The sequence below is a fragment of the Microtus pennsylvanicus genome, chromosome 7 (assembly GCF_037038515.1).
Source record: "Microtus pennsylvanicus isolate mMicPen1 chromosome 7, mMicPen1.hap1, whole genome shotgun sequence".
Taxonomy (NCBI): Eukaryota; Metazoa; Chordata; class Mammalia; order Rodentia; family Cricetidae; genus Microtus; species Microtus pennsylvanicus.
This window is the reverse complement of record NC_134585.1, coordinates 50,123,069-50,190,276: the sequence shown is the minus strand read 5'-3', so window position 1 is coordinate 50,190,276 and position 67,208 is coordinate 50,123,069. Positions and strand designations below refer to the sequence as shown.

Genomic DNA, 67,208 nt, shown 5'->3' with positions numbered 1-67,208 from the left:
TTGAAAATGAATTTGTTTTTATGTTTTATGTGTATGTCTGTGTTTGTGTGAGTGTATATCACCTATATGTTGGTGCCTTTGGAGGCTGGATGTTATCACTGGACCACAGGAGTTATGGGCATTGTGAGCTGTATGATACGGGTGCTGGGAACCGAACCCAGATCCTCCACAGGAGGCTCTCCAGCCTCTCATCATGAGTTTTCATGTTGAGCTTTTCTGAGTCTTCCTAGATTTGTTTCTTCTTTATTTTCCCTTTTGATGAATGACACCAAAATGGCTGACTCTAAGCATGTAATTACTATCCATGACTTTCCCTCCCCTAAACATAAAGTAAAGCAGAAAAATACAGTTAGATTTATTATACTATATTTTCTATGAAAAGTGCTAAAGGGATCACTGCATTTCAATTTTGCCTTATAAGTTACCCTAGTTTCCGAACAATCGTTCTAATATTCAAGAGAGGAGCTGTAAAATGTAAAATATAATGAGGGTGAAGTAATACTTAAAAATCTAATTTTGTTTTTCTTCTGAGATAGGGTCTCCCCATGTAGCCCTGGCTAGTCTGGAACTTGCTGTGTAGATCAGGCTGTCCTCAAATTCACAGAGATCTTCCTACCTCTACCTTCTGAGGGTTGGGATTAAAGGTGTACCCCACCATGCCCAATAGAATCTCCTATTTTTCACATGTTGCTGACACAGAATTTTGAGAAAAAAAAATCTACAGATTCTACTATCCTCTAGAGAAAAAAAATCTGTTGTCAAAGCTAATTTCCATGGAGACTGATTCTGGATGTCGGACACTTGTCCATTTGTGACATAACCCATCATCCCTCCCATTCTCTTCTCACAAGTGAATGTGTGTGTGTGTGTGTGTGTGTGAGTGAGTGAGTGTGTGAGTGTATGTGTTTGTGAATGAGTGTGTGAGCATATATATGTGTATGAATGTGTATATGTAAGCATGTGTGTGAGTGTGTGTGAGTGTGTATGAGTATATATATGAGAACTCCACTGGAAGCAGAGACAGGAGAGTCCGAGGAAGTCAGTGTCTTAGGAAGAGCAGGGCTGGTAAGGCTGACGAGAACATCTCTGATGAGTGATGGGGACCAAACCTGCTCATTTGGCCCAGCCTTCTGACGCTGAGATTTTGTTAGATGCAGTGTGAGAGTTTCCTCCAGTTCCATACCTTGCATGTGCAAATATATTAAGGCTCTGTTTCTGTTTTTATCTGGAGATAGGCTTAAAGTCCTCACTTCTAGCAGATGAGGAAGTCTCATGGTCCTCTCTCCATTTCACAATGCATCCCAGACATCCAGTTTAAAAGGTCTCCAGCTGGAGGATGCTACAGTTTGTCCTGCCAAAATTCACACTGAAATAACCTTTGACACGCATAGCAGAGTCTCATGACTGGATTCAGACGTTTGCCCTGGAGTCTTGGTTTCCCATCTCCCTTGGGCTCGCCTCCCTGCTAAGCTATGGGAGAGCATGAAGCATGAAGCACCAATCCTCAGAGCCCCGGGCAGGCTCTGGACTGTTACGTTTTGGGCTTGGTGACATTTCAGGAGATTCCGTCTAATCTATGGTTAATTAAAAAGAAGTGAAAATAAAGTAATATGTAGCAATTGTGCTTTTCTATGGCATTCTACTCCATTTCAGAATTCTTAATTGAAGATTTCAAAGTTTATTTATTTACTTGGTGTGGAGGTCAGAGGATAACGTGCAGAAAGCATTTTTTTTTTCTTTCCACCATTTGATTGATTCCAAGGAAATTATATTTGGGTTCTCATGTTTGCATTTAGCTAACTTGGCCATCAACCCAGCCCTAAATTTTGCATGTTGTTAGTCTTGCTGCTTGCAGAGTCTGGATGACAGTAAATTGTTTTTGGTTTTGTGGTGACTCACTAGGTGGATGGTTCTCAGAACACACCTTGGTCAGCACTGACATAGATGGCATGTGCGCATGCTCACCCCGTGTGCTGTTTGCACCTTAGGCTGAGCGTTCATCTGTTTCCAGCACAGTTTGAGACCTGGATGTGTGAGGAGGAAAGAGCCCAGTTCCACAGCGCTTTAACCTTCCTAAGGTTGCAGCCCTTTAATTCTGTTCCCCCAACCATAAAATTATTCCATTAATACTCCAGAACTGCACTTTGGCTATTGTTATGGATCATGATGTAAATCTCTGATATGCAGGATATCTGGTATACGGCCACTGTGGGGGTCGAGACCCACAAGTTGAGAGCTGTTGGTTTAGAGGAACTGGCTTAGGAGAACCTACGGATGACTTGAATTTTAGCAAACTGGGCTTCTGGGGACACGGAGGGCTCACCCACACATGATTAGGCAGCTCTGTGGGTTTGGTTTGGGTTACAAAAAGTCATCATCCTTGCTTTACCGATTTCTCCTGTTCATATGACATGGAGCATGTACTCCCTGCCACCGGAGGGGCTGCCTCGGAAAATCCCTGTTTGAATGTACAAGAATTTGAGAGGCAGAATCCACAAAACTGTTGTCATTGGTTGCTTTACCAGCGAGGACAGCCAGTGCTCTCCCTTTCCAACAAGTGCAGAGAAGAAGGCAAGCACAGAATTATGTAGAGTTGGCATTCCATGACCATGAGGTTCTCATCTGTGGATTTAACTGTGGCCGCACGCGCGCGCACACACACACAGACACACACGCACACACACAGACACACGCACACACACACACACGCACACACACAGACACACACGCACACACACACGCACACACACACAGACACACACGCACACACACAGACACACACGCAACGCACACAGAGACACAGACACACACGCACACACACACGCACGCACACACACACGCACACGCACACACACACACACAGACACACACGCACACACACACAGACACACACGCACACACACAGAGACACACACACAGACACACACACACGCACACACACACGCACACACACAGACACACACGCACACAGACGCACACACAGACACACACACACGCACACACACAGACACACACGCACACAGACACACACACAGACACACACACGCACACACACAGACACACACGCACACACACACGCACACACACACAGACACACACACAGACACACACACACGCACACACACACAGACACACACGCACACACACACAGACACACGCACACGCACACGCACACACACACACAGACACACACACAGACACACACACACGCACACACACACAGACACACACACAGACACACACAGACACACACACACACAGACACACACGCACACACACACGCACACACACACAGACACACACACAGACACACACACACACAGACACACGCACACACACACACACACACACATGCATACGCACATACTGCACCTGTATCAAATATGAACATTTTCTTGTCGTTCTATAAAAAATACAGTATAACAATACTATCTACTTAGTATTTACACTGTGTTACCTCCTCCTCCTTCTGATTGTATTCGCTGCTGCTGCTTCCTCCTCCTCCTTTTCCTCCTTGTTTTATTCATCTTCCTCCTCTTCCTCCTTACCCTCCTTCTCCAGTGCAGGTTGACCTCAAACTCCTGCCTCGGCCCCTGGAATCACTGGGATTTCAGGCAGGCACTATCATACATACCAGGGGTTTTATTCTTTTGTCCAGCAACACTCACATGCAACCTCCTGATGACTTCAGAAAGAGCAGGAAGTGAGACTGTGGTTTTCCCTCCTCCTCATGGCCTCTTCTCTGAGCCATGCTCACAAGCTTAGCAACCCTGGGCCTTGTTTTTTGGCCAAAAATGGCTCATCTCCTGCCTTCCTGTATTGTGTTAGTCATAAGTGATAAGCTAGAGATGACTAAGAAGGATGTGGGGGGAGGGGTCGTGTGCATTTGTGTACAAGCCTTGAGCATTCCCAAACATCAGCATACACGAAAAGTCCTGGCAGCAGTCCCTCATGGGCACCAGAGGGCAAGCTCAGTGAGGAGCCACGGATCGGGAGCTGCAAGATGAATCTGAATTTTCCAGTAACTTGAAATGTGACCTTGGGAATGCTGTTTACGCTCTGAACCACAATTCCTCCTAAATAGGAGAGAGTCGTGACATCTACCTCTGAAGCTCATAAATTTGTTATGGCATCAAGAGGAGAGTTAGACGTGAAATCTGTGCAAAGACCAACTCTTCTATGTTTATTTTAGAACAGCGACATGGTAGTCGGGAAAAACTGTAGACTTGGGTTCAGATCCCAGACGTACTGACTGGCACTTGTGAGGTGAGGAGAACCAGCTTCATCAACTGCTCTTTGATTAGGAAGCTAAAAGTCCTTTCAGAAGCCCAGAATTGTTTGAAAGCACTGGAAGAGCAAATGCATAGATCTGGACAGTAAAGAGTCAATACGTTTTTCTTCCCTTCTCTCATAATGGCGGCATCTATCAGGCTGCCAAGGGGGAAACAGTAGGATGCTGGCTATTGACAGACACCACGGAATCTTCTAGCTGAGACCATCTGAAATACATTCCCGTTGTCTGCCTGGAAGCCTTTTAGTCTGTTCGTGGATCTTATTTGACCAACAACAACTCATCACAGAACCTAAGCATGCAGGCAGGAGCTGACGACTGTCATCAGCTTTGTCCATGAATGACAAAGTTAAACTGTTAAACTCTGGAGTTTTGTCCACTTCGTACTCAGTGGGATTTTTGACTGCTGTTCTCGTACTGCCTTAATCAGAATAGATAGAGGAATTCAAGCTGTTGAAAATATTTCCTTTCTCTTCTCAAGATTACACTGGAGAAATGTACTATGGCGTGTGCATTTTCAGTGAACTGAGTCATGTTTCCGAAGCAACCATACACTCAACACATCTCAGCTCACTCCCTACATGGTTGCTTTGTGTTTGCGATGTCTTGAGTGTGTGAGCTGTGCTGTGGACTGTCACCTGGGAGAGCTTTAGGGTGAAGCATTTTGGTGTTAGATATATGGAGGAATATTGAAAAGTTAAAATGCCATCAAAGATGAAGATCATTTTGTGGGATCTGGACATTTGGAACACTCTGCATGTTGAGCACAGGTACTTCGTCTCTAGGGTACGCCGTCCTTCAGGGAGAAAGTCCCTGTTTGCAATCTCAGGCCTGGGTTGGGCACCGGGTACTCCATCATACTTTGGTTTCCTTGTGGAGGGTGAGGGAAAAAGTCATTGTTAAGTAATACTTACAGTTTGTGTTTGTATCTACCTACTGCACACCGTGACTTTTGAATGCAGAACTCGAGGCCCTGGGAATGGGGGAAGCGTTGCCTATTCGAGTCATGCCTCTGCCCTGCAGCTCGACCTTCCTGCTGCTTCCGAACCTTCTGCTTTCATGCCACTGAAAAGGGGCTAATGGGTGCAGCTCAGTAACTGTGAACTCAATGGGACAAGTCAACATTAAAACACACGGCTCCGCTTAACGAGCAACTGGCTCTATAAGAAAGGATCAAGAAAGGATTCAAGAAAGGATCAAGTTTAAACAACACCTTTAACCTCGAGAAAAAGCTTAAAGGCACCAAACAAAACCCAAACCCAAAAACCAAAACAAAAACCATGAGGCATTCTGTTCTGAAACATGGGAAAAGACAGCATTCCAAAGTCTGGTTTTTATGCATTTATGGTTTTAGTACTCTTGGGTACTAAAGATGGTGTTGGAAGTTTCTAGGTCTCTGTAGCATCAGAACCATCAAATAGGCCACCCTGCAAAGTCTAATGAAGGCCTCGTGAGGAATGTTTCCACATCAAACAGTGATTATTTTGCCACGCACATGTTTAGTAATAACCAAAATCATTTTTTTTGTAAACATTACACTAGCTCTTTAAAAGTTAAAGCACACTAGGTGGGTGGCACACAACTTGACTCCCAGCACTTGGAGGCAGAAGCAGGTGGATCTTTGTGAGTTTGAGGCCAGTCAAGTTCTACATAGAGAGTTCTAGGACAGCCAGAGCTATGCAGAGAGACCCTTTCTCAAAAAAAAATGTTGAAGTAAAAAGATATATAATCAAGGTTTTTATGTATAATACACAATAATTATAGGCAAACAAAACAATTTCCATCTTGGTTTGTAGAACTCAATTGCTATTTTGTAAAAAATAAATGTCTACTTAAGCTTTTGGGTTGAGTAATGCTTGCTATCTTATTCCTTCCTTTCTTCCTTTGTTTGTTAATTCCTTCGTTCCTCTCTCTCTCTCTCTCTCTCTCTCTCTCTCTCTCTCTCTCTCTCTCTCTCTCCCTCTCTCAAGACAGGGCCTAGATATGCAGTCTAGACTGGCCTTGAACTCTTAGGGATCCTCTTGCCTCAGTTTTGATTACAAGTGAGAGCCACCACATGCAGCTTTGTTACTTCTTACCATTCCTTAAAGCATTTGTAAAGTTTGTTTTCCTTAAGATAAATAATTTTCTGTATTTTTGTATCCGTGAATATGTATGTGTGCCTATCTGCACATATTTCTGTGTGCAAATTTGTTTGTGCATATGCGAATATGTGAGCATGCTTGTGGAGGCCAGAGACTGATATCAAGTGTCTTCCTCAATGGCTCTCTACATTATTATTATTATTATTGTTATCATCATTATTATTATTTGTGAGTAATGTGCATGCAAGCGTATTGGGTCTCTGTGCTCTGAATCTGGAGTTACAGGCATTTGTGAGTGGCACAAGTCTGGGTACTGGGAACTCAACTCTCATCCTCTGGAAAAGCATCAAGTGCTCTTCACTTCTGAGCCATCTCTTCAGTCCCCCCCCTTTTTTTTGAGATCTCTTACTCATCTTACTCAATCTGGAACTTGACAATTTGCCTAGGCTGGCTGGCCAGTGAGCCCCAAGCACTCTTTTGTCTTTGCCTCTGTAGCGCTGGGGTTATAGATGCCTGAAGCTACTCTTGGTTTTTATCTGGGTGCTGGGAATTGAACTCAACTCCTCACGCTTGCACACCTGACAGCTTGCTGACCTAGCCATCTCCCAGTCTCTTAAGGGAACTGTGTTTGCGTGGAGTTGTTGTTGTTGCTCTTGTTGGTGGTGGTAATAGCAGTGTGTATGTGTGTGTGTGTGTGTGTGTGTGTGTGTGTGTGAGAGAGAGAGAGAGAGAGAGAGAGAGAGAGAGAGAGAGAGAGATGCTAGAGATTGAAACCACAGTCTTGCAAATATACCACCCCATGCTGTCTCCCATACTGATGACAAAATTTAAAGATAAAGTTAATTCAGAAATATTTAGCTTTCTTTTTAAGTTTTTTTTCCAGAATTATGGCAACAAACTCATCTACAGCTTTAATTTTCTGTCATACTAAGTGTGCTCAAAGTGGTGCTGGCCTTGGTGATGATCTGACAGATCACTAGCTGCTTTTCAACGGGAGTCACTGTCTGTTTGATCGACTTAGGATGAGAGAAGGACGGAAAAAATTATGTTCCCCTTCGCATTGTGTGAGAGGCTTAAATGTGCTAACCGAATGATGAAAGATGTACTGTGAATGTTTTGCATAATTGTGGGATTTTTAGCAGAATTTCTGCTAGATTTGTCTTTCAAGGCAGAAAGCATGAATTAAAATATTAATATAATTTCATTGTTTTAGTAATGACATTATTACATATGATGCATGATTGGGTGGAAGAATTCTTTTTGGCTAAAAATGATCAGGTAGCAAAAAGTCAATCATTGTGATAGCCCTTTGGCTTTTCAATTACAGCCAAGAATCTTATTGGCTATGTATGTATGTATGTATGTATGTATGTATGTATGTATGTATGTATTATCTATGTATGTATGTATGTATGTATGTATTATCTATCTATCTATCTATCTATCTATCTATCTATCTATCTATCTAACTACCTACCATCTATCTGTCTATCTATCTATCTATCTATCTATCTACCATCTATCTATCATCTATGTATGTATCACCTATCTATCTATCTATCTATCTATCTATCTATCTATCTATCTATCTATCTATCTATCTATCTACCTACCATCCGTCTGTCTGTCTATCTATCTATCTATCTATCTATCTATCTATCTACCATCTATCAATCTATCATCTGCGTGTCCATCTGTCTATCATCTGTTTTATGCTGGAATATTACTTTAAGATGTGTTATATTTGTTCATGCTGTGAAACATTTGCTTTAATGATGCAAAGATGCGCTGCATTTCTTTATGTTGCATTTGCCTAAGTCTGAGAAGCTGTGTGACTTTGTCTATCTAAAACACCTAATTCTGAGAAGCTGTGTGACTTTGTCTATCTAAAACACCTAATTCTGAGAAGCTGTGTGACTTTGTCTATCTAAAACACCTAATTCTGAGAAGCTGTGTGACTTTGTCTAAAACACCTAATTCGGAGAAGCTGTGTGACTTTGTCTATCTAAAACACCTAATTCTGAGAAGCTGTGTGACTTTGTCTATCTAAAACACCTAATTCTGAGAAGCTGTGTGACTTTGTCTATCTAAAACACCTAATTCTGAGAAGCTGTGTGACTTTGTCTATCTAAAACACCTAATTCGGAGAAGCTGTGTGACTTTGTCTATCTATCTAAAACACCTAATTGGTCTAATAAAGAGCTGAATGGCCAATAGCAAAGCAAGAGAAAGCATAGGCAGGGCCGGCAGGCCGAGAATAAAAAGAGAAATCTAGGAGGAAAGGATAGAGGAGTGAGAAAGGAAGGGCCCAGCCACCCAGTGACACAGCCAGCCATGGAGTAAGAAGGAGAGAAAAGACATACAGAAATAGAGAAAGGCAAAAGCCCAGAGGCATAAGACAGTTGGGATAATTTAAGAAAATCTGACTAGAAAGAAGCCAAGTTAAGGCTGGGCATTTATAAGTAGCAATAAGACTCCATGTGGATTTATTTGGGAGCTGGGTGACCCCAGAAGAGTTAAAGAGCAAAGGAATAAAAGCACCAACACCACTACTTCTCTAATGCCCATCTGCCTATCTATCCACCTACCATTTACCTATCTATTAACTATCAGTCTATCATGGTGGGAGGGGCACATGCCTTTGGGTACATGTTGAATTTTATTTTTAATAAAATGTGTATGGGCATGTATTAATTATGCATAATAATGGATTTGTACTTGAGGCTTTATTCATGCATACAATGAATTCTGATTATGCAAATCCTTTTTTCTGGGAGTGTAGACATCTACTATCTTTCAATTACTATCTCACTCAGGATGAAAATAGTAAGAGTTAATGTTAATATTCTCAGGTGAATCCTTGCCAGCGGGTTCTATTCAATCCTTTGTGTCTCTTATGCATTTTGTCAGATTGTCCCCCACATTTCCTTCTTTCTTTCCTCTCTTTCTTTCCTTTCTTCCTGCCCCCCTTCATCCATTTCTCTTCCTCTGTTGGGTATATTTCTGAGTATATAGCATGCCTATGACATGCCAACATTGTTAGAGATGGTAAGCAATTGCTTTAGTTTTGTCTTAATTTCTGTTAAACGGAACAAGAACACTTCAATTCCAGAAATTCCTATTTATGTAGGGAGACACACTTCTTGGGTTGAGGAGGAGCGAGCTAATAGGATAAGCCTATCCCTTATCCTTCAAAGGTATTTCTAGGCCATGGTTATCCACAAGAATCCTTGTTTATATTCTGTAGCTTCCTACACAGTTCCCAGCCCTGTTCTAACGCAGGGAGTAAACTGACATTTCCATTGCCTAAACACAGGCTGTTATTTGTTAGAGCCAGCAGGGCAGGTGAAATACATCAAGCAGCTTTGCTTAGAGGGATTCCTATGTGAGGCGTGCCATGCAAATCAACGACAGTGAGCGAGCGGGGCCGGTGCTCCCACGGCAGCCTCCTGGTAATAATGACTGTGGTAGGACCGCCGCTGCGGGCCAGAGAGCCAGATGCTTGGGCAGCACTGAAGATAGAGTCAAGTCTCCTATGAGCACGGCCCCTTCAGGGGCACCGTGCTATAAAAGCTTCACATTGAAGATGTCTTGTCTATTTTTCACAGAGGCGAGGATATCGGGCGTGTGGAAGACAATGACCCCTGCCCTTTGGTTGTACGGCTTGGTGCTTCTTCTGCCTACAGAATCCTGTAGGATATTATGCCAGGTACAAATGGGGGAGAGTGGGTGACAAACGGACAGAGAATGCTTCAGTCGCCAGCTCCGAGGGCTGAAGTGTTAAGGGGAAGGCGGGGATGAGGTGGGCCAGCACAGCTGAAGAAATGACAATGACAGGTGACAGGAAAGACCGCCTTGCTATGAACTTGTCTCACATTAATTTGCCAAATCGGTTCTGAAATCCAGTGAAGCTAATGTAATTCAAGGGTAAGATGCCTCACCCCCATATTCTTGGCGGTGACTCTTTTGCTTCACACTGAGGGTTGCTGCGGTTCCCCGAGGCTGTGAGTAGTAGCGGTAGGGAAGGTTGCCACAGTGCCCAGGAGATGCTAGAGATATTTAGTGGGCAGGACCTCAGAATGATTTGGCACAATGAGGCAACATCTCATTCAAAGTGGCAATAGCATTTCCTTTTAGAATCTTGGCAGAAGAACAGGGTGGAGTTTATAGTAAATTACTCTTCTAGTATGTAGGGCCAGTGAACCCTGTGACTCTCTGTGGAAATTTTCCCTCATCCTGGGCTTTAATTTTCCTCTTATTTATTGAAAAGAAGGTGTGAAGGAACATGGTGCTATAAAAACATCGAAGGGACGATTTTAAAGTATTATTTTGGGGGAGAGCACTATTATTTGACTGTGGGACCTGGAAGGTTGTCTTGGGACTCACGGGTGAAGCTCTTATCCCTTACTTTATAGACAGTGGGACTGAGGTTGGTGATGAAGGAATGACTTCTTATGAGTTAAGATGAACAAGAGCCTCCTTAGGCAAGAATGATCTTGGAAATTTTGTCCTGAGTTTTCCAAACAACATTGGCCACCTAATTAGCTTGGCCTTCTTCTTTGTGATTCCCTTCATTGTAACCCTGATTGAAACCTGATTTCTGAGAGAGATTATAGGAGCTATGGGAAGATGCCCATAGCTTGGTACTATCTTTGTTTTTTCATCTGCATGGGAGACAGTTGTTATTGTTACTGTTGGGGCTCACCCTGCCTGGAACATTCTATCCTTTTCTTCCATTGTTTGCGTTTTTGATCCTCAAAGCTGCCCGGTGCTACCCCTCTCCTTACTTTCGCATAGGTAAACATGCCCACCGGGAAGTTCTCCAGTATAAGCGGGGCAGGTTAGTGTCTGCCTTTCTGTCTAGAATGAGGTTGAGGAATGCTAATATTTGGAGGTAAAGTCACTCACCCTGGATGTTACCTAGACATGAACTGACCAGAAGGACCAGGCATGATGTACCTAAGGAGGCTAACTGGGCTGAAGCAAATCAGGTCTTTGGTGTAGGAAGGCAGACTTTCTGGAACCTCTTGTTGGTAGCAGTGTAAAAAGGCAGACTTTCCAGAACCTCAGTAGCGTAAGAAGACAGACTTTCCAGAACCTCTTGTCAGCAGTGTAAGAAGGCAGACTTCCCAGATCCTCTTGTTGACAGCATCCCATGTCCTGCCCACACACGCAATTAGTCACCCGTGCCTTCTCTGGAGTGTTTAGCGACCAGGCATCCCCCACAGTTGTATACTGCAGATCATGGTCATGTCAATACTGGCTTTAGGTGACTCGAGAGGCCCTCACTTCCTGCCACACATCCCTGCTGGCTCTTGATCTGGTGCCTGACCTTTGGAAAGAGCAATGCTGAAGGAATCAGGAGAACAGATTCTAATGTCAGGAATAAGAAGAGTTCCCTGTGTGGCCTTTTTCAGGTCACCTTCTCTAGAACAGTCTCTGCATTCTTATTCATAAAATAAGGAGATCGGATGGACTATCTACACAGCCTTCAACATGTCTAGAAATATTATTGTAGTCTTCCAGTTTAGTGCAAGCGATGCAGCTTTTTGACTGAAACCTTAGGGGTTTGTTCCCATGAATAAAAACGAGAGGCCGTCATGCACTGGCGAGTCCAAGGAATCCTGTTTCATGAGTTCCTCAGTGACACCTCAGTTTTGGAGAGACCTCACTCAATTCAGAGTCTCCGTAGCTTTATTTCATAGAAAAAAACAAACAAACAGGGAATATTTATTATTGTTTTCAATAACATGGAGAAATATAACATTTTTAATAAGAAAAGAAAATGAATACCATGTGTCTGCCAAACAACAATGTCCAGAAAATGTCTTCCCTAGTCGCTAGAATCTTGAAATAAAAGTTGGAGCCATGGATAATGCTCTTCCCGGCCACAAGAGGGCACTCATTTCACTCAGAAATAGGAAGACTGAGTTTGCCTCTTTTCCCATACACACGTTAATATACGCACACCTGTATTTGTGAACGTACACATGCATACCAATGTGTTATTGCACAAGTGTACATGCGTGCAAGACCTTGAGTTATTTACATGAGGGAAAGGAAGACAATGCACAATTATGTTTTTAAGGAACTTAAATTTTAATTGAGAAGTTAGCATGAAAAAGAGAAGAATGGTAGCAGGAAGGTGAGTCAAGGCTAGGCAGTGCTGTGTAGGTAGCCAAGGCTAGGCAGTGCTGTGCGGGTAGTTGAGGCTAGGCAGTGCTGTGCAGGTAGCCAAGGCTAGGCAGTGCTGTGCAGGTAGCCGAGGCTAGGCAGTGCTGTGCCAGTAGCCGAGGCTAGGCAGTGCTGTGCGGTAGTGTGGGTAACAAGGCCTTCCAAAGGCAGAGGGAGAGCAGCGCATCCAGAACACCATCAGAAAAGATCACTCAGAAGGGAGAAACATGAGCTCCATGGAATCACTGGTCAGTATCAGAATAGTAACTGCTGCCCAACCACAAGCAGATCTCACACTTTTAAGGGCGACCCCAAGGGTTTCTCATGGTCAATTTATTTATTCCCCCATAAAAGCCATAATGCCTGTTCTGCCTACAGATGGGGTAATGGAGGCACATACTGGTGAGTGGTCCTTCTTAAAGGACAGTTCAGGAATTGAGCCCAGGTGGGTTGGTGGTCTTTTCCTAGGCCACGTTCTCAGGACAGCCAGATATGCATGGGTGGGTGGGGTGGGGGGCACCCCTTAAAGAAGAGTAACACAAAATACAAAATGAAAGTGAGCATTTTTTTTTAGAATGAGAAAATGAATCAAAATAAATTTTAAAGAGAATTGCTTAAAGAATTTGTAACCAGTAATTGCTCAACATTGTTCATTCATGCAGTAAAAATAATACTGGTAATAATAATTCAGGAGCTGTACTTGCATTTTCTAACATTGCGCATGCTAAAGAATTTATAATTTCTGTGATATAGAGAATCAAAAGATCATTCTTTCACTTTTAAATCTTTTCTAAATACTTATTTTATGTGCATGGGTGTTTTGACTGTATGTACATCTACACTCCATGTGTGTGCCTGGTGCCCTAGGAGGCCCTGGCACGGTGGTTACAGAAGGCTGTGAGTGCAGTTGGGTCCTGGGAGCTGAACCCAGGGCCTCTGGAAGAATAGCTGGTGCTCCTAGTGAGCTGACGAGGCGTCTCTTCAGCCTCCCATTCTTCCCTTTTGCATTGCCCTACACTTCCCTCGTTGCTGCTACTGTGGAATAACACTGCTTAGTTCTCCACTGTGTTAATAGCAGTTTTATGTAAATATACAGGATTGCTATAAAAGTCAGGGATACTTCCAGCTTCTTTCCACAGAGCTGTAAGATGTCAGGGCTCTTAACATCTGTTGTTGTATTGTTCTGTGGCCACCTGTGAATATTTTGAATTAATGACACTTAAGGGTTGATGTTCTTATAATCTAGAAGTGACTGCAAACTATATACATAAATCCTACTAAATCCAGTAAAATGTATTCCTCACTCAACTCCTTGTCTTGATGTCATCAACAAATGTGCCACTCTGGTGATACCGAAACAGGACAGTGTGTGAAGGGGGAGGGGTGAGAGACAAAAATGGTAACCTCAACAGATGGAAGGCAGTTAGAATATTTTGTCTTTGAAAATACAATAAATATGATCATGTGAACATGTGATCATGTGGTATGACCTTCTCCCGGGATTCAGTGGGGCCCATACAAGAGAAGTAAGTCTTCATGAGCTTTCTAGTAAACTTCCCTCTGCCCATGATGTGATTGATGTGCAGACTAGAGACTGTAGTGATACAGAATTATGACTGGGAGGCAAGGACCATCCCCCTGCCTGGCACTGGGGGGAAAAGTAGAAAGACATGTCATTGGACCATATACAACATCTGGGCTTTCGGTGGTTGTGTTTGCGTCACAGCTGACTTGGATATGGTTGTTTGTCTGTGATTAAAATGAACCAGTGGTATCAACTGTTGACATTTGATTTCGTTGAGAATTTTGATTTTCTCTTTTCAGGCCACCAGCAAAAGCAAGGTTACGGTGTTGTCCAGGCCACGTGGTATGTTGGTAGCAGTTGCCAATCACATGGAAGTTTTATCATCTGTTGTGACAGCAGGCCATTCTCAACCCTCTGGCTCACGAAATGAGAGATGGTTCACCTTGATAGATGACATTTGTCCTTTCCTTACTTACATGCAAATCCATTGCATCTTTAGCCCCAGCCATATTCGTATCTTTCCAGCATCCTCCGCTCTACCGTGTCTCAGACTTCTTGGCTGTGAATTCTCATTGGGCTAATTCAAACCATGGCAGTGACAAGAATAGGCCTCATTGACCATGGAGCTTGCTATAACGTTCCAAACTAGAGGTGACATGCATATCTCTAGGACTCCGAGGAGGTCTTTTGGGGGGTTTTGTAGGTGTGTGAGGGGAGGGTGGCTCAGGAGAGAAACCCATGTGTTCTTCCCTCTTATTTGATGGGAGGAGTTTATACTTGAGTCGGCTTTAAACACTGGAATGTGGCATGTCGTTCTGTCAGGAAGAACAGGATCCTGTTTCACAACTATGGAATGACTGCTAATCCATTTCTGATCATCAATCTTACTGAGAAAAGATACCCATGTGTATATAATTGTTGTGCTTTTGCCACAGAGACACCTTATTGACTGGCTGGGCGGCCACGACCTCAGACCTTTCTATCTGATATGGATGCCTTGCCTTTTATTTCCCCAGGTGTATGTGAGGGTGTCTGTAAGGACAGTGATGCCCCCTGCTTTCAATCTTGCCCTCCAAAAAGTGAGGGCAGCATGAAATTTGCCTGTAAGGCCAAGAAATGGCACAAAGTTACTGAAACCTGCCACACTCTGAATGCCATGAACATGTTTGAGGTAAGGTCCTTTTCTCCTCTATCATGGATTCTCACGAGGCCTCTGAGTGAAGTGGAGCTTCAGATGGGATCATGAGGCCCACTTAGGGGAAGAGACAGGCTTCCACGCTAGCAATGGGTTGTGAGTCCATGAACTCATAAACACCGATCTCTTCTCTGCGTCCGAAAGTCAGGGCAGTGTATCCTGTTCCCTGCATGACTTGAGGGAACCTGGCCATCTAGACAGAGCAAGGAGAGGCATCCAGAGCTGTCACAGTTAAACTAGAGTCAAACATCTTTGCCTTCAGTCCTCAAAATACCCCAAAGCTTTGGTACTCATAGTGTACTTCGCTGACTAGTAAGACCCTCTAAACTTGTTAGACCCATGAATTCTGGGCTGCCCCCCAGACTTTGCTAGGTGAGAAGCTGTACTTCCATCAGGACTTTTGTATGACTTGGATGCCTGCAAAAGCCTCAGGCTTCCTGGACCTGGAGTTTCAGGCAGCTGCAAGCCACCTGGTGTAGGTTCTAGGGACGGAATCCCGAGTCCTCTGCAAGAGTGGTACCCACTCTTAACTACTGAACCAAGTCTCCAGCTCCTGCTAATTTTAAACAGCACAGTCTCTTGGTTCACCTCTTGATAATGTAAAAATAAGTTAAATGTCAATAGGAATCCATTTAAACCTACAAGATAGACATGAGATGTACATGCCCAGGAAGTGTCTGAAGTGATGCGGTAAAGGAAAGAGTTGATGTTTGAGCAGACAGCACTAGAGAGCCGTCCCTTGAGGAATTCAGACTTTCATTTTGTTTTATACATCTTGGTGCTGATCAAGTTATTCCACCCTAGATGCCTCTATGAAAATGAAAAATGAAAGCATTTTATGTGATGTGCAATTGTATAATGGGGCTTTCTTAAATTCTAGTAAAAGTACCTTTGTATTTGTTATGAACAAATAAAGGATTTCTTTCCTTTGGTCCTGTTTCAGGAGGATGAGGAATTATATTCAGTTCAGTCCACTGAATCGACTATACTTCTACATGATGATTCACGTAGAAAACCTCAGACCATAACAGATATGCTGATGGCAAAGTGTCCCAAGGATTTATCTTGCATCATCAGAAGCATTCAGAAGTCTCCCCAGATGCCAGGGAACATTGCTATGGTGGTAGATCTCTTACACAATATCTCCACAGTCCTAACCAGAGAGGTCAACGAGGAAAAGATGTGGGTGAGTGGCCTTGCAGATCAGCCAGCGTTATCTCTTTGGGGGAGGAACTTAGGTTAGCTGGAATACCCTCTGAGCTTCCCAGGGATTGGAAACCATATTGCCCTCTCGGTATTTCTAATGTGCCACGTAGCACGTGCTTAATGAATCTTATGGAAGGAAGAATAATAAACAAAAGAATAATTCACATGCCATGTCAAGACATATTACCAGAGAGAGCTCTTTTTTTTTTTAATTTTTCCCCAGGGTCTGGGTCTGTGATGGGTTGAATCTGGGAGGGGCTGAGTCCATGAGAGGTTGAGCCTTTGAAGGGTTTATTCAATCCCGGCTAGAATCTGTGAAGGCTCAAGGCTGTTTGTGATGGATTCCATGGTTGCCTTAGCCTTCAAAGCTCTGGGTCTCTGAGGACTTGTGCCAGAGAGGATGAGTCTGTAGTGGGCCAGAGTCTGCTTTCCTAAAGTGCACTCAAGCTACTGAAATTATTGAAGAAACACTGTGGGTCGTGCACAAAGGAAGATGTACGTTCCTTTGCGAATTAGAGAACAAGTTGTTAAAACAGGAAGCAGAATAAGTGGCCAAACCTTTGAACTACAGAAGTGTGAAATGAAACTGGATTCATTTCTTCATGGTTTTGGTGCTTAAAGTAGGGAGGAGTGAGGGGTGATTCAACCCTGTGGTCATGTTCCAGTTTTCAGCATAGTCCCACACAGGATCTTGTAACCCTCTGGGACTAACAGATGTCAGCTACGTTACGGGCACTCAGAAAGGGCAACTGAATGATGGGCTTTGCTCAGGAGTGCAGCAGAAGTGGTGGTAGAAAAGAGCAAGTAGAAGCTGCTCACCTTGTCTCCCAGGATGACATTGAACAGAAAAGAGGAAAGAAAGACAAGGAATTCCTTTAAGATAACTACCATTCTCTAAATGCTATCCAAGGGTCTCTCTCTCTCTCTCTCTCTCTCTCTCTCTCTCTCTCTCTCTCTCTCTCTCTCTCTCTCTCTGTGTGTGTGTGTGTGTGTGTGTGTATTCATGTGGGTGTGTACTCTGTGGACAGGTATTCTTTCGCGTAAGGTCAGAGAGTGGTGTCAAATGTCTTTTTCAGTTTCTTTCCACTTTATTTTTTTGAGACAGAGTCTCTTGCTGATCTTGGAGATCATTGATTTGGATATGTTGACTGACCAAATGAGCATCTGGGGTTTACTTGTCTCTGCTTCCCTAGTGTTGGGATTACATATGTTTCACAATGTCTGTCTTTAACGTGGGTGCTGGGGATCTGAGCTTGGGTCGTCATGCTTGTATGACAAGAACTTTAGTGACTGAGCTGTTTTCTGAGTTCCTGTTCAACCTTCTGACGTTGTAATATGGTATTGTCATGTAAAAATGTGTTGGGCTGCATTAATATCTATTATGGTATGCATGCAGTATGTGGGTTACAAGCTGCAGGTAAACTTAAGCTTTACTGTGCAAGCAAGTCACCTAGGGGTTAGTTAAGATACTGAATAGGGCTCATTGAGTTTGGGGTGGCATGTGTGAGCATTTTTAAGGAGATCTCTGGGAGTGCCTATGCTGCTGGCTAGAAGACTATACTTTGTAAAAGCAAGTCTTTTATGTATTGGAAGTTTCAAAGAGTGGCTTACCACTAACGCCAGTTCTTCTTTGACAGAGTTACAGCACCATGGCTAACCATATTCTTAACAGCACAAGCATATCAAATTGGACCTTCATCCAAGACAGAAACAGCAGCTGTGTCTTGCTCCAATCAATCAATTCATTTGCAAGCAAGCTATTTGTGAAGGACCATCTCATCAACATATCACATGTCTTCATTCATACCCTGGGCACCATCATGTCCAGGGACAGCCGCGGGAGGAATTTCACTTTCTCAATGAGAATTAATGACTCGGGAGATGAAGTCACTGGGAGGGTACTGCTCACAACTGAAGACCTGCAGAAGGTTCCTTCTCCTTCCCAGGTCATCAGCATTGCCTTCCCAACTCTCGGGGCCATCCTGGAAGCCAGTCTTTTGGAAAACATGACCGTGAATGGGCTTGTCCTGTCTGTCATTTTGCCTAAGGAGCTTAAAAATATCTCATTGATGTTTGAAAAGATCAGCAAGGCAGAAGGGAGGAAGTCCCAGTGCGTGGGCTGGCATTCCCTGGAGAGCAGATGGGACCAGAAAGCTTGTAAGCTGATTCAAGAAAATTCCCAGCAGGCTGTTTGCAGGTGTTGGCCAAACAAGTGGTTTTCTTCCTTCTCCATTCTCATGTCACCTGATACCTTGGAGAACCCGGTTCTAATTTATATCACGTACATAGGCCTGGGCATTTCCATCTGCAGCTTGATCATCTGCCTGTTCATTGAGGCCTTAGTCTGGAGTCAAGTGACAAAGACAGAGATCTCATATCTGCGTCACCTGTGTATTGCTAACATTGCAGCCACCTTGCTGATAGCTGATGTGTGGTTCATTGTGGCTTCCTTCCTCAGTGGTCCAATATCCCACTACAATGGATGTGTGGCTGCGACCTTTTTTGTTCATTTCTTTTATCTGGCTGTGTTTTTCTGGATGCTTGCCAAGGCTCTCCTTATCCTCTATGGAATTCTGATCGTGTTCCATACACTGCCCAAGTCATTCCTGGTGGCCTCTCTCTTTTCAGTGGGCTATGGCTGCCCTTTGGTGATTGCTGTCATCACTCTTGCTGTCACGGAGCCTGGAAGAGGCTACCTTCGCCCTGAGGCCTGCTGGCTTAACTGGGACATGACCAAGGCTCTCCTAGCCTTTGTGGTCCCAGCTCTGGTCATCGTAGTAGTAAACCTGATGACAGTCACACTGGTTATCATCAAGACCCAGAGGGCTGCCATTGGCAGTTCCATGTTCCAGGAAGTAAGAGCCATCGTGAGGATCTGTAAGAACATCGCCATCCTCACGCCACTGCTGGGGCTGACCTGGGGATTTGGAATAGGCACGGTCATCAGGGGTCACTCTCTGGTCTTCCACATTATCTTCTCCTTACTCAATGCATTACAGGTAAGTCTGGATGCTGTGGGAGAATCTGAAGTGGGATGGTCTGTGAAGCTGTTTTGTGATCAGGAGCCCATGGTACCATGTCTCATGCAGAAGACGATGGAACAGAGATATATTTTGTTTCAGAAAGGCCTGGATTTGAATTCTGACCCTCTTATTTACAAGGGATATGTAGCATGATCTTTGCATGTCTAGTTATGATAAGCATGTTTTTCTCATACAAAAGAGACTGCTACTTTCTAGAGGTGCTCAGAAAATGAAGTATGAATCTTTTCGAAACAACATATCCTTAGACCCAAAGTTTATAGTCAAGATACATTTAAAATATTATGTTGATTTAGCTTAGCAGCCCCCAGAATCAAATATCTCTCTGTACCTAGCTCATTCACAATAAAAAAATCAAAGAAAACACAATAATATACATAATCCAGACTCTCTGTGTATAGCCCACATTTATGTGGTTTATTTTTCTTACTCTATTATTTTTTCACAAGTTTAATATTTATTTTATTATCTTTACTCCTTTAATCTATGACTGTCTGTACACTTTTATATTATAACTGTCTATGCTCTTTTTCTTCTCTCTCTTATTCAACACTGTGACCCATTTAGAGGTCTTTTTCATCTGAATCTATCTTTGTTGAATATGTATCTATAATTATTTTTTTGACCAGGAGAGCCTTTTCTTTTAAATGCTAAGCAGGTATGGCTAGGACTAACTCTGTGGCCCTACCTGTTGGCTCTGCCCAGTTCAACATGGCAGAGGCATGTTTACTGCCAGCTCTGCAAGCCATTCTCTCTGTCTCAGCTCCAGGAACACAGCAGGTCAATGTTTCCATTAAGTAATTTGTAACACACTGCTCACAGATCTCATTTAACGCTCAGCCTTCTGAAAGAGCCAGAGCTGTTCATGCAACTAACATGAACCAGAAAGCTGCCTTCTTGAAAGTATGGGAGTTTTTGCTCCTATTGCCGAATCAGGAAAACCTCTTTTAAAGGAGCTGCAGGTCCCCTGATCACTGCCAGCAAACAGAGCCCATCTGAAAAAAAATGCGGCTACCAAGAAACTGTGCTAAACTCTATTTTGTGTGTGTGTGTGTGTGTGTGTGTGTGTGTGTGTGTGTGTGTATGTGCACGCACACACTCTCAGGTTTTATGTGGATGTAGTCAGCCCATGTTGGCATGCCAATTTATAGGCAGAAGCTGCTTGTTTGTTTCCCGGCCTCTCAGACCCAAAATAATCACACAGAAACTATATTAATTAAAACAGTGCTTGGCCTATTATCTTAGGCTTCTTATTGGCTAGCTCGTATATCTTAAATTAACCCATTTCTATTATTCTGTGTATTGACATAAGGCTGTGGTTTACTGGGTAAAGTTCCAGTGTCTGTCTTCTTCGGCAGTTACATGGTGTCTCTCTGACTCTGCCTTCTTTCCTCCTCTATCTGCTTGGAATTCCCACCTTACTCTATTCTGCCCTGCCGTAGGCCCAAAGCATGCTTCTTTATTAACCAATGGTAATAAGACATAGTCACAGCATACAGAACGGAATCCCACATCACACCACCATGTACCATGTATGGGGTCCTGGACATTGAACCCAGGGCTTCATGCATGCTATGCAAATGCTGTACCAACTGAACTGTATCTCTAGCTCTGTGTTGTTACTACTTAGAAAGCTAGCAATCACCTCTTCTAAAATTTAGACTCAGATTGGAGGTTGTATTGTCTGCTACTCAGCTACTCAGAGGTTTGAGACAGCAGTGCATGCCATCTTAGGTGAACCAGGCAGGTTACAGCAGAATCTTCAAGGGCATTTCTCACACTTTTATGGATGAAGCAATGTTCACGGTTTCATTTGTATCACTGCCAAATTCTTTCTGCATGCTTATACAAATATATGCTGAATATAAGAATTGAAGACTTATGTGCATGATTATGTACCTGTTAGGCATGCATGCCTCCAACATTCCAAAACTCAGGGTTCTGTAGACTGTGCTCTACCCACTGAACTACAGCATAGCAATTGTGCGATTTTCCTTCTCACTCAAAGTTATATCTCAGTTTTCCACTGATCTAACATATAGGTCTATTTAATGTCTAAATAGTACTTACATTTAACATTTTCCTTCTTGAAAATTACATACATTAAATATACAGGTTGCAATCAATTAAAAAGAAAGTTTCTAGTTTATTAAAGAGCTATACATTTTTTTTGGAATGTGTAGAGTGACCAGTAAAAGTATTTCCAAATATATGTTTACCAAGTTGGTAACAGAGACTTCAAATCAAATATCTACTCATTTTCCTCATTTAAAATGTGAATACAAATGATTCACTTTTTATAGCAAATATTTTGATGCCTTGGAGAGCACTGTTAATAGTACGAGGGCACATGTAACATTTTAAACCTTGGCTATTTTTTATATTTCTATAGAAAGTGTATTGTAGTCTAGATTTATAGCAGTGTGAGAAATTGTCAGCTCATTAAACATTTTTACAAAGCTAGTCATGGATAGGGCTGAGGTAATACCCCTGTGTTTCTAACTTTCAGCTCAGCCAATCTACAGGCTACTCTTCGTAAACCCTTACTACACACCTGTCTCACTCCACTCACACCACAGCAGCGCCTTTCTGTGCTCCCCTCAGGCTACCTGACTTGTGACTCTTGTTTTGGAGTGCACTGTGAGTGCCTGAGTTTTGATACTGTGGGCATTTTCACTTGTCATAGGATCAACTTGAAACTCAAGTTATTTTCTGTCTTTACTTCTGGCAAGGAGAAGGATGAAGTCATTGAGATGGCAGTACCTATGAGGTTGTGGGCAGCTGCCAACCAGTGTGGGTGAGGGCTAGACACTGGGATGCGAGAAGGCAGTGCTGTACTGACTTGTGCTGGCTCATGGAAGCTGACTTATAGTTTAGGAATATTGTGAGCTGGTTATAGATAAAGCCATCAGTAAAATTCAGTGACACAGATGGACAAGGAAATGAATCACATTAAAAACAACAGTCTTTTATTCCCCGCACTTCTTTGTTTGTCTGTTTTGATACAGCCTTTGCCTATCTCTGTATCAGGGCATCCTTGAGATGCTCAGTAATGAGGAAAGGGAGCAGAGCCATGGATCTTCTGCAGTCAGATACCATCCGCAGCATGGGAAGCAGCAGCAAAGGTGGGGCTTAAGGTTAGCAGAGATGAGGGGGCAGCTGAAGCTGACTGAGCAACAGGCTGGAGGGCAGAAGATACAGGAGACAAGCCCTTTCAAAATAAGGTTTTCCCCGATTAGAGTCCTATGGAAATATCTCTACTAATTGGGGTGCTAGCCAATCCCTTTACTGTGGAAGAATTAGTGTGTAGGCAGTGGCCGCCTTGGGTGTCATTGTAGCTGCTGCCTCTTCCCTCCTCTGTCTTCTCTGAGAGCCTCTGTGGCCTGGCTGGGACTTTGAGACACCCTCATCTCCCAAAGATATTTTAGTAGGAGAACAAAGCATTGTAGACTAAAATCTGGATGAAGACCTCAGAAAACAAACAAAAACAAAACCCCACGAATTTGTATAGAAAAAATAGTCTACAGTTGTGGTTTTTTTAGATGTCTTAGTTACTGTTCTATTATTGTGAGGAGACACTATGACCAAGACAACTCTTACAAGGCAGCATTTGCCTGGGGGGCTTGCTTTCAGTGTAGACTGTTAGTCCATGATCATCCCGGCAGGAGGCAGACAGGTGCTGAGAGTTTTACATCCTGACCTCCAGGTTTCAGAAAGAGACAGAGAAATTGAATCTCACATGGGTTTTTGAAACCTCCAAGCTCACCCCAGTGACATACCTGCTCTAACAAAGTCACACTTCTCAATCCTTTCAAAACAGTTCTACTGAACATTCAAACCTATAAGCCTTTGGGGGGGCATTCCCATTCAAATCTACACTAAGTAAATCTCTACACTGGGCCAATCTCATTAATATTTTGATTTTCAAATGCATCGTTAGTACCGACACAGGCTGGTGTCTGTCTGTTCCAAGCATATTCACAAGAGTAATACTTTGAAAACTAATGGTTCATGTCAACCATGGCATGTTCACACTAGAGTTAAAGGCAGGTGTAGGCTTAGGAGTGTGAGAGTTGGTGAGATGGACCAACAGGTTGAAGGGCTTGGTGTGCAAGCCTGACAACCTTAGTGCCACCCCATGTATACATATGGTACTACATACAGATACAATGGTAAGCTTCTGTTACCAAGAAATCTCCCAGAAGATGAGAGGTCAAGACCAGAGAATTGGTCAGAAGCTTGTAGACCAGCTCCTATAGAGAATGCAGTGTGGCTGAAATAAGAGAGACTCCAACACAGCAATGCAGGTGGTCAAAACTGACCACTGGAAGCAATTTTCTGGCTTATACATGTGTGACATGACACCCATCTACATACCCACCATAGTTACATGTCCATAAACTACACACAAACCGACAATAAGTAAAATTCAATAATTGTAAGCGTTTCTAAAATAAGAATTCACACAAATATTCAGTCTGATAAAAATCTCCATGCAGACAAAGCTTGGGTATTTATGGACTGTCTATGGTGAAGAGCATTTGAGTTCACTAGAGGAAGGAATGAGCTGTCTGGCTTCACACTGGTTCTCGTCGTCTCCCATCTGTCAGCTGCATTTTCATCAACTGTGGTAGCAATAGGCTGTCGTCTCACTGCTGAACAATTGACCATGACATCTTTATGGTGTCAGCTGCATTCCTCTGCCTGGGCTCACGTTCAGCTATGGCCAAAGTGACTTAGCAGGGAGTGCCCATAGGGAAGCTCAACTTCTCACTTTCCCTTTCCACCCACCACCCAAGCCACCCAGCATCCAAGAAGTGGGTCGAAAGGATATTGCTGTCTACAGCGTTTTAAAAGTTGTGTTTCTGAACTTCTTTTTCCTCATCAGAAAAATGGGGTTGTCCCTTGAAATTCCTTCATCCAGGGAGGTTTTGTGTTGTGACTAGCAGACAAGTGAAAACAGAAAGACATAACCACAGATGGATCATAGCTGTGGAGGATGGTCTTCGTTTTGCTGATGTGGTCTTCCTCTGCATGGGTGATGTGAGAGGGTTATGGGCAGCCAACTATGCTTACTTTTCCTTGTGCTGTGCAAGTGTGTTTTATTAGCTGCTGCTCAGAGGCTACAAGCCTACACTGCCTTGCATCTTCTCTACATCTTTCTTGAGTACTTATATCTTGAGGGGAACAGCTCCTGTTGAATGAAAAGAATTTTCATGATGTTCAACATGAAGTTCCTAAGATCCTCACATGAAGCAGGGGCCTTATTCTGTGTCAACAGTGGTACTCTTTGTTGAGTCACAGGTTTGTTGTTCTTGGTTCAGGCAATATCTGTTGAACCAGTGGGTAGACATTGCGGCCTGAGATTAGGGATGAGCGGAATAAAGCTCTTGTAACAATGATGTGACGAATGTCGTGTTTGGTACTCTTAGCATCATCATTGTATTGTAATGCATCTTCTTCCCTCTCCCTCTTTTACAGGGCTTCTTCATCCTCATGTTTGGAACAATCCTGGATCCAAAGGTATTGTGTGTGAGCCATCCTTGGTTTTCCTGGGTTGCATACTTGACCTGAAATCTGCTGACTTGTGAAGAACACTTATTGAACTTTGACCTCAGGCATCTCTGTGCAGCCCCCTGAAACAGAGCATCATTTAAAAAGTGTTCTGAGATTTTATTTGTGTTTATGTATACGAGTGTTTGCCTGAAATGATGTCTGTGCACTTTTTCCCCTCCTTTATAGAAGTTTTGAATAATTCCAAATGAGATGCGATGTGGGATGTGATGAACCACTTTAATGGTTCAAAAAATAATGCCAAAGCTGTAATTAGCATCCCTGAGCTTGCACAAACTTGCCTCATAGCCACTGGGTTCATGTTTAAGACCAGGGACCCATGCCTGCCAGAGAAGCTTTCCCTCTCTGCCCCTCCTCGTCTCCTGGATTTTCTGTAGCTCACTCCACTTGTTACTGACCCACCGAAAGGACCCAGCTAGCCACTTGTGTCCTTGTCACAGTGTTAGTCACATCCAAGCACACCGCTAACTTCTTGTAAACATTCAATTGCTAACCCGTTTTGTTAAATTTCCAGATAAGAGAAGCCTTAAAGAGTCGAGTAATGTCTGCCAAATGGGTCTCCAGAGCATCAGAGGTAAACACTTTGTGTTTTCATTTGGCAAGGGAATGGTGTAAACCCTTCGGTGTAGAGTTTTTCTGGGTGGGTCCCTCTTTGAGCTGTTTAGAATCTTTATGGAGTATGATGTCTGAATATCAAGGCAAAAGTCAGTTTAGATGTCTAAAGAGGGGTGACAAGGTGGCAGGTGTTGTGGGTGTGAAACAGGAAGCAGGTGACTACAAGGAGCCATGAAAGGAGATGAAGGATCTCGGGCTCCCGCGACAGCTTCCTAGTTCTCTCTGATACTGCTCAGGTGGTCATGGGCACAGTGTGAAAATTCTAGGGATGCACACGCTGAAACCCAATACAAAGGACTTCCTAGGAGCTTGATTAGCAAGGAAGCAGTTGCCATGGTTACCAGAATGGCATAGGCACAGGGCCAGTTCAGGGATGTGGATGTGGCGGAGGTGCTCCAGGCATTGTTGGGGGACTGGACTGTGATATGCCTTTACCTTACCCTCTCTTTCTGTAATTTATAAACTTCATTGTGATGCTAGGCTGTTCTGGGTGAGGGAAGAACTGGCAATGTTTGCATGTTAGCAAAAGGGACTCAGGCTTGACCTCAGCAACATGCCAACAACAGAAGGGAATCTGTGGCTTTGATTTGTCACCTGCCATTCCTCTCTCTCTCTCTCTCTCTCTCTCTCTCTCTCTCTCTCTCTCTCTCTCTCTCTCTCTCTCTCTTCTTTTTCTTTAATTTTAGCCAAACTTTGGTCAACTTCTTAGTCCTTCCCGGGAGATTACTGATTTCTTTATGTTCTCTCCCATCTAAAAAAGGGGGCAAACTTACTGAGAGCAGACATGTCCTCTAACAAGGCTGCACCCCCTAATCCTGTCAAAGAGTGCCACTCCCCGGTGACCAAGTATTCAAACATATGAGCTTATAGGGGCCATTCTCATTCAAACCACCAAAGGCTCTCTTCTCAAACTTGCCCTGATTATTTCAAATCCCTTCTAAAATAGTAGCCTTCGTCCTTTCCTCATGTGTTTTTAGAATGATCTATTCAGGCCACCATAGGGATATTCTGGCCATTGAGGCCTAAGACAAAGAGTCATTTTCTCTATCTCTCTGGTTTTTATGTAAGTCAAAAAGACACCTAGCCCTTCATTACTGTTGATGGTCCAAGTCAGTGGTTTTTGATGTTGGCCGTATCTAAGAAATATCTTGGGAGCTTAAAAATCAAAAGCAAACAAATAAATAAATAAAGAACCTACACCAAACCACAACCCAGGCCTCACTCAAAAATTAAAGCAGAAACTCTCAAGGCTTGAGCCTACACATTTACTTTAAGCTCTGCAGTGATTCTAGCGTGCGGTCAGGGTTAAAAGCCTCTGGTCTAAGTACAACATATATTTACCTTTCATCTTGCATTTCTTCCTTCATTCTGCTCGGCAGCTCTAGGCTATTGCCTGTCATTAGCTTTACCACCCTTGCCCAAGTACAGAAGCAGGGCTACCATCCATTTAGCTGTTCTGCTTTGAAGGCCACTAATCCTTGGTAGCAATCTTCTACAGTCCAGATTTATGTCACCCTTTAAGGCACCTACCTGGACAGGACCAGTCCCAGTTCCCCAACACCCAAGACACCATATGTTACTGTGTTCATTTTGTAGCTGACAAGATGAACTAGCCTACGCTCATGTAGCCACAGATCTGCCAATGTTTAAATGTCTTGCTTTTTTAGACCACACATGTCTAAAACATACACAAAAGGTATAGGGGAACTTTAATGTTGAGGATTTCAGTAGAAAAGCTGTTAAGAAACTGAGGCAGGACACTGGGTTCCTTTCCTTTCCCCCTCTCTATCCCTTCTCCTCTTCCTCCCCCTTTTCTCTCTTCTCCTCTACCCTCCTTTCCCTTCCTCCTCTCTTTTTTCTCCTCTCCTCCTACTGCTCCTCCTTCTGCTCCTCCTCCTCTTTCTTGTCTTTCTCCTCCTCTTTCGGAATTCTCTTGGTGCCAGTTATGGTGGAGCGGGACTCCTTGGGAAAGCCTGTTGCTAGGTTGTTAGTTTTAATATGAAGAGGAAAGGAGGAGGTGATATGAAAGGGTAAAATATTTTCCCATGCCTCAAGTTCTCTGTGTGCCCAGAATCACCGTGATAAGTGCAGACTGATTGGTACCGATAAATGCAATATTTTGTCTTCACCAGGATCTTTCTTCTGAATTCTCTTGTCATCCCACCAAAGGGCCAAGCTAACAGAGCAGCATGCATCCCTACCATGGGAGGTGAGTATACAGCAAGAGAGTCTAGTCTCTAAGCATGCTTCGTGTTTATGGCATTTCTTTGATTATAATTAGAAATAAATTCTCTTGATTCCTGTCTTAACAAGGCACATTTTTAAATCTTAGGTTACTGACTTTTTGTCCCATAAGACAATAAAGCATATCTGAGAAGGCTCCTGACCTGGCCTGGATATGCTTAAGGGGTTAAGTAGGGATCTCCTCTCTTTCTGGCTCTCTCTTCTGCATTTCTTGTTTTCCACTCCTAGGGCATCTTGCATCATCAATATACTGTGGTCCTTTTTCTTTTTTTAGTGTTAAAAGGTCAAGAAATTATGACTGACAATATGGGGGAGACTCCTCAGGGTAGTGATGTAGTTGCTGGACAGTCATAGGGAACTAGAGTTAGAGAAAGGAGCCACAGGAGGAATTAATTCAGGGTCACAGAGAGGGACACAGTAACTCAGGTTTGGAGTATGGCCAACTAGCTGTAGACATGTACAGGCTCCAGAACAACAGTGTAGAAGACAGAGACAAACACACAAGCATACTGGAGCACATATAAATATATTGAAGTACTCACCTCCACGGGAAGACGCACAGAGATGGGAAGTGTCCGCTGAGAGATTGAGGGGTATATAGGGAACTCAGAGAAATGCAGACTGACTCAGAAAGGGTGATATACACACAGACCACGACTCACAGAATGCAGAGAAACAGGGAGACTCAGAGAGAGGCACTGTGGTATGTAAAGGAAGTCTCCCATACCCTACTCCAACCCATCCAGGCTCCAGCAGCCTTCGTGGCCTTGACAGTGGTCCAAGGCCTTGTAGAAAGAAATAGTACTGCTGAGAGGAGTTATAGTTCAAAGGACATGGGTTCAGTTGTGTGTAACAAACACATGCCTCTGTAATCCCAGCACCAGGGAGGTGGAGGCAGGAGGATCACGACTATGACATCATCCTCAATTACATAAAAGGTTTGAGGATGTTCTGTGCTACCTGAGATCTTGTCTCACCCTATTTCCAAAATGAAGTGGTTCATGTTACAGAAAGGCCAGGCTCACAACTCAGCACCTGCAGGGAATAGAGGAGGACAATTTCCTGGGTCCCAAAGAGCCTTCTAGGAAGAGACTGTCCATCGGGCAGCTGGTCACTGTGCAAAGCATTCACATCTTGCAACTTGTATGTGTAAGCTGTGATTTTTCTCTTCTTGACAAGGTTGCTCATTCCTGGAATGGCAGTGCCTGAGGAAGCATGTACTTCATTCCTGTCCTCTTGCCACTGCGTACTTTGACGGAAGCCTCTACCCTGCAGAGCTGATGGAGGAGGGGGTGACACGTGGAAGGCCCCTCTGTCAAAGCTGTTCTGTGCTTCTAAACACGTCTGGCCCACCAACTGCAAATCTACATACGACACACTATGCATCCGCAAGGGACAAGAAGACAAAGTGGGTATCAACAACAGTGCCTCACTGGTGCCTCCACCTCCACACTGCTGGATCATATTTATCATCAGGGAGAAACCTCGGCTTTTCTCAGCAAAGGTGGCCTAGGATGCAATGCGTTGGATTCTAAAGGAGAGTTCTCAAGAATAGTCTCCAGCAGTCGGACTGACTCTAAGTAGCTCCCAGGTGGCTCTGTGGAGAAGGGCGCCTCCTGCCAGTATGTTCTACTTTTTCAAAATCAAACCGATTAGATGGTCAAGTCTGGCTGGGGACTGAATGCAACTTCTTGGACAGTGAACCAAGAGAAAACTGTAGAATGTTGGAATTGGACATGATGTCTGTTTTAAGATGCGGTGGAAAGCTGGAACTGTGAGTCACAGCTCTGCTAACCTGGGCCAACTCTGTTGGTTTCCAGGGCTTCACTTTGTAGGCAGAAGTTTCTTTCACATCTGGTTCTGCAGCCATTTAGTCCCAAATAAACACATAGAGGCTTATATAATCTATAAATTGTTTGGCCTATTAGATCAGGATTATTATTAACTAGCTCTTACAACTTAAATCAACCCATAATTCTTATCGATGTTTAGCCATGTGGCTTGGTACCTTTTCTCAGTGCAGCAGTCTCATCTTGCTTCCTCTGTGCCTGGCTTGTGACTGCATCTCTCCTTTCCTCTTAACAGAATTCTCCTAGTCTGGTTGCCCTGCTTATACTTCCTGCCTGGCTACTGGCCAATCAGCAATTTATTACATCAATATGAGTGGCAAATCTTTACAGTATACAAAAATATTGTCCCACAGTATTCCTCCTTTTCCTCTTTTCAAAACAAGACTCTGAATCTAATCTCCTTTGTTTAGCTTTTTTTCCTGATCATTATCCATAACAACTTGTAACCAACACTCTAAACAAAGACAAACATCCATAATCCATTTATTGGTAATGTGGGCATAGTTTTCTAGGCTACTTCTGGCTAACTGAGAGTGCTGATAATCTTATAGGGACCCAAAGAAAATTTAAGATTATGGTCAAGTCCTGACTGGAGCATTCTGGAGTATTCTGTGAGACTGGATCATCTCAGCTGGCAGTCTTGAGATTGTTCTGGATGTAGAACTCAGAGGGAACTGCAACAGAGATGCTCTGAAACATTGGATTAGCTGGGCCATCAGTTCCCATTGGAGATTTTTCAGGGGATCTTCCTTGATCAAACCTTATTTTTCTTTTTTTGGTTTTTCGAGACAGGGTTTCTCTGTGGTTTTGGAGCCTGTCCTGGAACTAGCTCTTGTAGACCAGGCTGGTTTCGAACTCACAGAGATCCGCCTGCCTCTGGCTCCCAAGTGCTGGGATTAAAGGCTTGCACCACCACCTTATTGTATTATGTATACAATATTCTGTCTGTGTGTATGTCTTCAGGCCAGAAGAGGGTACCAGAACTCATTACAGATAGTTGTGAGCCATCATGTGGTTGCTAGGAATTGAACTCAGGACCTTTGGAAGAGCAGGCAATGCTCTTAACCACCGAGCCATCTCTCCAGCCCAAACCTTATTTTTCTTAATCCAGAATGAATCTATAGCCTCTCATTTCCTGTGGAAACAAACGCAAGACCTTTTTTCCAAAGTAACATTATCTTTTAACTTAAATTTTAGCTCAGTTGGTAGAGCATGAGACTCTTAATCTCAGGGTTGTGGGTTCAAGCCTCACATTGAGTGCAAAGTGTAAAACAAATTAAAAAAAAAACCCAGAGTCAGATATTGGGGTTGAACCTGAAGATCAGAAAAGCAAAGCAGCTAAGAAATACTCAGACTGAAAAAGCAATCCTGCCTCCATGCATCCTCAGAATGAGACTGATTGAGACATATCTCCTCCTGTCTTGTATTCCTCTTTAGTGCTGGGATTAAAGGCAAGCACTACTACTGCCCCACTTCTCTGGTGAAGTAGTGTGGCTACTGGGAATGGAAGTGTGTGTCACCACTGCCTGGTCTGTAAGCCTGACCAGTGGGGCTGTTTTATTTTCTGATCTTCAGGCAAGCTTTATTTGTTAAAATACAAATGAAATATCACTAAACTACTTTCTGTCCCAGAGCATGGGGCCTCTGAGGGGCTTTTTGTTTCCACCTTCAGACACGAGAGGCTGCTGAAACCTGGATGGGGGAGAGAAAATATCATATGTCAAGCCCTGTGACACTCATTTTCCTAGCTGCATGTAAACACATTCAATATTCAAAGCAGACGTCACCTAGATGTCTAGGTGTAGAACACCTAGGCTAGAAGGCCTCTCTGAAGCAAGCCCACAGGTGGCAGTCCCAGAAGAAAAGCAAAGGTTGAAGAAAAAGGGACCTAGACAGATGCCCACGTTGTCCTATGTAGAGGCCAGTATTATTGATGTTCTGTTACATGGTGGGTACTCCTGGAATTCCAGCACCTGGGAGGCAGAGACATAGAGAGATGCTCTGAGTTCATTTTGGTTTACATGGTGAATTCTAGGTGAACTAAAGCTAAAGAGTAAGATCTTGTCTGATAAAATAAATACCCCCACACAAAATGAAAACAGAACAACAAACAAAACTCCAAAAAACCCCAGCAAAAATCCAACTAAACCCAAACAAAACACACATGAGAAAGCAAGGCTTACTCTGTGGGGGAGTAGCTCTCCTCCTTTCCATGAATCAGAGGTGGTCTAGTCAGCTACTTTCCAGCATATCCCTGGATCTCTTTAGATAAAGAAGATGGGGAGACACAGAGCTGGATTTTCCTCAGTGCAGGTACCCCAGCATCATGAACTAACTTGCTCACGGTCAATGTCGTGAAGTCAAGATGAAGTCTCATGTAACTAGATGGGTGGAAGAACGCTAAAGTGCACAAAACTTGGAAAAGACTAAGTATTGTCCATGTCAAGATGAGAACTCCGAGCCCTGGGGGCGAGGGAGGGAACCATGTCTTGTTTGTATTACACATTGAGCAGGTGCATCTGACTGGGAAGCACTCAGCTCAGGTGCAGACACTCTGCGACAGGGCGATGATATCACTAACCAAGAAAGGCCAGTGGATGCCAAGAGAACCACTCCGGCATTCCTGGGGAATTTCCTCAAGAACGTGCCTTCTCTCCTTGAAAGATGTCATGGGACTACACCGACCCTCAAGAGAGACACTGGTTCTCCATCTTGCGAAGATGCGGTATGGTCAGGTGGTTCAAGAAGACATTGCTCTGAAGCAGTTTTGTGGCCCTCCTTGGAAAGTCACTTAAATCCTTTAGAATTTTGTCTTCTCATTTCTAAGTGAGGCTACCTCCTAGGAATAGTGTAGTGATTCTAAATAGTAAAGTATTTATAATAGTGTTTGGAAATAATAATTGCTCATTAAAATGTTAATTTTATTACAGTGTCTGTGAATACATGCACATGCATATAAATACACACACGCACGCGCGCGCGCGCGCACACACACACACACACACACACACACGTAAACACAACCATGGCCTCTGGCATGATTGTGAATGAAGATAACCCTCATGGGAGCAAGTTAATTGACTTCTAAATAAAACAATGAAGCATTTGACTTTTTCTGTGTAACATGAGGGTTACGAGCCAGCAAAACCCACTGAGGCTCATGGAACGAGTCTGTTACCTAGTGCTGCCTGATCCTAATGCATAGTTCCACTCCTGAGGAACAAGTTTGTCTACCGTGGGACTCTACTCATTCTGTGGTGTTTTTAAGCCTGGCTTTCCTTTCTGCCTTCTCTGAGGGTTCTTCCCTGACTGGTACCCCCACATACTTTCCTATAATATTTATCATCTGCGCAGTTCACTGTTCGTTAGCATTTTCTGTGCTAGAGAGTTTGTTTGGTTTGGTCTTTTTTCTCTGTTTTCTTTCCCAGATAAGGCTGTGAATCTTTAGGAAGAGGCTGACATATTTGATAACCACTTTGTAACTTTCCTCTGCTTGCTGCTAGGGCAACCAAGTGTCTTAGGCACAGAGTATGTTCAGTAAATATGCATGTTCAATAAAGTCCTTTGATGACACAGCCACTTGAGATGGTGTTTCTCTTTTCCGCATCACAAACGACCCAGTACTTAACGAGTGACCTACTTAGAGCTGACCCAGTTCTACAAACGTTGCTTCCTTGACCTGCACTGCTGTAAGTTGTGGAACACAACGGCCCCTCACTTATCTCTCTTTTATGTCACGCTCTTATGACTTCTAAGCGGGGGATTGCAGCACCTGGGGAAAGAAGGCTTATACACAGGAGACATCAGCATTAGCATATGTGGGGCTCCGCAGCTGAGGCCACTGATCCAGACTGGTTGGTCAGCTGGAAGCTGGGTCAGGAGAAGCTTTCTACACGTGGAGACTGCCTTCCGGCACGGCATTACCAATGAGCGTGGATATCCACAAAAGAACTTCTCATCTTATTCCTTACAAAGAAAAGACCAAGGAGGTAGGGCCGGCAAGACAGTTCGGTGGGGAAAGGCAAATTGCCACCAAGCCTGATGACCTGAGTTTGATTCCTGGGCCTCGTGATTCCTGCAAGTTGTCCTTGACTACTTTGACATGTGCCATGGCAACCATGCGCATACACACACACACACACACACACACACACACACACACACACACACACACACACTTAGTGAAATAAAAAAGAAAGAAAGAACCATAAATCATAAATCTTTCTGGCGCCAAGGTAGAGACTAGCTTATAATTTCCTGGTCACTTTCTCGGTCAGTTTATCTCCAAATTCATAGGTAGAGTTAAAATACAATAATAGTCTTTTGAAACCATAAACAATAGGGGTACAACCTCGCATGTTGTCACCCTGGTTTTAATTACAACAGGGACGATGCAACCCAGACTCCCATGTGATCATCTGAGATAAAGATGAAGAACTGAAGGACAAACAAGTGACTCACTTCAATGGATTCGCTTCAGACAAGAGAAACCTGTAATTTCTCCTAGGCGTGCTTGACAGATTCACTGTGGGGGTGAATCACAGCCTCACACAAGCCTCGAGGTTGTGGGCTGGCTTGCAGTGACCAGATTGGCTTCTCACTACCGGCAGTTGCTTCTCACTTGGGCCTCCAGGACTACCTTTTCAAAAGATGAGATGGGTCCCTGTCACTGACGGGTGCCGGAGCGGCCTGGTGTGGACATGTGACGGTCGGGCACCATGGTGAGCAGTGCAGTGCTGACTTCCCTACCAGGTGACTGTCGGTCTCTGGGCTGCTAGACTTCTTCCTGGACGCGTGAGTACTGGCCTGTGCTATCATTCCTTTCCCATAAAGAGTTGGTTGTTTGCTCTATCGGTTCCAGAACAGGGGAAAATGTGTCATCTGGGATGGTGTTTTCCAGAAGGCTCCATTCCGCAGTGTTCCCTCGCTAATGCTTTTGAATTTGGCCAGCTCAAAGTTGGAGTGTCTGTTTTGTATTTGTTTTTCTCCGAGGAGTCATCTGTCAGCCTTGATTTGCTCATTCCTTGGAGTAAAACTGCAAAGTGTCTTGCCAGCCAATTAGACTCCCGGCCTCTGCACTGTCTCCGTGCCAGATAAATTTCAAGTCCCTTAAGGTGGAACGCAAAGCATTCAACTTCTAGTTTCTTTTTTCTGTGAACCTGACAAATTGTCTTAATGGCAATGTAAAGGAAAGCCCTACCTACTGTGACTGCTGGAAACCCTTCCTACAGTGTCCTCCCCGCCTATTCTGAGTGGTCAGTGTGGGTTTCTAAAAGGTCTGTGCCCTGGACTCAGAGGGAAGCTGCAGGAGCTTTGGGCTCTCGCTTTATTGGGTGTTGTATTGTTGTCTACATGATTAGTGTCAGCACTCCGGTGAGCATCCTTCACAGCACAGAGAAATTTCCAGCCCCAATAATGGCTCGATAATTATTTATATAGCAGAGATAGTCCGAGAGATGAAGATGCCTTCCAACTCTGAAATTTTGTGCTTCTTGAGAGATGTCAGAATTTAGATCTAGCTACAAAGTGGTGGATGGACGCCATCTAAAATAGCCCAAAAGAGATGGGTCTGGTTCTATTTCTGGTAGTTCTCTGTAGTTCTCTTTCCACCAAGGCTCTGTATCTCACCCAAGGCAAAAGAGAACCAGTAGTGTTTTCTTTTGTCTCTTAAAGACAAGTCTGTAGATTCTGTTATTGAGGTCAAAAGATAAACGAGTCATTTAGCCATCTGATGTTATAGCGAAAGTTCTAATTACACAACCAAGAATAGGAATATATGGTTATGGAATCAGGCTTAGGAGAGCAACACACATGCATGTTTATGTGCACGCACATACCACACATACACACACACACACACACACACACACACCCCTCCCACTCTTAAGTTCCTTATCCCCCAGTTAACCTTTCTGAATTAGTCATTCCCACAAGACAGTAGGATCTGTCAAGCACTATGAAGCCAATTGCTGTCTACAAGGTTAACAGACAGAGAGAATGTGCCTCCCTCTCGCTCTGTGCACATTGCTAGAGTATGAAGATAACCAACAAGGCTGAGATCACAAGCCAGTCATCCTTTACCACTGTCTACTTTCCAGTTCTTGGACTGACCTTTTCTTCTTTTCTTTGGGATCCCGATGCCAGCCCTTTGCAGGCATGTTGAGACGGGTGCGGAATGCCTCGGCGAGTGTGAGTCACCCTGCAGCGGCTAGCTCCACTAGTCAGTGCCAACAGTGAGATCCAGGGCCCAGAAAGACCGGTTATCATTTTCAATGACAACTCACTCAGAAACTCAGTTGTACGTGCAAGGAAGATGGAGCAAATAGGAGGCAGTGTTCAGGAACATACAGTCTCCCGATTTGTCCAGCACTTTGTAATTCCTGACTTAAAATGGAGATAGCACAGAGACATATGTGCAGCCAACGCCACTGTGACCTCATCCTGCCTCCCTTCCTCCCTCCCTTCCCTTGGCCTCTCTTTTCTCCTTCTCCTCCCTTCTTTCACTCTTTTCTTCCCCCTCCCTTCTCCCTTCCAGATCTCTTCCGACATGAAACTTTATAAACTTTTTTTTTTTTTTAAACCAGAGCCCAGATGGTACAACAAAACGGAGGCCTGATGAGAGGGAGAACAATTCTACAAAAGTCAGCAGGTTCCAAAACTATCAGAAGTTTCCAGTGCCAGGGCCTTCTGTGTCTGCGTGCCTCATGCCCACTTCTTTAATCGCAGGGAGGATCCTGTGTTGGAACCGAGCACACACAGATGGGTTGGTCACTCTTATTTCCTAAGTGACTCGGAGTAACAACTACCTACACAGCATTTGAGATGGTGTAACATGCAGGAGACAGTTTGTGCAAATGCCTGACCATTTTTCTGGAAAAGACCGATATGTAGGGATTTTGGTGTCTGAAGGAGTCTACCAAGGGGCATCTGCCTGCTCACCCATGCGCTTCTTGAGGACAGAAGCATTTCCTCAGGATCTTAGAGCCAAACCTTCAGATGCTGGGCTAGGATCTTCATTTGCGCATTCAGTCTGCAGGGTCATTCGCTCCCTTGTTCATATCTTCAGCAAGAGTTTCCCACTCTGAGTGGATGCTGAGTTGGCCGAGGACAGAGAAAAGGGAGATGTCCACTTCTTGACTAACAGGATTGTCTTTTCTCTTTAGTTGTGGCCTGCTTTCTCTCAGCTTCTCTTGACCCACTGTGATCAGAACTCTTCTGCAGGGGTGTGTGAGATGTCGAGGACAGTAACCAGGTTGGGAGGGGTAGTTACTTAGATACTCCACTCCGGGCCAGCTAGTGGATTTAGTTGTATTTTCCCCTTAAGCCTTTGAGTCCAGCCCATGTGATTTTCTCTCTGTAATCACCAGGTTACAACAGGGAGCCTGGCTGTATTTGGCAGCTTAGAATTGCTGTTTATTATTGTGTGAGAGGTGAAAGTGGATGGCAGAGGGTAATTCACGCTTTTATCAGGGTGTAGGAGAGGCAAGCTGCTCCGGGGGAAGGAGAGACCTGGACTGTGCTTCAATTACTTTTATAGGACCTGAGAAACTGCCATGCTAGGTGGCTTGGCTGCTTTTATCGCTGAAATTAGTACCTTGTTCTGTTCTCTTGGTGAATAAGGTGTGGGTCTGCCCTCGCTGGTGGGCTGGTAGAGAAACCGGAGAGAGGTTCTTTGCGAATGACAAGTGACTCGCTATTGACGTCATTGCTGCCGATGACCTCAAACTAAAGGTCTTTGGTGTTTTGTTTATTCTTCAATGTTCATTTCTGATTCTGCCCTTCCTTCTTGTGTTTTTCCAGAGCTTTGGCATGAGAGATGCAAGTGCCTCCTGTGAACATACCAACATAGGGATGGGCATTGGTGAGATGCTCAACTAATACACCCTGGGTCCGAACCCAGATATCGCAGCGTGTTTTCCTCTAAAATAGCATGCTTCTCACGTGATAGCAATTTTCTATTCCTCAAGGCATTTAAAATCATTTATCTTTGTTTCTAATTATGTGTATGCCTGTATGTGACTGTGTATATATGAGTGCGGGTGTCCACAGAGACAGGTCTCGTAGAGCTGGAATTAAAGCTGTGAACCATCTGGCCTGGATCCTGGGAACTGAACCGAGATTCTTTGAAAAAGCAGTAAGGCCTCTCCTCTCTTAAATCATGTCGGTAGCCCCCTCAAGGTGTTTTAAAAGAGCATGTATAGGTGTTTCGCTTGCATGTAAGTCTGTGCACCATGTGTGTATAGTATCTGCAGAGACCAGAAGAGGGTCCCTGGGACCCGAGCTACAGGAGGTTATGAGCTGCCGTGTGGGTGCTGGGAATTGAACCTGAGTCTTCTGAAAGAGCAGTCAGTGCTCTTAACCTCTGCTCCATCTACTCAACCTCTCCTCAGTCCCTGAGGCATTTTTTGGATATTTTGTTAAAATCTGGATGAAACAACTGTTTCTGAAAACGATTTCACCTTGTGCACGTGTATGTGTGTACCTCTATATGTGTTGAAGGCAAGAGGGAGTCTGGCAAAGTATATTTTGCTCCCTAGGTTGAGTTGATATAATGGGAACCAAAGATGCCACAGAATGCCAGTTTAGAGCATTCAATGCTCATGAAACCCACACTGCCTACCAGAGGAAAACAGACAGAGCTCTCAAATTCATAGAAAAGCGAAGCCAGTGGATATACATGCCCTTGTGGCCAAAATTTTCTTATGTTTATTTTCTTTCTTTTATTTCTGGTGCCCATTGCAGCAAATGGTTGAGAAAAGAATTGGTGGGTAACAGAAAACTGTCCCAGATAAGCCTATGCACTACTGTGGTACCCTGCTTATTCTGTTCTCTCCCACAGGGTACTCCCCCCTCCTCTTCCCCCCCTTTTTCTCTATCCCCCCTCCCCATCAAATGCTGGGGATCGAAGCCAAGGCCTCTTCTAAGCTGAGTGGGTGTGTTTACCACGCAATCACACACCTAACCCTGAATTAGGTTCCTGATTTAAGAAACCTGTGAACCATCTTCCTACTGGGAGCTTCTCTGCTGACAGACCCATGGTTTGTGGCAATGAATATTAAGGATGCACACAACCTTGTCGCCAAGCTGAATATGCTACAGAACAGAGCTGAGCGTCATATATGTACGGCGATACTTAGTGTTTACATAGCATAAGGCCTGACACTCGTCTTCGCCGAGAACCACTAAACTGTCCAGCCACGTGAGACAGCCTAGGTGAGGCTCATGCCTGAGAGCTGCGCTTTGTTCATACGTGTTTTGCTCTTTTGGATGGCTTACACCTTTCTGTTGCCTTTAATGTGGCATTTAGGGTTTTTTCTACCTTATTAAGAGATAATATGCTACATAGAAGATGGTGCTAAGGACCTGAGAGGGACTTCATTTAATGCATTTGTAGAAACAGTTTGGAGTCATGCAAAATGTAAAATCCTTTATAAGTGTAAGTTGTCCTGCATTTATTTACAGTGCATGTCTGTGCAGGACCATGTCGCAGTGTGCATGTGAGGTCAGAGACAACTGTGTGGAGACGGTTCTCTCTTTCCTCTCTTTAAATGGGCTCTGAGATCCAGCTCTGGTCATCAGGACTGCTAAGAAGGTCTCTATATGCCACGCCAACTCACCAGTCCTTAATTCACTTTAAACATTTATCAATAGTAAATCTAAGAAGGTATAAATCAAAAATATAAGCATTTCCTTCACCCCGTGACTTAAAACACTGTCCTCTGGTTGGACACTGCTTCTTCTTCTTTTTAAAATATTTTTAATTCCCATTCTTAAAACTTATTCGCTGTTTTATGGAGCATACCAGCTCTTATCCTTAGTCACATCTGAGTTCGAGAGTGATGGTTTCTGTTCAATGCTTTCTTACAAGAACTAAAACCAACCCCGTTGATACCAACCTGAAATCATCTATATAATCTGTTCATGCCAACCAGAGAAGGCAAAACTCAGAATACCGTGACTCCTATTGGCTAGTAGCTTTCAAATTCTCCACCGGTATTTGATGGAACTGAAAAAAACTTAACATATAATTATCACGCCAAATGATACATCATCACCTAGCTCAATAGCACAAATGCTCGAAACCGTCTAGCTAATTGTGCTGAGTTCATCTTTGTTTCTTACCATCTTGATTATGGCCACACACACTCACACCCACACACACGCACACGCACACCCACATATACACACACATTTTCTGCTGGCTACATTTTTTTTTTTTTTGGCTGGTAGGAATATAGAACTTGTTTCTTTACCCCACAGAGCTTCTTAAAGAGCTTGGAGATTTGTGACTGCTGGATCCGTTGCCCCCAGACACTCTGAAGAGCTCTGTGAATGCAGAAGTCCTGCTGCTGAGTGTCCCCTAAGTCATCTCACATCACTGAGTGTCTTCCAGCAAGTTGGCCACCCTTCCTCTGTCTCCCTTCCCCCCTCAGTCTCTTTCTCTCTCTCCTGCCCCCTTTCTTCCCTTTCTCCCTCTTTCTCCTTCTTCTCCCTCTATTTAGTCTTTTCCTGTCTCTTTCTCCATCTCTTCCTTTCTTTCTCCCTCTCTGCCTCCTTCCTTTCCTTTGACAGGAACTTCCTGTGTAGGCCAGAATGGCTTCCAACTCACAAACTTCCTGCTTCAGCAGCCCGTATACCGGAAACACCAGCGTACATCAGCATTCCTGACAACCTTGGTTAGCTTGAAACAAAATTCTTATCCTAAAAATGGTGCCAGGAAAGTAGCCCTGGTCTTGCACCATGGGACAGTTGTTATTGGTTACAAACACCTCTAGGCATTTTATCTATTCGTACATTTCTCATTCTCTTTTCTCATGGAGGAGACTTTGTTTAATCTTCAGAATTTGTTCTACATATTTGGTCCTTGGTCCTGAGTATGAGTATCTTTTTTCTCTAACACATATACCTCAAGAGGGAGATCTCATAATAATCATGAAGAAGAGAACAGAGGAAGGGTTGAAGATGGCAGGGAAAGGACAATGGCGGTCAACCTTGTAGTGACTGTCTGTTTTTTAACTGACAGGAGAGAGTGCACTAGAGGCTTGTGAGTTTGGTATACTGGGTCCTAACCAGTACTGAGAAGATACCAGGTGAACTAAAGTAGCACACAAGATGAAAATCCTGGGAGTATCGATATCTGGTGGAGTGTGTACGTGTGTGGGAGAAAGATTTCCATAATAAAATGTTTAAGGCAAAAATTACGTTTCTTTCGGTTTTGTATGTAGAAACCTGTAGGCATATCTGTATTTGTACATGCAAGCTGACTCATAAGGTATACTGTTTTCTGTTGTGTCATGGTAACAAAATTTGAAAGTCAGGTGTGTCTGTGAAATGTGTGGGCACTTTAAGATGACTTACACAGGTTCTTCTGGTATTTTGTTTTGTGATGGTTAACTAACCATCACAATGTCTTCTGTGGCATTGCTCAGCACAACCTTGGAATAATTAGACACTGGGGCCTCTTCCCACCCACACGGGAAGATCATAAATTCTGTGCACACAATCCTGGTGTCCTTGCAAATTCATTGTCACTCCTCAGTCATTGGTCTCCTGCTTCTGTTTCCATGCTCAGACTTTTTATTTCTTCTTAATGTTTCCCTTTTATTGAAATATATATTTCTTACATAATATATCATACTTTCTTGTTCTCGTCCTTCAAGTCCTCCCAGTTCCTCCTCACCTCCTCTTGCATCTGGATCCATCTCTTTTCTGTCTCTCGTTAGAAAAGAAACAGGATTCCAAGGTACAAAAATAATATAAAATACAATAAGATAAAACGAAAACTAAGACATTGGAACTGGACCAGGCAATCAGAAGGAAGAAAGTCCAAGAGGAGGCATGTGACCAAAGACCCACTTGTTTGCATACTCAGGAACCCAACAAAAACAGTAAACCGGAAGGCATGAGTACCGGTGTAGAGTCTTGCAGGCCCTCTGCATGCTGCCTCTGTCTCTGTGAGTTCAGATGATCTTTGATCATGTTGATTTAGAGGATTTGGGTTTTTTTTTGTGTGTGTGTCCTTCATTACCTCCAGCTCTTACAGTTTTTCTGTCTCCTCTTGCATCCCCTGGATCCCTGAGGGAAGGGATTTGTTGGAAAATTTTCTTTAGGGGTGAGAGTTCTAGGTCTCTCATTCTCTGTACAACATCTGGTTATGTGTTTCTGTATTTGCTCCCATCTGCTGTAGGAGGAAGTGTCTGATGAAAGCTGAGCAAGGCACTGATCTGTGAGTGTAGCCGAATGTCATTAGGAGTCATTATTATTATTATTATGCAGTAGTATTTGGTTTTACCCTAGATCCTGGGTTTATAGTCTCAGGTTTTTGGTCATGCAAGCAGTGGTCACATACGGGTTCCATCTCGTGGAATGAGTCTTCAGTCAAATCAGAGTCAGATATTAGTTGGTTACTTCCACAAACTTTGTACCACTATTGCTTTAGCGTATCTTGCAGGCAGGGCATCATGTAGATCCAAGGGTTTGTGACTGGGTTGGTGTTTACGTTTCTCTTTTAATAGTGTGCAGAATGCCTTCCTGTACTAAAGACACTGGCAGATAGAGGTGGAGGCCTTATGTAGGCACCAGTTTTACTTCTCCGTATTCAACGAGTTGTGTAGTCATTTCTTCGACACTGGGCCTTGCTGTGAGTTTGTGGAGAGAAACCTATAGTCTTGGAAACAGCCTGATTGCTTGAGAATCCCCATGGGACCCTTTTGGCCAACAACTCAGTTAGATATAACCCAGTCCCAGTACCGGAAGCTTCATTTGCTGACAAGGGATGTCAAGTTTGGGACCCAGTCTCCCCCATTATTGGGTGATTTCATTTAGAGATGTATATGTATATATTTTAGGAAACTTGTACTGTGTTAAGTTTCCATACTTCCCCCTAAATGACCCTTAATTTTTGCAGTCTTTCCATATTTTCTTCTTTATCCCCTCTCCCCTTCCACTCCCCTCTGGACTTTCTTGCTCCAACTTCATGCTTGCAATTGAGATGTGAGCTCTCAGCTTCCTGTTCCTGTCCCAATGCCTGCTGCTTGTCACCACACCCCTCTGCCATAATGGTTTTGTATCCTTATGAAACCATAAACCAAAATAAACTCCTTCTTCTGTTACCTTGGTCATTGTATTTCATTATAGCAACAGAAAAGTAACCAGTACAGCTAGTCTCTTTATTTTTACTCTCTCCCATCTGATGCAGTTTCTGGTGAATAAGAGCCACCTGATACATGCTGGTTGTCAGGATGTATCTACCTCTAAAGAGATGGATGGGAAAACAGGCTAGGTAAGGCCAGTTAATCAATAGTAGTCAGGAACCTGAGACCTAGCGCTATCTCCAAAATGCAAGCTATTTTTGCTCCTCTGTGTCTGCACCCCCAAGAGAAAAATTATAAGGAAAAGTTTTTTAAAGTGAGGGGTCTGAATTGCTCCTATCCCACATGAAGTGCTGTGGTGATACCTTTTTAGGGATATGATTTTGAAAGATTGTTAAGGGAAAGGGCAGGAAATGCAGACATGGCCATGGAAGAGGTAATTACTCTCCAGGGCCTCCTGTCTCTGTGCACAGTTGTTGGTCCATCTACAAGAGGAAGTCTCGGCACTTGACCTAGTAGCAGACAAGGATGCACATAAGTTTACCTCCAGTTGGTTCTCCGCGAGTGACTAGAGTCTTGGTGCAGAGCAGTTGGGTTGTTGTCCCCCCCCACCCCACCGTGTGCATGTGTGCGTGTGTGCACGTACCTGTGTGTGCACAGGCATGTGTGTGGACATGTGTGCATGTGTGTGTGTGTGTGTATGTGTGCTTGTGTGCACATGCCTGTGTGTGCATGGGCATGTGTGCATGTGTGTATGTGTGCGTGTGTGCACGTACCTGTAGGTGCACATGCATGTGTGTGTGCGTGCGCATGAATGTACGCACATATGTTGCCCAGTGGATGATATTCCTTCTTCTGTCACTTTGCACTGTATTTTTGAGACAGGGTCTCCTCACTAACCCAGAACTGGCTGGCCTGGCTGGCCAGTGAGCCCCAAGGCTCTGTTAGTCTTTGCCTTCCTAGTGGTAAGGACCACAGGTGTGACTGAACCATCTTCCCAGGCGCTCTAGAAAATTTGATAAATATTGCTTTCAAGAAATTTACGGGACTGGAGTTTTGATGAATATGTATCTTTCTGGATGCTTCCATCGTCTTCTTCAGTAGAAAGATCAATGATGAGAGAAATTCTTAATTTTTTTTTTTTGCACTTTAACTAGATTGAAAATAGGTATTAGAGTCCTCTCCTAAGGAATGTTGTTTGGTGTGTGACCTGGTGGGCTTTTGATTGTTGTGATGAATATCCTGACTAAAAGGAACCTGAGGAGTAAAGGGCTTATTCTGCCTTTCACATCCCAAACACAGTCCATCACGAAGAGGAGCCCAGGCAGGAATAAAAGGCAGGAATAGGAACTGAAGCAGGGGTCATGCAGGGACGCTGATTTCTGGAATTGCTCCTGGTGATTTACTCAGTCTTTTTTATACAACCCAGGATCTGCTGAGGGGTGGAGCTACTCATAGAGGACCGGGACCTCTTATATCAATCACTAATCAAGAAAATGCCTACAGAGAAGTCTGTAGGCCAACGGGAGGAGGTCGTTTTCTCAGTTGAGTCCCTTCTTCCCCGTGGCTCTAGCCACACCAAGGTGGCTCTGTCTGGTATATACACTAAGCGTTCACCCTGCCGTGCACTAGGTAGCCATGTGACGTCATCACCTCCAGCTGACTCCACCTCCTTGCTTTCTGTTTCAGGGTAAAATCCCCAATGTGAAAATGAAGGCCCAGGTGACCATCGTCTGCTCTTTACTGTTTTTTCTGACCACGGAATGTTCTCTCTATAAACCCAAGATTCACAGAAAAGTAAGTTTGTTCTCTTCCTGTGTGATCCTACAAGAAATCCCTCAGTTCCCTTAGATGTCTTAGGTAGCTGATAAGTAACACACCAATTAAAATACAATTTTGAATGATCATAGCTTTACTCTTATCGGTGGTAATTTTCAAAGGGAGGGAACAACCACAACAAAAGTGAGGAGACGGCAGGGAACAACAGCCCAGGAGGCAGCAGCAGGGGGTGGCAGTCACTTTGACAGGAAAGACATAAACTGCAGCAGAGCAAATTAGATTCAGATCTTACTGAGGTTTTGCTGGCTCTGGGAGTTGTTTTGCTTCACAGAGTCTTAATTTCTTTGTCATATATCTTTATCATATCAATTTTTATACTTTAAAGTGATACTTCCAATCCTTTACGTGAATACAAAGTTTGTGATTCAATTATTGCAACCCAGTGAACTTTCTGTTCTTTTCATCCTACTAAGGATGGGTTTAGAGTACCTGGGATTTCTCCTTAGCTGTATTCCATCTGGAGAGTCAGTACAGGCAGAGACTAGATTGATGGTATAATAGCCATTTCTGTGTTCTCTCTGGGTCCTTAAAGCTACAAGAGATCCACCCCATCCATTAACTTGACCTTCAGAGCTCAGGTGACCTTCAAGGTGAGCTCTCAGACAGTAGTGTGCCCTGACTTGTGTCTTCTCCAGTGAGTTCCCTCAGAACCATCTCTCGAGTCTGCCACGGTTGCCACCCTAGTCTTGAGAGCTTGTACTCTATCCATTAACATGGATCCTCTAAGTTAAATTGAAACTGAAAGAGAACATCAAACGGTAATGGTTTTTGAATTTTTTTTTCAGGCTAAAGATGACTTTCAAACACCTCTATGGAAGCATAAGTTTAGTCGGACACAAGGTATGTAATGCTGTAAAATATAGTTTTCATTCATTTGGAGATGGGGCAAAAAGGGAAAAGGAGGTGGATGGTGGAAGCATCTTCAGACCTCAGGCTTACCTCCCATGATTCTCTGTGTTTCTCAGCATTGATATATTGTCTTACGGTTGGTTTCTTACGTAACTAATCAGGCGAGTTGACACATAATCACACATGCTTTAGAAGAGAAGACTGATGTCCATTTTCAGTTAACAGGGAAATAAGTTTGTTAAACTTCGAACAGGCCAAGAGGACACTGTTCTTCTTTCCTCCAAAGGTATATTCAGGATTCTTAAATGTGGGCAGCAGCACTCTTGTGCTCTGGGTTCTGGTAAGGCAAAGCAAGGCGGTTTGGTGGTGGTAAGACTGGCCATACTCCAGGAGTGGAGGAATGAGAACATTAGCGTTACTAACATCTTAGCATCATGTGACTTCACCCAGACATTTCAGGTCGCAGTCAGGTTTAAGGCCAGGGACACACATATTTATGCAATGTGATGTTGGATAGGGAAAGAGGGCAGAAAGGAAGCTAGCACTTGTGCAAGATGCTTCTCCATGATATAGCTGCAGCAACACCATGGCATCACCAACCGGTGGGTGGAGAAATTCAGTACTATTCTAGTTAATGAATTAGCCAAAGTAAGTATCCTGGATAGATGCCAAGGAAAAAAATACAAACCCTTACTTGCTTTGGCCAGGAGTGGAACTGTGCCTAGAGCTATCCAGTTTATCACCATGGTGGTACCCTTCATTTGCTGCAAATTATTACCTCATTTTTGCTGATTTCAACACTGCAATATCTCTCAACGCTTTTTCTTTCCCTCCTTTTCTCCTCTTTTGCTTTTGGTTTTGAGACAGTCCACTGAAAGGAGTCATGGCATGAACTCGAGTAGGAGCTAAAGCAGGAACCATCCATGGAGGATAACGGCTTTCAGCCTTGCTCACCAGCTCACCCTCATCTAGTTTTCTTTTTCTTTTTTTTTGGGGGGGGGGTTTCGAGACAGGGTTTCTCTGTAGCTTTGGAGCCTGTCCTGGAACTAGCTCTTGTAGACCAGGCTGGCCTCGAACTCCCAGAGATCCGCCTGCCTCTGCCTCCCGAGTGCTGGGATTAAAGGTGTGCGCCACCACCGCCCGGCTTCATCTAGTTTTCTTAAACAGCACAGGCTACCTGGTGCTGCCCACAACATGCCAGCCTTTCCCACATCCATCATCAATCAAGATAATTTCTCGGGTGCTGGAGCGATGGCTCAGTGGTTGAGAGCACGACTGCTCTTCCAGAGGACCTGGGTTCAATTCCCTGCATCTACAGAGCAGCTCACAACTATAATGCCAGGATCCAACATCCTTACACAGACATACATGCAGGCAAAACACCAATGAATATAAAATAAAAATAAATAAATTATTTTCAAAAATTGAAGATAATCTCTCACAGACATGGACACAGTCCAATCTCTTCTGGACATGAAGTGTCAAAAACAAATAAACAAAAAACCAAAGCCAAAATGAACAAACAAAACAAAACATCACCACCACTACCAACAACAACTCACCGCAAAACATCATTTTGTGTTTTGGGACTTGATGATGGTGATTTTTCTTTTTCAAGTGATCCTCTAACAAGAATGCTGGACTGCTGTGTAGTATTTTTAGCTCAAAGAAGACTGTGATGGAGAAAATGTATGTGTTAGGTTGGCACTGTTCAGGCTTGAGTAAGAACACTGTGCACTGAGTGCTGGGTACTGTGAGCTCAACTTAATGAATCAACAATACATATTAGCAATGCATATTAAAGACTAGTACACACAAAATATACACAAAGGAAGACCACAGTTGTTGAGAATATCTCATCAGTTGCTGTGAATATTATGAACAGAAATTCCCAGGCATTTCACCTTATATCCCTCTGGGAACAGGAGATTAGTGCTTGATAATTCAGCATTCATGGTGACCATACAGAAAGTAACCCCAGTGAGTAATGACAAGTGACTGCACACACCTCCAATGATGTAAAGGTTATGTGCATTTCCGTGCTGTAGCCACCAACTCTGTGTGTATAGCTCTGCACAGAAAGGCTCACTGACGCTTGTTCTCCTCACCTGCCAAGTATCTGTCAACCACAGATACAATGAAGGTTTCTACTCGGTGTTTGTATCCTTTATCTTTGGTTGCTGTGATAAGACACCGTGACCAAAGGCAACTTCAGGAAGAGAGAGTTCCAGAAGGAGAGTCCATAACTGGTGGAGGCACGGCAGCAGGCAGCCAGAGCAGGGAGCTGGGAGGTCACATTTTCAACCAGAGAGGGCAAACTAGAAGTGGGTGAGGCTGTACACTCTCAGTGCCTGTCCTTAGGGACATAATTCCTCCAGCAACACTTGGCATCCTAAAAGTTCCATAACCTTGCCCAAACAGTGCAATAGCTACAGACCAAACTCAAATACAAGAGTCTTTAAGACTCCTGGGTTCCCCCCTGTTTTCTCTTCCTCAGGGGTTCTCACCAGGGATTTCTGAATACCCCGAGGACCCCTTTTCTGTCTTCTGCTCACTCTTCCTGGACAATAGCTTCACCAGCAACCATGCAGCTTTTTCTTATTGCTGAGAATGCAGTTCAATGTCATCTCCTTGGCGAGCTGTTCACAGAATCCCAGAATGAACTAGATGCATTTGTCAGTGTGGAAATGGTAATTTGGCCTCTAACTTGCTGTTTTTTGTTTTTTCTTTCCCTCCCTCCCTCCTTCCTCCCTCTCTCTTTCTATCCTTTCCCTCCCTCTCTCCCTCCCTCCCTCCCTCCCTCCCTCCCTCCCTCCCTCCCTCTCTCCCTCCTTCCCTCCCTCCCTCCCTTCCCCCTCTTCCTGTTTTTAGATAAATGCAGTGGAAATTGCAGCTCGACGTCCAACTGTAGCCAGAACTGTGATCCCTATTTCCACGGAGAAATAGTATTCACATGTAGTCAAGGCAAATGGCAGAAAACAACGGAAACATGCACAAGCCTCTCTGTGGACTCCCTGTTTCAGGTGATGCTGGGTACACTCCTGGTGACAGGAGCTAACTCTCCTGGGGTGGGGGATGGAAGGCGGCACTTCCAATCTTGTCTCTTCTAAATGGCAGTAAGTCTCAGGCTTGGACTTGGGGACAGCTGCCCGAGGCTTGCATCATGGCCGTCTTTCCTTACCCACGCACTGACGTACTTACGTCTCTCCTCACTCTCTCAGTCTTCCTCCTGAAGATCAGTTCCAAGATTGGGTGAGAAGTCCAGCTGAGCAAGAGAGATTGTGCCAACTCTAACTTTGGAAATGAAAGGTTAAATAAATCCAGTAAAAGTTACTTAAACTACATGCAAACGATGGGCCCTTCACAGTAAAATATCTTAGCTTTATGGGTGAATTTGTATGCCCCTTCTGCTAATTAATCAACTGAATATGTCTTGAATTAAATTAATTCTTTTCTAATGCTTTCAGTCCTTTAACTAAAACAGAGAGAGTCTAGCAGGAATAAGGATTCAATGGCTCCTACATGTCTCAATTACAATAAGAATCTGTCTTATATACTTCTATCGAGTACCCACTTCTCTGTTTCCCTCCAACCCCACCGAAGGACACGCATCTCCACACTTTTGTATTTTTTTATAGAGGAATTGCGGATGGTGTTGCCTTTCTAGCCCAGGGGTTCTGGTGACATCCCTGGAACTCCGGTGACAGGTGTAAGAGAGCAAAAGTGCTTGCTTATTCAGAGTCACTTTCTGAGGGAATATACGTAAAAAACAACAGGAAATGGTCAACTAACATATACTTGGAACAATTCACATTTTTTTAAAAAATTGTGATTCTTTAGTATGTGGCATTTGAATAGCTAACCCTTCCCAATCAATTCTCCTTTGACATTCCACCTGGATCTTTCTCCCCTCCATTTCTGTAGAATATGTCTTGTTATAAATCTTGAAGGACTGGGGAGGATGAGTTCTTGCCGTGCTGGTAAACACAAGGACATGAGTTCAGAACCCAGCATCTATGGAACTGCCCCATGTGCCTATAGGCCCCGTGCTGGGCAGGACCCTGGTGCTTGCCATTTAGCTGGTCTAGCCAAAACAGTGAGCTCCATGAGATAGAGATCCGGAGGTGCTGAGAAATCCTACTGCCAATCCAGAAGCCCAGGCTTTGGTTCCCAGCACCCAGTTGAATGGACTAGAGCTATCTGTAAGTCTAGCTCCCATAGCCTCTTTCGGCCTCCCCACGCACCTGTACTCACGTGCACATACCTGCACATAGACACATATAGGCATATATAATTAAAAGTAAAACAAATCCTAAATAATTAAAAATAAAATAAATCCTACAAAATCCTTAAGTGGAGAGGCTGATTGAGGAGGACACCAATGTTAACTGTTATATGTGCATGTGCAGGTGAGGGCGTCCTCCTTGCTGTGACATGCACACACATGCACACACACACATACATACTGATTGAGGAGGACACCAATGTTAACTGTTATATGTGCATGTGCAGGTGAGGGCGTCCTCCATGCTGTGACATGCACACACATGCACACACATGCACACACATACATACTGATTGAGGAGGACACCAATGTTAACTGTTATATGTGTATGTACAGGTGAGGGCATCCTCCTTGCTGTGACAGGCACACACATGCACACACATACATACTGGTTGACACCAATGTTAACTGTTATATGTGCATGTGCAGGTGAGGGCATCCTCCTTGCTGTGACAGGCACACACATGCACACACATACATACTGGTTGACACCAATGTTAACTGTTATATGTGCATGTACAGGTGAGGGCATCCTCCTTGCTGTGACAGGCACACACATGCACACACATACATACTGATTGAGGAGGACACCAATGTTAACTGTTATATGTGCATGTGCAGGTGAGGGCATCCTCCTTGCTGTGACAGGCACACACATGCACACACATACATACTGGTTGACACCAATGTTAACTGTTATATGTGCATGTACAGGTGAGGGCATCCTCCATGCTGTGACAGGCACACACATGCACACACATACATACTTACAACAACACACTGCAGTTCAAACCATTATTCTGAAAGCAAATTCCAGAAAGGTTCACTAGTCTGCTCTGTGGGAATTTTGGTGGCAGCCAGGGCTCCCTTGACTGCCTTAAATTATTCTGAGCAAGCGAGCTCTTTCCAGGGCCACCTTGTCTATCTGTTTTCCCCACAGAGATTGTTGTGGTTTAGTTCCTTTCAGCTAATGTATGTTGGCTTCTCATCCCCCCCCCCCCCCACAGGGCGCAAATCCTGCAGCTAGCCTTTCCATGGCATCGTCTTCCCTTTTCCCCATGAACTTAGTGGACAGCAAGGCACAGCACCATATTGGGGATGTCTTTCAAGGAATCCACAAGTACTGCCCCGAGGACTACGTCTGCATAGTCGACCCTGTGAAGTCCTCCAAAGTTACGTCTGGAAATATCGCATTTGTAGTAGAGTTATTAAAAAACATCTCCACAGGCTTGCAGACTTTGGACGGACAACATGGGAATGTGACTCACGAGAAAATGAAGGTACTCAAGAAATTAATTTCATTAAACACGAGATGCACTTTTTTTTAAAAAATCAAATCTTGCTATTTTTAACAGTTTCAAGTGTTCTTTCCAGCAGCAGACATTTCTGTTCAGCTTTCTGTGTTAACACATTCTTATTTATAAAAACGTTAGGCTGTGAATGCATGGTGACGGCCTACACGAAGTCTACCCTAGGAGATCACGTTGTTTGACTCTGCATTTTTAGAAGGGAGTTGCGCATTACAACAGTAGTTAGTATCAGTGTGTTAAACAAAGTCAAACGTTTCCCCTTAGGATGGGTCTTTTGGTTTCGGGTTTTGAGATACGGTCTCATGGAGCCCAGGCTAGCTTCAAACTTTTTCTACAGCTAAGCCTGACCTTGCACTTCTGATTCTCCTGCCTCCACATCCCTCCGCCTGAGATTTCAGATGAACATCACTCCATCTAGTCTTTGCTGTGTTGGGAAGGGGACCCAGGCTTTCATGGATGTTGAGAAAACAGTCTCGTAGCTGAAGTCAATTCCAGCAAGACCTGGTCATCTTCTCAGGGATTCTATTGTGCTCACAAGCACTGGTATTTATCATTAAAAGGAGGGATATAGGGATGTGATATATATATATAATATTTCTCAAACCTATCATGGAATTTACATATACTTCCTTCCAAAAACAATTTTTTACATTTATGGAACTTGAGTTCTATATTCTGTACTGCGAGGATCTTCCTCAGATGCAATAATAATGTTTAGATAAACATGTATAATATATGATATATATATGCATATATCATATATATTTTTCAAAAGATTTATTTTTATGTGTATGAGTGTATGTATATATACAATGTATGTTTGATGCCTTCTGAGGCCAGAACTGGAACTGATGTCACAGATGGCTGTGAGCTGCCATATGGATGCTGAAAACTGATCCTGGGTCAGTTCCTGCAGTCTTACTTAGGCTTTCTATTCCTGTGATGAAACACTGTGACCACAAATCAATTGGAGAGGAAAAAGTTTATTTAGCTTATACTGCTTCCATATCATAGCCCATCATTTGTAGGAAGTCAAGGCAGGAACTCAAGTAGGGCAGGAATCTGGAGGCAGGAGCTGATGCAGAGGCCAGGGAGGGGTACTGTCTAATGGTTTGCTTCCCATGGCTTGCTCAGCCTGCTTTCTTATAGAACCCACGACTACCAGCTCAGGAATGGCATCACCCACAATGGGCTGGGCTCTCACACATCAATCTTTAACTAAGAAAATGTTCTACGGTTGGATCTATTGAAGCATATTTTCCAACTGAGGTTTCCTACTTTTAGATTATGATTCTAGCTTGTGTCAAGTTGACATAAAACTAGCCAGGCCAACTGCTGAGAGTATCTCTATTTTTTAATACTAAAATAATATTGTTTATATCCTTTGAATTTTCTTCCATTAGCATTCGTCATGCACAATCACAGTACACAGTGAATTTGAAGAGGCCAGTATCAGACGAGATGAAATAATTAGATCTGCCAAAGTTTTGGGTTTTAGAAACTAACTCTTTTACACTAACAGGCCTGTTTCCTTTGCAGAACTATGGAAAAATGGCCAACCACATCCTTAACAAGACTGCCATTTCAAATTGGGCTTTCATTCCCAATAAAAATGCCAGCTCAGATTTGTTGGAGTCAGTGAACTCCTTCGCCAAGAAACTCCAAATCCACGGTGAATCTGAGAGCATTGTCAATGAACTCTTCATTCAGACGAAAGGTGCCCACATCTATCGCAACAGCTCTGAGAACAGTTTCAACCTCTCCATGCCCGTGACCGATGACACAGAAGATGCCCTAGTACTGATAGAAATTCCCAGGCAAGCACTACGTGAGCTGCCGTCCAACGTCTCCCAAGCCATCGGCATAGCTTTTCCAACGTTGGGGGCCATTCTGAAAGAAGCCCATGGGCCAAATGTCAATCTCCCAAAGCCCGTAAATGGTCTGATCTTGTCACTGGTTTTGCCAGAAAACCTGAAAGAAATCATACTCACCTTTGATAAGATCAATAAATCCCAGAGCGCCAGCAGCCGGTGTGTCGGCTGGCATTCTGAGAAAAGGCAGTGGGACGAGAGCCCATGTAAAACCGTGTCAGATACTGGAGGCGCCGTGAACTGCCATTGTAAATGCAACAGAACAGTGATGTCTTTCTCCATTCTCATGTCATCCAAACCTGTAAGGGACAAGGTTCTGAACTATATCACTTTCGTTGGGCTCAGCGTCTCCATCTTTAGCTTGGCGCTCTGCCTGGTCATCGAAGCTGTGGTTTGGTCCCGGGTGGTTGTGACCGAGATATCCTACATGCGCCATGTGTGCATCGTGAACATTGCAGTGTCCCTCCTGACTGCGAACGTGTGGTTCATCATTGGCTCCAATGCATATGTTCGGGAGGACCTCAGGTGGTGTGTGGCTGTGACATTTTTCAGTCACTTCTTCTTCCTCTCCCTGTTCTTCTGGATGCTCTTCAAAGCGCTGCTCATAGTCTATGGAATCTTGGTTGTTTTCCGCCGGATAATGAAGTCTCGTATGATGGCCATAGGCTTTCTCGTTGGCTATGGGTGTCCTCTGGTGATTGCTGTCATTACGGTTACCGTCACTGGGCCCGGGGAAGGTTACATCAGAGACGATGCCTGTTGGCTTAATTGGAACAAAACCAAAGCCCTTTTTGCGTTTGCCATCCCAGCCTTGGCCATTGTTGCTGTGAATCTCCTTGTGGTTCTGGCAGTTGCTATCAATACTCAGAGGCCTTTGATGGGCAGTTCAAAATCTCAGGATATGGCCATAGTTTTCAGGATCAGCAAAAATGTTGCCATCCTCACCCCGCTGCTGGGACTGACCTGGGGTTTTGGTCTAGCAACCTTGCTAGAAGGCACACATCTGGTATTTCATATAATCTTTGCCTTGCTCAATGCTTTCCAGGTAAGTTCAATAAGGCGGATTTGCTTTGTGTTTCTGGCTAGACATCAAGGCATGGGAGCTGTGATTTATTTACTGTTAAAGGATACCAAGTTTTCTCTCTATATTCCAGGGGTGTCTAAGCATAGCATATCCCACCTAGATTGGCATGTTTTCCTACTTAAAGTAACTATTTATTTATTGTGTGCACACTCTGTCCATGTATGTGGAAGGCCATATGCATGCCACAGAACATATGTGGAGGTCAGAGGACAGCTTATAGGAGTCACTTCTTTTTCCTCATCGTGCAGAACCTGGAGATTGAACTCAGGTCAGGCTTGGTGGCAAGAGTCTTCACTTGCTGAGTCACCTCACTTGGTACCTTTCCCCCCGTCTTTTAAAAAAGGATTGTTTTTGAGACAAGATCTCACTCTGTAGCCAGTGTGACCTCAAACTTGTAGCTGTCTGCCTGTCTCAGGCTCCCGTGTGCTGAGGTTATAGGTGCGATTTGATATGCTTGACCACCGATAATGCTGGGGTCAGTTGACCAGGCTGGTGGGAGGGGCCTGTCCTTCTTTCTCTCTCACTTACTCTGAGTCTTCCCTATCATGCCCACAACTAGTCTTCTCACATTGATGACTGTCCTTTGGTCATGAATGTCAAAGGTTGCTCCTTGATCAAAATAGGCGTAATGCCGTCCTTCTCCAGGGAACTCAGCAAAATAGACATTTTCTGTAGCCCAGAGAGAGGTCCTTCACGTTGGAAGTTGACCAGTTAGAAATTCTTATAATTCTTTCTTTCCATTTCTTGTGGAATAAAAGTTAGTTACTATTTATATCTAGATATAGTCCTATGTTATCTGATCTTGGGAAGGCCATTTTTTTCCAGATCTCAACTTTTCTCACCTGGCGAGATATGGATTTGGATTGGAATGATCTCTGTTGTGTTTTCCCCCACACACGCTCTGACAAGATGGTCCCTCTTGTTCTAAGCTTGCCTTTCGGGGACCCTATCATTTAATCAGATTGCATTCCCTACCTATGAGTCATAGAAAACTTGGCGGGCTGATAGTCTTAATTACACTTTTAATCAGGACTTGGAAAACTCAGGCTTCTGCCTGTTTGTGTAAATAGGGTTTTACTGGCACACAGCCTTGCCTGTTTTTTCTCATGATTTTCTTTTAGCCGACGCTGAGCTGCGATGGCACATTTGAGAGGTTGCAGCAGAGGGGAAGGCTGGCAAAGTGCAAAGATTTCCGGTCTGGGGAAAGCTTCTCACTTTCACTGTAAATGTTGTAACTGTCCAACAAAACAGCCTTCCTGTTGGCTTGTCAGGCATGGCCCAAGGAGCCAACCAGGTACAGAGACGCCAGCTTAGGCCGCTCGTGTATCTTACACATTTTCTTAAATAGTTATGTGGTCGTAAAGAGGAAACACAGACTTCAGCCTTTGTTTTCTTGAACTCAAAAATCGTGATTGCCTTAAGTTAAAAGTTTCTTCCTTAATTTTTTTATTTTATACACCTGGATATTTTGTCTGCATGCATATCTTTATGTTATGTGCGTACAGTGCCCAAGGAGGTCGGAAGAGGGCATACAATCTCCTGGGTTGGAGTTACAAATAGTTGTGAGCTATCATGTGGGTGCACAAGTCCTCTGCAAGAGCAACAAGGGCTCCTAACTGCTGAGTAGTCTTTCTGAATCCCCGTTCTGTTTTATTTTTGAGAGGTCTTACTTTTTAGGCCTGGCTTGCCTTAAACTCATAGCGATTCTCCTGCCTCAGCCTCCTGAGTGATGGGATTCAGGCGTGAGCCATCATCTGTGGCTAATTTTCACACTCTGGAAATTAGTAACTAATAACTTCCCTTCCCTTCCCTCCCCTCCCCTCCCCTCCCGTCCTATCCCTTCCCCTTCCCTCCTATCCCCTCTCTTTTCCTCCCCTCCCCCCTTCCCTTCCCTCCCCACTCCTCCCTGCCTCTCCTCTCTTCTTCCCTCCTCTCCTCTCTTTCCTCTCTGCTCTCCTTTCCTACCTTCTTTTCTCCCCTCCCCTTTTCTCTCTTCTCCCCTCCCTTCCTCTCCTCTCTTCCTTTCCTCCCCTCTTCTCCCCTCTTCCCTCTCCCCTCCCCTCTCTCTATTCCTTTCCTTCCCCCTCCCCTGTTCTCTTCACCTCCCTCCTTCACTGTCCCCCTCTTTTCTTTCTGGTGCTGGGAACCAAACCCAGGCCCCATGCAAGCTATACCAGTAGTTACCATGGAACTGCAGTTCCTTCCCTCATCTTTTTTCTTTGTGACTTAATTAAACCTTAGGAATAGTTTATCTGTATTTCCTCTTCAGAACACTTATATTTCTCTTTTATTCATAGATAATGCTAAAAACACCTTTGGTTTTGCTAATTTTCTTAGCTAGAATTCCCTGTGACTTACATTTAATATTTCATTGTCACCTGATCAGGTTTTCTTTGCAGCAAAACTGACTGAGAAAAGGTTCTCCCAGCTTCCAGGTCTTTGTAGTTTTCATTTACTTTTGCTAAAAAATTCTACCATCTCAGAGTCCATGGTTGACTATTCACAAAATGTTTACCCCAATTCAAAACAGGACACAAGTTTCATTTCTTTAAAGATTAGTTCTCTGCTTTTCTGGTTGTGATTTTTTGAATGACCAGATTCCATGTCATGTATACCTGCCATCCTGAGAACGACTCAACAATTCAATACTTGAGATGAAATTATGGGACTGAATCCACATTTTAGGAATTGTTCTTGTCACTGTCATAAGACACCAGACCCAAGAAACTCAAGAAAAGAAGGCATTTATTTCAGTTCTTAGTTTCACGGTAGCGGGTGTGGGGTGGTAGTATGGGAGCTGTGGCTTAGGTCTTGATGTCAAGAGCTTGTGCCATCTTATGTGGCTGAAGAAGAAGAAAGCTCAGGCTGGAACCTGGTTTGGCCTCAGACTTCTCACTTCCTGCCATACATCTGTACATTAGGTCGCACACACAAAAAGTTCCACATTATCTCACAACAGCATCAGCAGGTGGAGACTAGGTGTTCAAACACATGAGCTGATGGAGGACGCTTCTCATTCAAACAATACAGTAAGGTTGAAAACTCTTTTTATATCATTGGACATTCAATAGGCATCAATAACCCATGTGCACAAGTTCATGAGGCTGATCCTCATTGTCAGGGAAGAAGGTAGATTAAAAAAAGAGACCCATCAATGTTCATTTCATTAATTTAAAATATGTATTATTCTTCCACCCCTGTTCATTTGTATGTGTGCGCACACATGTATATCCTGTATGTGGAGTGAGAGCTCAACATACCAGGGTTATTTTCTCTAATCCCACCACTTGGATCCTAGGGGTCAAACTCCAGTCTTGAGCCTTTGTGGCAAGTGCATTTACCTTCTGTGTTACCTTGCTGGCCCATTTTATTTTATTTATCTTAGAAACAGGTCTTGCTAAGCTACTCAGGCTTGTCTAGAACTCATTATACATATAGTTGGCCTTGAACTAGAGATCCTCCTTCCTCTGCCTCCCAAGAGTTAGGAATACAGATCTGTACCACCATGCCAGGCTCTGCCAATGCATGTCCATCTGCGCCAGTGGAAATGGATTTCTAATGTCCAGGCACTGTTCAGGGGTCAGAAGAGTAAGATTAAAATAACACCAGGATGCTGCTCAGGAAGTTTTCCTTAATGATTTTGTTGAATTTTACTACAGGGTTTTTTCATCCTGGTGTTCGGCACGATTATGGATTACAAGGTAATTTGAATTTGTTTCATTCATTGCCAGATAATTTCCTGTGGCCGAGGGAATCAGGAGGGTGAAATAATTTTAACCGAAGTCTAGGGTTGCTGAATGAGTACAGCTCAGGGCAATAGGGAGCGGGCCTGCTTTTCGTCCTGCCCGGCTCCAGCATGGCTAGCTTTACACCTGAAATAACAACACACAAATTGTATTCATTTAAACACTGCCTGGCCCATTATATCTAGCCTCTTCTTGGCTAACGCTCATGACTTGATTAACCCATTTCTATTAATGTGTGTAGCACCACGAGGTGGTAGCTTCTCGGGAAGATTCTAACCTGCATCCATCTTGGAGAGGAGAGCTATGGTGTCTGCCCCATTGCCTTCTTTCCAGCATTCTGTTCTGTCTACTCCATGGCAGCAACTATGAGGAAGGAAGACGAGAATGTTCTACTCTCTCTGCTTCCTTATTGCCATGAGGAGCAGAGATTGCATGAGGATATTGTTGGGAAAAAGAACAGAAACCATGGCTACAATTTGAAAATAGTTCTGTTATTGTTAATATCACGCTTCGACTTTTATCCAAAAGCTTTCTGGGTGCACTGCTGAACCACCTAATGTTGCTCTGGTCGGACTCCCTGGTCTTAAAGTTCTAGAACATGTGTCTGGACTTTGGAATGTCGCTGCTTCCCCTGACGCCTATGAATCACTGTCTGTCATTGCTTTTCAGATAAGGGATGCTCTGAGGATGAGGGGAAGTCGAGAGCAGCAGAGGTAAGGTGCCTCCTTCCAGTGACAGACTGATGGGTCAGTGTCCTCACGCATGCAGAGATGGGTGCCATAGTCCAGGACTCAGAATTTGTTAGCAAAATTACTCTTTTTTCTTTCTCATTTCACAAAGACAGAGAGAATCAGAAGATACCTTTCGGGGGAATTTTGCGTGTGTGTACATTTTTAGCTTGACATGAGGCCATTGAGATTAACCCAGGACCAGTGGTTTATAAAAAGTGGGAGCTAGGAAATGAGAAAGTTTAACCCACTCATTTTACCGGTGAGGAGAGTAGCTGAGAGTTGTGTGCAAGGTCACCCATCTTATTAGAAGTAGAATCATTGCCAGGAGGAAATGCCAACCAAAGCCTGCCCACCCTCCAGGTGTGGGACTCTTTCCAGTAGACCACACTTCCATGGACTAGAGTAACTGTATATGTACTGACTGTAACGAAGACTTTGGAGTTGGCAATCTGTCTTTGAAAATTTGACCGAGTGCCAAATTTTCTGAATCTGCTAAAATTTATTTGTTCAACCAGTATATTCTTCCTCTGAGCTTTAGAAACAATCTTTCTAGATGCATTGAGACACACTATCTACGGATGCTTCCAAGTGTGACTTTTACTATCACAGTTCATTAATTTTAAGACAGAAATTTTCTTTACCATTATTTAACATCTCTTAAGTTAAACATATACCACCTAGCCAATTAATATATTGTGTCTTAACCAACTTTATGTAAAAAAAACAAAACAACGACAATGAAGTCACCCTTAATATTGCATTCAGTAAAATGCAGTAATTCTGTTCTTCATGGCTGTATCAATTTGGATATTTCTCTGGGGCTTCATTCTCACACTGTTATCTTTAGGCAGCCCGCATGTTAATCTATAAGTATGCATAGTTTTGACAGTATCATCGCTCACTGACAACTCTGTTATTTTCACCCCATTTAGAAGGCATCGTTAAGTCCAGTCAATGGATCCAAAGTACTGAGTCGCTGAGACTAAAATGTAAGTATTGAACACCCAGGTAGAAACTGGACTTGCAGGCGCCGCAGAAGCACTCGTGAGCATGTCTTAGACGAGAGGGAATAGAACGGACGGCAGGACTATCAAAAGAGGGGCACTTCTCTACCACCCAGCACAAAAGTGAGCACAGGGACAGTGGCAGCTGAGTTTCTATGGACCTCAACCATATGGCCTTGGCGAGGAGATGCTGTGACCTCGTTTGCGCTCATAGATGGTGCGCTGAGCCATTTGCCAAGCTCACACATCTTATTTCCCCTCTAACCCTTTTATTTTCTTTATTAGTAAATCTGTTCTGTGACAGTTTCATACTTGTAATCAATGAATACTGACTGCCACCTACTTCCTTCCTATCCTTCCGCCCATCTTCATTTGTCCCCACAAAATTCTGTCTCGTGTTCAGGTCTATTTGCTTTGTCTTCTGACCCACCGAGTTCAACTAGGGCTGACTATGACCATGGGTTTGGAGCTAACTGATGGAGCCTGCTGGGCTCAGCAGTGATCATACAATAGAAGACCGTGATTCCCTCCCTTCCAGAATCTATTACTAACCCGCAGTCCAGAGGCAAAGGGTGGGGCATCATTAGTCACTCACCTTTCCATGACTGACTGTGGATAGGGCCTCCCCAAGTGTAAGCATCTACAGTTATCAAGAGCTGATGATTGCGGTGGCCTCTAGAGACATCTAGACTGCAGAGAATGGCATCTTGCAGATCTCCCCCCATCTTCCACAGTGCATCCCAGCCTTAGAGATGGTGGTGTCCATGTCTCTTGAGAGTTGAGCCCGCTACTGTTGCTTGTTTTCTGCTTCTTGGGAGCTGCCAGTCTCTGCATTCATTGCTGTTCATTGCTCAAGAAGGACTTAGTTCCTTCTTGTGAATCGATTTTGGCACTAACGGTAACTCTGCTGCCCAGACAAAAGCATTGATTGACAGAGACAGAGACCCAAATTGGAGCACAGGACTGAAATCTCAAGGTCCAAATCAGGAGCAGAAAGAGAGAGAGCACGAGCATGGAACTCAGGACCGCGAGGGGTGCACCCACACATTAAGACAATGGGGATGTTCTATTGGGAACTCACCAAGGCCAGCTGGCCTGGGTCTGGAAAAGCCTGGGATAAAACCGGACTCTCTGAACATAGCGGACAATGAGGACTACTGAGAACTCAAGAACAATGGCAATGGGTTTCTGATCCTACTGCACGCACTGGCTTTGTGGGAGCCTAGGCAGTTTGGATGCTCAACTTACTAGACCTGGATGGAGGTGGGGGTTCCTTGGACTTCCCACAGGACAGGGAACCCTGATTGCTTTTCGGGCTGGGGGGGAGACTTAATTGGGGGAGGGGGAGGGAAATGGGAGGCGGTGGCAGGGAAGAGACAGAAATCTTTAATAAATAAATAAATTAAAAAAAAAAGAAGTTACATAAAGTCGCAAAGCAACGGGGAAACGTGCCTCTCCCCAGTGAAGCGGGGCCTAGAATCATTCCTAAGAGGGTATGAGTGTCCATGTGGCAGTTACCTGCTTATTCACAGTTGACCCCTGAGATTTATTTCTTTACAGGTGAAATTGGGGGGGGGGCGGACAAATTAGGCAGTCACAAGGAGGTGATTAAGTCACAAAACAGCAGTCAGAAACGGCCACTAAGTAATAGCACGTAGAGGATGCACAGGCTCGTATCAGACCTCTTCTTGGAGAAGTTACCATGGCCCTTCCACATGTACATAGCTGAGAGTGACTGTATTCCATCACCTGGCAGTGGCCATGTCTTCTTTTATGTTGTTTTTTTCTTTTCTTTTTGACGTATGGCTCAGGCAGGGGTTTGAAGCAATTTAGTGGAGGAAACAAAAATACTGTGAATTAGAAGAAATCTTGTAAAGTTTCTGGCATTACAAATCCTACAGACTTGATGTACTGGTGTGGGACCTGGACACAGGGTCCCAGGAAAAGGGAGAGAGAAAAGGCTGAAGGGAAAAAGTCATCTTTGCAGACTAACACATGTGGAGTGCTGGGAAGCAAAAGAAGGACGATGCTGTCATGTCATTTGGTCTAGTTTAACTTCTGTTGCCTTGAGAAAATATACTAACACAGTTTAGGAGCCAGGCAGTGGTGGAGCATGCCTTTAATCCCAGAACTTGGGAGGCAGAGGCAGGCGGATCTCTGTGAGTTCGAGGGCAGCCTGAACTACAAGCCTGAACTACAGGACAGGCTCCAAAAACAAAACAAAAAACAAAACAAAAAGAACACAATGTAGGGGAGAAGTCATGTATTGGTTTAGGTTAGAGTTCATTATTTTGAGGAAGTAAGGTAGGAGTTTCAAACCTCATATCCACAGTCAAGAGCAGAGAGATAAAAACATGGATGCTTGCTTGCTCTGTGCTAGCTTTCTCCCCGTTTTGCTGTTCAGGCTCCCGTGCCTACAGAATGGGCAGTCCACAGTGGGCTGAGTGTTCACATATAAATCAACAATCAAGGCAAAGTCTTGGAGATTTGCCCACAGGCCCATCTGAGCTAGATAATACTGCATTAAGCCTCCTTTCCCAGGTGATCCGATTCTAGGCTGTGTGGAGACCTGACACACCTAGTTAAAACCATCCCGCACCGTCTGAGGGTTTTATTGCTGTGAAGAAACATCGTTACCATGGCAACTCTTACAAAGGAAAACATTTAACTGGGACTCACAGTTCCGAGGTTTAGTCTGTTGTCAGCACGGCAGGAAGCATGGCAGCATGCAGGCAGACCTGGTGCTGGAGAAGAAGCTGAGAGTTCTGCACCCAGATCTGCAGGAAGCAGGAAGTGACTACCACATTGGGCATGGCTTAAGCATCTGAGACCTCGAAGCCCACCTAGTGATACATCTTCCTTCAACAAAGCCACATCTACTCCAAAAAAGGCCATACCTCCTAATAGTGCCACTCCCTATAGGCTTATGGAGGCCATTTATTTATTTATTAAAGATTTCTGCCTCCTCCTCGCCACCGCCTCCCATTTCCCTTCCCCTCCCCCAATCAAGTCCTTCTCCCTCATCAGCCCAAAGAGCAGTCAGGGTTCCCTGCACTGTGGGAAGTCCAAGGACCACCCACCTCCGTCCAGGTTTAGTAAGGTGAGCATCCAAACTGCCTAGGCTCCCACATAGCCAGTACATGCAGTAGGATCAAAACCCAGTGCCATTGTTCTTGACTTCTCAGCAGCCCTCATTGTCCGCTATATTCAGCGGGGCTTACGTCTGTACTGCACCCAGACTGGGAAGTTGGGAGTGTACTGTCAGCAAAGGCCGCTCTCTGTTGTTACTTGATTTTCAGTTCTATTTTTGGACTTAAGAGGTAGATGATGAGCCGAGTTTTGAATCTTTTTGGCGTGTGCTCTGCGGGCGTCTCTCTCCCTGTTGAGTTTTCTCAGTCATTGGGCCGTGAATTTACACCTATACATACATGGTATTAAAAGGACTCTGGAATAGCAGTTGGCGTCGTGGCAGAGAAAGGGATCAAATAAGCAAGCATTCGTGTAGAGGGACAGGAAAGTCACAGTAGGTGAAAATTTGAAGTCCGGAAAGGAGATTTGGTGGCATAGGGGCGAGAGGGAGGAGGTGGGGGATGTCGGGTGGGAGTGTCTTTCAACAAAGAGAGTCCCAACCACAGTAAGATTCTGGTTGTTTTTTGGTGTGTACAAGGTAGGAGTGTAGACCAGTCATGGTGAAGCCATGCAGTAAAGGCAGTTTTGGCTGCTCTTAACCGGCATGCTGGGTCATAGACTAAACAGTAGTCTAGCTCCGGTAGTCAGACCTTAGGACTGGATTTGGGATGAGAGAGGGGCACTTAGCTCATGGAGGCTGCCTTTATCCCACCCAGTGATCTCAGGTCAAGATTGGGGGTACATACAGAATGGCAGCAGCTCTGTCCCTGAGGCCCGTGGCTAGGAAGGACTGCCGAGACCTGAACTGCGGGGTACTTTGGTTCAGGGGTGGATTCTGAATGGCAGATCTCGCCAGAGAAGACACAGAGGTGAACCTTATTCTTATGGAGGCCAGAGCTGCACAGTGCCCCCTGCTGTTCACATCTGCAGCAGGCCTTGAAACACAGTGATCCTCTGACCTTAGGGAGAGTTCCTCCGTGGCAGTTTGCTTAAGCCTCAAGGGCTCCTAAAAGGAGCCAGGGTTCATTTCCCTATGGAAATAAGATTCATGAGCAAAAAATAGAAGAAAACGATGCAAATGTGAGTTCAGATCCCTAGAGTCCTTCTAAAGACTAACTGGGGACTGGGAAGAGCAACGTGGGTTCTTAGTTCATTTTATGATCTAGGAATCAGGACAACACAGGCAGGGAGCAGCCTTGCTGCTGTGAGATATACAGGCAAGTCGATCTCATTTCCTCCTCTGTTAATCATGGTATAGATATAATAGCACATTTTTTTCCAGGATGGTTTCAGGATAAACAAAATAATTCCCCTAGTGCAGTGGTTCTCAACTTTCCTATGGTTGCAACCCTTTAATACAGTTCCTCATCTTGTGGTGACCCCCCCACCCATAAAATTATGTCGTTGCTACTTAATAACTGTAATTTTGCTTCCGTTATGAACTGTAATGTAAACATCTGATTTTTGACCCTAAGGGGTCGCGACTCACAGGTTGAGAACCTCTGCCCTGAATCAAATTAAGTTTTTAGAAATGCCAGCTATCATTCTATGTACCAAAAAGTGCTCCATCTTCTTGTCCAGATGGCTTATTTCTCGGAGATGCCTTGCATGCTGGGATGGAGAAAGGCTCCAAGAGAAGGAAGAACAAAAAACCATAGCTGGAATAAAGTGACATCCTCTTCCAGCCAGGAGCATGACCTCAGTTGGAAACCAGCTGAGGCTCACAGTGGACGAGCGGGATTTTCCAAAGACTGGCCTGTTGGCTCTGATTTGACAAAGACTGGTATTTGTTCACGTGGTCAAGAGTCACCCTCCATCTGCAAAGCCTTGAGTGGTCTCCTTGGTGAGCCCACAGCTGCCTGTGGATTGTCGGCTTTCATCCCCCAAGCTTCTCTGTTGCCCTGGACCCAGACATCTTTGCACTGAGGGAATCCTGGGGGTCTGGAGGATTCAGGTCAGATCCAGTGTCGGTGGCAGGGTTAAAGGTCAAATGTGAAGGATAGTGTATCTACTCTGCAGTTTGTTCATGTTCAGTTTCCCCCAAAAGGAAAAGAACATTGGGTGGCTGTTCTGTGTGCTTATTATTTTAATCCTTAGACAACCTGGCTTGTAGGACCTTCGCTGCTTCTTCTGTGAGACAGACACAGTGCTGTTACGGTTCTTACTGTTGATAAGTGGATGTGTTTATGACTGTTTCTTTTTAAACAACTGTAAATAAAGAAAATTTGGGTTATTATTTTTAGAAATAAAAATAAGATACATTTACTTTCCCTAACCTGTTCATGTGCGTTCTCACTCAAGATGGGCTTTTCCAGTGATAACACAATATTCATGGATATCAGCGGGGTAGTCTTCTCAGCTCATGGGTTAAGTCTGGGAAGGCTGATATTGCAGCTTTGCAATGGTTTGGTAAATGGCAGCCCTCTGGACCGGCCTTCAGACTGAAGACATCATTAGGATTAGAGATGGCCCTATGTGTGGGTCATTTGGTCATCTTGTTTTTTGTATTACAAAATACTTAGTAACTGTAAGTGAGGGCAAATGAAACCACCGAACTCAACCTCTCCTTGGTTAAAGAGAAAGGTTATTAAGGATCAAATTACCAAGGCTGTCTCTTGTGGGGGGGGGGGGTCAGTGAGAGGAGCAAAATGGTAGAAAAACAAGTAGATTTTATATGATAGCAGTGTCCTTGAGGTGATACAGGCTTTTGAGATTGACCGGGAACTAGGAAGTTGACAGATTTAGGGGAGGTTTTTTAAGGGTGGTTTAAGGGAGATCTACGACATTGTCAGCAGTACTGCCATTTTGGGAGCTTCTTTGGATCTAACAGTAACTATCTCTGCAGGACTACAGTCAAAACTTTTAGTTTTGGTTTAGAAACAAAACTGGTTTCACACCAAAGGTTATTAAGAATGATAAATCATTCCCTTCTGGTATCGTTAAAACATTCTTTGAAGGAGGCTGGAGAGATAGTTAATGGATAAAGACATTTGTCACCAAGCTTGATTACCTGCGTTTGGTTTCCAGAATCTACATGGGGGAAGGAGAGGGCCAACTCCAGCAAGGTGTTCTCTGACTCCACATGTGAGAGTACACATGCATATACATACACGTGCACACACACGCATGCACACATATGCGTGCACACCACCCCCCACACGCACACACATACTCATACACACAAACACACGTGCACATGCATGCACACAAGCACACGCACATACACACAAGTACGCATGCACACACATATACATGCACACACTGGCACACACAAAATTAAAAAATAAAAGGTACTTTTAAAAGGTCTTCAGTGAGGTACGAGTTTAATGCCTATATTTGTAATGTTTCCTGAATGTCAATTTATTGATTGACGTTTCCTGACTCCTGACTCCTGCTGCCATGGAAACAACTTTTATTTCTTCCAATGTAGAAATCCAGGTAGTTATGTAACTTCAGGCCAAATTTGTTTAAATGACCTTAGTTTAGTAAACTTACTTGGTACATAAATCCCACAGTAAATATGGCCCTTTTTTTTAAAATCTTTTTTTTTATTGAGAAAATGAGAAAGAAAAAACAAGTTTCCACCTGCTCCCAGCCTCCCATTTCCCTCCCCCTCCTCCCACCCTTCTCCCCCTCCTCCCACCCTTCTCCCCCTCCCCCCACTTCTTTCCCCCTCCCTCTCCAGTCCAAAGAGCAGTCAGGGTTCCCTGCCCTGTGGTAAGTCCTAGGTCCTCCCCCCTCTGTCCATATCTAGGAAGGTGAACATCCAAACTGGCTAGGCTCCCACCAAGCCAGCACATTACGTAGGATCAAAACCCCTTGCCATTGTCCTTGGCGTCTCATCAGCTCTCATTGTTCGCCATGTTCAGAGAGTCCAGTTTTATCCCATGCTTTTTCAGTCACAGTCCAGCTGGCCTTGGTGAGCTCCCAATAGATCAGCTCCACTGTTTCAGTGGGTGGGTGCACCCCTCGTGGTCCCGACTTCTTTGCTCTTGTTCTCCCTCCTTCTGCTCCTCATTGGGACCTTGGGAGCTCAGTCCAGTGCTCCAGTGTGGGTCTCTGTCTCTATCTCCATCCATCACCAGATGAAGGTTCTATGATGATATGCAAGATATTCGTCAGTATTGCTATAGGATAGGGTCATTTCAGGTTCCCTATCCCCCGCTGCCCAAGGAATTAGCTGGGGACCTCGGCTTGGGCACCTGGGAGCCACTCTAGGTTCAAATCTCTTGCCAACCCTAAGGTGGCTCCCTTAACTAAGAATTGTGCTTCCGTGCCCCCCTATCCAACCTTCCTTTATCCCAATCCTCCTTTTTCCCCAAGTTCCCCCTTCCTCCCCTTCTCCCTTTTCTCTCCCCATCTCCCCTTACCCCCATACCACCCCACCCCCAAGATCTCAATTTTCTCCCCGGCAACTTTGTCTATTTCCCATAGCCAAGAGGATAACTATATGTTTTTCCTTTGGTTCAC

The 67,208-nt window shown here is 44.2% G+C and overlaps 2 protein-coding genes across 2 annotated transcripts; both read left to right on the top strand.

The window, feature by feature from the left end:
* The first annotated feature begins 10,012 nt into the window (after positions 1–10,012).
* On the top strand, positions 10,013–29,200 carry LOC142853736 (adhesion G-protein coupled receptor F2-like). Its single transcript, XM_075978918.1, has 9 exons — positions 10,013–10,084; positions 14,374–14,416; positions 15,091–15,245; positions 16,213–16,455; positions 18,113–19,474; positions 24,998–25,039; positions 25,605–25,664; positions 27,838–27,914; positions 29,129–29,200. Exons 1-8 carry the CDS (start codon positions 10,013–10,015, stop codon positions 27,883–27,885), a joined length of 2,025 nt encoding a protein of 674 aa, XP_075835033.1. The 3' UTR covers positions 27,886–27,914; positions 29,129–29,200.
* A 15,400-nt stretch (positions 29,201–44,600) lies between these two features.
* On the top strand, positions 44,601–64,948 carry LOC142853735 (adhesion G protein-coupled receptor F4-like). Its single transcript, XM_075978917.1, has 9 exons — positions 44,601–44,687; positions 45,515–45,569; positions 48,450–48,601; positions 50,871–51,143; positions 52,713–54,089; positions 57,788–57,829; positions 58,544–58,587; positions 59,538–59,594; positions 64,320–64,948. The coding sequence occupies exons 1-8, from the start codon at positions 44,601–44,603 to the stop codon at positions 59,548–59,550; spliced, it is 2,043 nt and encodes a 680-aa protein (XP_075835032.1). The 3' UTR covers positions 59,551–59,594; positions 64,320–64,948.
* Positions 64,949–67,208: the final 2,260 nt, after the last annotated feature.

What these genes read in the sequence shown, in the direction of transcription:
- LOC142853736 (XM_075978918.1), top strand. Translation starts at nt 10,013, where the DNA reads ATGACCCCTGCCCTTTGGTTGTACGGCTTGGTGCTTCTTCTGCCTACA. An exon ending in ATGCCATGAACATGTTTGAG is followed by an intron (nt 15,246 to 16,212) that starts GTAAGGTCCTTT and finishes GTCCTGTTTCAG; the next exon opens with GAGGATGAGGAATTATATTC. An exon ending in GGGTCTCCAGAGCATCAGAG is followed by an intron (nt 25,665 to 27,837) that starts GTAAACACTTTG and finishes TGTCTTCACCAG; the next exon opens with GATCTTTCTTCTGAATTCTC.
- LOC142853735 (XM_075978917.1), top strand. Translation starts at nt 44,601, where the DNA reads ATGAAGGCCCAGGTGACCATCGTCTGCTCTTTACTGTTTTTTCTGACC. An exon ending in CTGTGGACTCCCTGTTTCAG is followed by an intron (nt 48,602 to 50,870) that starts GTGATGCTGGGT and finishes CCCCCCCCACAG; the next exon opens with GGCGCAAATCCTGCAGCTAG. An exon ending in CCTTGCTCAATGCTTTCCAG is followed by an intron (nt 54,090 to 57,787) that starts GTAAGTTCAATA and finishes ATTTTACTACAG; the next exon opens with GGTTTTTTCATCCTGGTGTT.